The following is a 72,089-nucleotide window of genomic DNA, read 5'->3' as shown; positions in this document are numbered from 1 at the left end:
TATATCACGGATTGAATCAATAAAGGGGCAGAGACTCATTTTATCATGGCTAGGTCTCAATTGCCACTCCATTAACAAAGAATTTGACAGGTCGTGGTCATAACGGAGTACATGCTAATGTTGTCACACTCGATGTTAATCATAGTACACCTCTTACAATGCCCAATCCCGCTCCTACTGTGCCATCTCTTCTGGGTTTCACTACCGAACAATGGCCGGCATTATCGGCCGCAATTGGTTATTCTTCTACTTCATCTAACCTATTGCATGGTAAGTTGGGAATTGATGCCCTGCTGCTTGCATCATGTTACTGGTGATGAATCTTGTTTATTGAATATTAAAGTGGTTTCTCCATGTCCCGTGGGTCTTCCGGATGGTTAAACAGTGATTGCTACTAAGGAGGGTGTTGTGAGACTCACGGACACAATAGTGCTCCAAAATGCTCTTTTTGTTCTTAAATTACACTGCAATTTAATTTCAGTGTCTCAACTAAATGATGATTTAAATTGCTTTGTCCAATTTAATTCTAACTTGTATGTTATACAGGACCCAAGTTCGAGGGAATTGATTGGAACAGGTGAGAGACGAGATGGACTTTATTACCTACGACAAGGATTCAAGGTGCAAGCGATTTCCGTTGCTAGTTCGAAGTCCTTGGAGCTATGGCATAATCGATTGGGTCATCCTTCCGAGAAAGTAGTGAAGTTGCTTCCTTTTTTACATAATTCTAGGGGTCATTTAGATAAAGGGTGTGAAGTTTGTCATCGTGCTAAGCATCCTAGAAGTAGTTTTCCTTTAAGTGAGAATAAATCAGCTCGGATTTTTGAGTTAATACATTGTGATTTGTGGGGTCCATATGATGAACTTTCTTCTTGTGGTGCACGTTATTTTTTAACTTTGGTGGATGATTATTCTCGTGCTGTTTGGGTTTATTTATTAATTGATAAAATAGAAGTTTTTCAGATGTTTATGTCCTTTATTGCAATGGTTGAACGTCAATTTTCTCAAAAGTTGAAACTTGTACATAGTGACAATGGAATAGAATTTCATTGCATGAAAGATTATTTTTTGGCAAATGGCATTATATTTCACACTTCTTGTGTGGGAACCACTCAGCAAAATGGAAGAGTTGAAAGGAAACATAAACATATTTTGAATGTTGCTCGAGCATTACGCTTTCAAGGAGGCTTGTCAATTTATTTTTGGGGGAATGTGTTTTGGCCGCTGCTCACTTAATAAATCGGACTCCATCTAGTGTTTTTCTCAACAGAGACTCATTTTATCAATATTATACAACAACAATAATTAATAATTTTTATAAAAAAAATTCCTTTCAAAAAACAATAATAACTATATTTAAATCGTAAAAAATATAAAGTATAGATCCACAAATGATAATATATTTGAAGGTCAACTAGTCAATTATTTAAATGGCCATTAACAATTATACATACATAATATGTCTTTTATTTTATTTTTAGTCTATATCTTTTGAAAGAAAAACTAACTTTTACATTTGTTTAATTAACATTAACGAACAAAATACATAAAGTATACTAATAATAATGGCGATATCAAATTTTGGGAGGTGGATAGCTATCAAATTTTGGATATCCTGATGAGAAGTTGAAACGTCCAAGATCAAGCTATGTGGCACTCCACTAAGAATGGATTGTATAATGTTAAGTCGGGCTATAAAGCTGTCATGGATCATATGAGTGAAGCCTCATCCTCTACAAGGACAAAGCTGAAATCGTGGAAGGTCTTATGGCAGCTTCAAATTCCCTCAAAGATTAAAATCTTTTGTTGGAGAGTGTTCCAAGGCATTATTCCTGTGGCTCACGCATTATAAGCAAGAGGCATAAACATCAATCCCAAGTGCTTCAGACGTGGAGCTTCGAATGAAACAGTCACCCATGCTATATTTGGGTGCCCCTACTCGGCTTCTTATTGGTCATTTACACCATGGGGGAACTGACAAGAATCATGAGGCTCCATCTAAAAATCAATTGGTGATTAGTGGAGTTACACATGTTCTTATTAATGGTTCAATATTCTTACACTTATTCCATGTGGGACACAATAGTCTAATAGGAACATGATTCAAGTGTGGAGGAGAGCCCCGATCCATGAAGTGCTCTCAGAAATCATTATTTAGTTGCCCAAACAACATGTTGGCGCTTGCTTGTGTGTTATGTGGATGATCTAGTTTGAACATAATCGCACCCACTAGGTGAAGTTGTGCTTGAGCCAATGAAGGTGTGTGAAGCAACTAGCCTTTTCCTCTATGAGTTCCAAGAAAGTTCCAAGTGCATGACATTGGGGTACCTCTCACTCAAGCCTATTCGCTCTCTTGACCAAGCAGTTGATAGGAACTAACCTCCTCCTGTGTTGCTAGACTCAACAATGGATCAACCCCCTATAGGCAATATTTGGAAGCCTCCTGATCCTGCACTCCTCAAAATGAATGTCGACGCTGCTACATGTGCACAATGGGGGTTGCTGGGATTTGGGGCAGTCGTGCAGAATGATAGGGGACAGGTGGTTCGTTGTTACACCTCCCAAGTTTCTTAAATCAAGCCCTTCTCACTGCTAAATTGATGCAATCTTGGAAGCTCTTAAATGGTGTCATCGTGAACCAATTCGTCATCCAATATTTTGATAGTGACTACCTCAATGTTATTCGTGATATTCAGTCTTGTGGAAACAGTTCTTGTTATGCAACAACTACACCAGAATACACAAAACCCAGAAATGCACCAACACAACACTTACACAAAACCAGAAAATAGAACAAGAGCACACTCTTACGTGGTTCAACTAGAATTGATTAGATTCTAGTCTAGTCCACGGGGATAACAGCTCTCACTTATTTTATTACTCTGAAAAGTTTATGAAAAGTTACATCTCAAATAAAGGAACAAGAGACCTATTTATAAGACATAGGTTCAAGCTCACGTGTACAAGAAAATAACTATAGAATTGGTCAAGACAAGAAATTTGACCAAGATAGCAAAACCAATAGGATAAGAGTAAATGTACAGCAAGATTATTAGTTACCATATACAACATATCTCCACCTTGACTAATAATATCACCATAAAAAAATTTGTATTGAGAGTGAAATCCACTGATCACTATGTTCATCCAGCAGTGATCTGTAGCAAATTTAGACAGTGTCCAAATTTTGTTGTTGGAAGCACTTTAGTAAGCATGTCAGTTGGGTTGTCTTCAGTAGATACCTTGCTAAGCTTCACACTTCCTTCTGAGATTACATCTCTGATAAAATGAAGCCTCACATCTATGTGTTTAGTTCTTTCATGGAACACCTGATTTTTGCTAAGATGTAGAGCACTTTGACTATCACAAAATACAGTCACTGTTCTCTGATTCAGACCAAGTTCTCTAGTGATTCCTTTAAGCCATAGGGCCTCTTTTACTGCTTCAGTACAGGCAATATATTCAGCTTCAGTAGTTGATAAAGTAACAGTAGATTGAAGATTAGCTTTCCAACTTATAGTGCAGCCATTTAGTTGAAATACAAAACCAGTTTGAGATCTTCTTGAGTCTAAATCCCCTGCATAGTCAGAGCCAACAAAGCCAATCACACTTGATGTATCAGTTTGTGAACCATATACTAAACCCGTAGTAGAATTACCCTTTAAATATCTCATTAGCCACTTGACAGCCTTAAAGTGCTCAAATCCTGGATTATTCATAAATCCGCTAACAATACTAACCCCATGACACAGGTCTGGCCGAGTGCATACCATGAGGTACATGATACTTCCAACCATGCTGGTATAAGGTATCATTTTCATATAGTCTATATCAGCTTTAGTGATAGGAACTTGAGAAACAGAAAGTTTAAATTGTTGCCCAATAGGTGTACTTACAGCCTTAACATCAGAAAAACCAAACCTCTTCAGTACCTTTGAGATATACCCTTCTTGAGATAGCTTGAGTTTCCTGTGATGCCTATCTCTAATGATTTCTATTCCCAATATTTCCTTAGCTGAACCGAGGTCTTTCATTTCAAATTCCCTATTCAACAACTTCTTTACTTTGTCTATTTCCCCAAGATTCTTGCTGGCAATTAACATATCATCTACATACAAGAGTAGATAAACAACAGCCTTTGAATTCCTCACATAGACACAACTATCATATGGGCTTCTCTTAAAACCAGACTTGGTAACAAACTCAACAAACTTCCTATACCATTGTCTAGGAGGCTGTTTTAAACCATACAAGTATCTTTTTAACAAACAAACTTGCTCTTCCTTTCCTTTCACTTCAAAGCCTTTTGGTTGCCTCATTAAGATTTCCTCTTCTAAGTCTCCATGTAGAAAAGCTGTTTTTACATCAAGTTGTTCTAATTCCAAGTCTTCTGTAGCTACAAGACTTAAAAGCATTCTAATTTATGTGTGTTTCACAACAGGTGAAAATATTTCATTGTAATCTATACCTTCCCTCTGAGTAAAACCTCTAGCTACTAACCTTGCCTTGAACCGAGACTTCTCTACACCAGGAACTCCTTCTTTGAATTTGTATATCCATTTGCAACTCACTACCTTTTTGCCAGCTGGTTTTTCAATGAGTATCCATATCTTGTTTCTATGTAAGGAGTCTATTTCTTCCTTCATTGCCTTTTCCCATTCCATTTTATCAGCCGAGAGCATTGCTTCCTCATAAGTCAATGGTTCATTACCACTCATTTCAGCTACACTTAAAGCATAGTGAACAACATCAGCAAAACCAAATCTTTCAGGAGCCTTCACTGCTCTTCTTTTCCTGTCTCTGACCAGCTGATAATCTTCATTTTCTTCAGATGTATCTTCATCAAGTTCAACCTGTTCATGATATTCTTCTTCTTCAATTTTAACTTCTTTTTTGATACCTGGTTTGCCTTGAATTTCAGTACTTATTTCCTCTACCTCCACCTCGAATTGCATACTATCTTTTCTGCTATCTTCAGCTGCTATTTCAACATTTTTATTCTTAATTTTCAAAGTGTCCTTGTACAGAATATCTTCCTTAAATACTACATCTCGACTTATGAAATACCTTTTATGATCACCAGATTCTATACTCCACATCTTGTACCCTTTTACTCCTTCAGGATAACCAAGGAAAATGCACTTCCTTGCTCTTGGTTCCAACTTATCCTGTCTAACATGGGCATAAGCAACACACCTGAATACTTTGAGATGTTCATACTTAGCAACTTTTCCAGTCCAGACCTCAATGGGAGTTTTGAAATCAATAGTTGTAGAGGGACATCTATTGATCAAGTAACAAGCTGTAGTAGCGGCTTCTACCCAGAAATTTTTAGGTAATCCTGAGCAAATCAGCATGCACCTAACCCTTTCAAGAATAGTTATATTCATCCTCTCTGCTAAGCCATTTTGTTGAGGAGTCCTTGGTACAGTTAAGTGCCTGCCTATACCATTTTTCTTGCAAAATAAAGTAAATTCATCTGCACAAAACTCCAGCCCATTATCTGTCCTTAACTTCTTTATTTTCTTACATGTTTGATTTTCAAGTAATGTTTTCCACTCTTTAAACTTGTTAAAAACATCATTCTTATTCTTTAAAGTATAATCCAAACATTTCTTGAAAAATCATCTACAAAGGTAAGAAAATACCTTGCTCCACCTCTTGAAGTGGTTCGAGATGGCCCCCACAAATCTGAGTGTATGTAATCTAAGATGCCCTTTGAAGTATGTTGTCCAACACCAAATCTCAGCCTGGTGGATTTTCCAAAAACACACTGCTTACAAAAGTAAATTTCCTGAATCTTGTCCTTTCCAAACACACCTTTCTTCTCAAGAACTTTGAGTCCTCTATTGCTAATGTGCCCAACCCTTCGATGCCATATAACTGTTGGATTCTGGTTGTTTTTTACAGCAACACTCACGTGTCTTTTGCATGTGTGTCCTTGAAGAATGTATATGCCATTTTTCTTAACTCCTCTCATGACTATTCGAGCACCTATCATTATTTTCATGATCCCTTTCTCAATCTTCACCAAGTAATCACCCTGATCTAACATTGCCACAGAAATTAAATTTCTCTTTATGTCAGGAACATGTCTTACTCCTTTTAGTTCTGTGACAATACCATCATCTAATTTAATTTTTACAGTTCCAATCCCTATAATGGAACGTGAACGATTATCCCCAAGTTTAACAGTGCCACCATCAAATCTTGTGTATTCACTGAATTGAGTTTTATCTGGACAAATATGAAAAGAACACCCAGAGTCTATTACCCAATCTACATTCAAGTAATCTTTCGAAACAACTAAAACCCCTGCACTTTCATATCCATCATCATCTTCAACTTTAGTGGTCACATCTGCACTTCCATGTTTTTTATTGTAGCTTTTCAACACTGGACAATCTTTCTTAAGATGAGAAGTCTTGTTACAAACAAAGCACCTTCTCTTGAACTTAGAGCCTGCCTTTCCCTTGTTCTGTCCTTTTTTATCCTTGTTTTCTTTCTCTTTCTTGAATAATTTTCCCCGAACAAATAATCCATCACCATTAGGCTCTTCTTTCAGTTCAGATTTCGTCTTCAATTCTTTTGACATCAATGCATTCTGCACTTCCTCAAGTGTCAAATTTTCTCTACCATACATCATGGTATCCACAAAGTGTTCATAACTTTCAGTGGGAAGAGAATTCAGAACAATGACTACTTGATCTTCATCATCAATCTTAATATCTATATTTTCCAAATCAAGAATTATCTTATTAAACTCATCTAAGTGGTCTTCAACATTCTTACCTTGTGTCATCTTGAATGAATATAGTTTCTGCTTCAAGAACAATCGATTTGCCAAGGATTTGGTTATATACAGACTTTCTAGCTTTAACCATAGCTCAGCTGCAGTCTTCTCCTTCGAGACCTCATGCAGTACCTTGCCTCCCATACTCAGAATGATAATACTGTGGGCCTTCTCGAGAATATCAGTCTTCTCTTTCTCAGACAACCCAGCTGGAAACTTGGATTCTCCCAATAACGCTGACTGAAGTCCTTGCTGAACCAACAAAGCACGCATCTTGACTCTCCATAATCCAAAATCGTTCTTGCCTGTAAACTTCTCAATATCAAACTTTGCATACCCCATTTTCTTGGCTGTTCACCGGAATCTTGAATCTAAGATCAACACTCCACCCTTCGAACAACCTGGCTCTGATACCAGTTGTTATGCAACAACTACACCATAATACACAAAACCCAGAAATGCACCAACACAGCACTTACACAAAACCAGAAAACAGAACAAGAACACACTCTTACGTGGTTCAACTAGAATTGATTAGATTCTAGTCTAGTCCACAGGGATAACAGCTCTCACTTATTTTATTACTCTGAAAAATTACATCTCAAATAAATTAACAAGAGACCTATTTATAAGACATAGGTTCAAGCTCACGTGTACAAAAAAATAACTATAGAATTTGACCAAGAAAGCAAAACCAATAGGATAAGAGTAAATGTACAGCAAGATTATTAGTCACCATATACAACAGTTCTGTAGATGGTGTTATTATTAGGGAGGATATCCAATACTTCATGAATATTTGTCAAATTAGTTCTTGTCACTTTATACCTCGTGAAGGGAACAAAGTGGCTCATTGATTGGCAAAGATTATTCTACGGGATGATTATGCTCGTTTATCTTATGATGTTATTGAAGAGTGTAATTCTTGCTAAGTTAGTGACGATTATTGATTTATAAAACAGATATTCATTTTTGTTTAAATCCTATATTTGGATAAGTGAGTATAGGGATTGTTATTATTCTATACTTATTAAAGAAAATTAGTCTATGTATTTATTTGTAGACTAGTTGTTCTTTATTTTAATAAAAAAATATAGCATCAAAGAACAAAACTATAATATAATATTGGGTTTATATTATTTTGGTTCCCTTTGTTATGTTTTTATATCATTATAGATATTTGGTTTCAAACAATTACAAGCAAAACCCTTCATTTTGTTAAAAAAATTGTAAAAAAATAACTAGTTTTTGAGCAACATATTTTTTAATAATACCAAAATACAATTAGTTTAATCTAACAACTGAACAATATAACAAATAAAATTATATTAAAAATAAAATCTAAAATAAATTTTAAGTACAGACCACTAAACAAAAAAAAGTCTGTTTTAAACAAAATGCCAAAAAAAAAATCTTGAAGAAAAGAAAATGAGAAGAAATTTTAATGATGAAAGTACATGTTTTATGGCTTTTTTTAATAAGTTTACAAAAATATGGCTTTTAAAAAAAAAACTTATTTTATGGCTTTTTTTTTTAAGAATTTTCAATATTATTGATTTAGTTTCCCATATTTTTGCATAAAAATTTGTTTATGTCATAGTTTTACTCCTAATTAAGTTTATTTAAATTAAAATATTATTTTAGTCATTTTAGTGTTTTTTATTTGATTATTTTTATATTAGTTTCATTATACAATATTGGGTTAGTATTTTAAAAAGAGAACTTAATCTATTTTATTACTTTTATATTGTTTAATTTTTATTTTTCAAAATTTAGTGTTACAATTTAAAATCACGAATACATTTTCACTTTACAATTTTTAGTTTCTTCTCTTCAACTTCTCTTCTATGTAATATCTTATTTCTCATCTCTCTTTGTCAAATATTTTTTGAAAAATCTTCTTATTCAGTCGTCTCCCCTTCAACTCAAAATATTTTATTATTTATTGTCATTTTTTATTATTGTACTTATTTTTTTCACTATACATAAAAAAAAAATCAAATCAAGTTTTTTGTTCTAGATTTTTAATACATTTTTTTTAAGATCATGACTATTTTTTTTTTCTTGTTTTGGTTAAGTAATTGATTAATATCACGTTTTCATATATGATTTTTTTTCTTTCTAATTTAGATATTCTCATAAGGGTAACTGGATACTCATTCATGTTTTCATATCAGTTTTTTTTTCTTTAGATTTGAATATTCTTATTAGGGTAACTGGTTCCTATTCACGTTTTTTAAATCTATTTTTTTCTTTCCAGATTTGGATGTTCTTATGAGGGTCACTCATTACCCATTCAAGTTTTCATATATATATATATATAAATATATATATATATATTTCAAATTTGGATGTTTTCACTAGGGTAACTAGTTACACATTCACATTCACATTTTCATTAGATTTATTTTCTTCAAATTTTAATGTTCCCATCAGGGTACCTGGTTACTCATTTCTTTTCAAATTTAGATGTTCCTATCAGAGTTACTAGTTATCCATTCAAGTTTTCATATATATATATATATATATATTTTTTCAAATTTGGATGTTCCCACTAGGATAATTAGTTACTCATTCACGTTTTCATATAAAAAAATTTCTAGATTTGAATATTCTCATAAGGGTAACTGGTTACCCATTCGCATTTTCATATTTTTATCATTTTTTTTTCTAAATTTGGATGTTCCTGTCAGGTTTACAGTAAAAAGAAAATGCTAAAAAAATTTATTTGAATTGTTTTACATATTGTGGAAAACTGTAAAAAAAAAAATTACAATAATAAATAAAAAAAATAGTAAAATAATTATGTAATGTTAAAATATATGGGGAAAAAGAAAAAAAAAGGAAAGAAAATAGAAGGATAAAAGAATAAGTACAAAAAAGAAGATAAAATAGAAGGAAAATTTTGAAAAAGAAAGAGAAAAAAAAGGAAAGAAAACTGGAAAAAAAAAATATGAGAAAAAAAAAATGATAAAAGAATAAAAAAAAAATGAAAAAAAAAAAAAAAAGAGGAAGAAAAATAATGAAAACTAGAAAGAAAAAAAGATGAAGGAAAACATTGGTAGGAAATTTTTTTTTTTAAAAATGAAAAAATGGAAGCAAAAAGAATAAGGAAGAAAAAGCTGGAAAATAATTTAAAAAATGAAGAAAAAATTAAAAATAAAATAAAATTATTCTCAAAATCAAATAAAACATAACTATTATTAGAAATGTGGCATAATAATATATTTTTTCAAATTTATAGGAAAGAAAATATCATAAATATGAACTTCTAAATCAAAAGCCATAGAAAAAGTGGAAAAGTTAAATGTTAATAATTTGCAAAACAACCTAAAAATGGCCATAAATATGAAAAAAAAAATCCCAATTTTAATTGAGTCTTAAAGAGGACCTTTAAAAAAATTATTACCACTAACAAAAGAGATAAAAGTAAATCAAGTAAAGAAACTAATGAACAATCAAATTTAAATAATTCAAGAGATCATGAAGTCTTGATAAAAAAAAGAAAAAATATATATAATAATAAAATGTGTGATAATGTGATGGTCGATAAAAATCAAGAAAATTATGAAGAGAATATGCAAACTAGAAATCTTAAAGATAATTTATGTGATGGTTGGTGAAAATAAATGTATATATATATATATATTTAATGATTATTTCAATATAAATTTTATTTTTTTTGTTTGAGAAAAAACTTAACTATTATGGCCTCTCTAAATACATATTTATGCATTAGATATAAGCAACACACAATGTACGTTTGTTTGGTTTTATTTATAGAATTTATTAATTATTTTTATTAAATTTGTATCATTGTTATATAAATTTCAAATAATTAAATAATATTATATATAAAAAGAATGACATAAACATATTAAATGAAAAAATAAAACCAAAACATTATTTATGATTTTTAAAATATATATATAATATGATAATTTTTTTTATAAATATTGAGATTGCGTATTGTATATTATTATTATTATGATATTTTATAATATTTAAATTTATATTAATATATGTATTAAATATTATTATTATAATATTTTATAATATTGAATTCATATTAATATAATTAGTAAAACATTAGGATTATATATTATTATCATAATTATATTTTATAACATTTAATTTAAATTAATATAATTATTAAATATCTAGTCTTGTAGTATATATCATTATAATAATTATGTTGACGCGGTTCTTCGCCAACAGGTAATTAAGAGAAGAAGAGAAAGGGATTAGTGCTGAAAGTAGAACCGTCACAGATATGAAATCTTAGAGAATGAACTATGTGACTCAAGACACGTTTTTTAAGTGGTTCAAAGGTTAAAATCCTTCTACTCCACTAGTCAATATTATTGATGTATTCTGGGTATTTGGTTTACAAAGTATATGGCTCTTCAGAGACAATTTTTTCCAACCCCTATCAACTCCCAGGGTCCCCATATTTATAGGAGAAGGCACCTGGAAGTTGGTAGGGAAGTCATCACGTGACCTTACCATTGGTCATATCAACTCTGTAACATTTATGATTAATTCCTAAACCTGACACATAAGTGTGGTCTAATCAGTATGTAAGGAGATAATGGGCCGCACGGCCCAACCCAGCCGTGGGTGTCTGAATGCGCACGTTCCTGATGCGTGCCCGGAAAGTCAAGGAGATATCGGACACGTGATGTCAGATATAGGCACGTTTATCTTGCGTGTGTTGACTTCACAAAGGATCAGGAATCCACGAGCATAAGCTCGCACAACGAGCTGCTTCACTGACCCAACCTTCGGCCTGAAGGACTCCTTCCCCCAGTCTTAGGCAGCATTGGCGAGTTCTTGAGGATACCTCGAGCTAAGTGGGTACGACTTGGAAAACCAGATCTCTGACCTGGGGAGGCTTACGGACTAACCTTGATTAGTCCGAGGCTCGACCTGCTAACCAGCCCGTGGGAAAACCAGGGCATACATCTGCCACCCAAGCTCCTGCTCGTGGTATATGACGTCATATATAGAAGACCACAGTAGGGGCTTTTAGACTTCCCTACAACCCTTCACATTCCATTTTTTGTGCAGGCGTCTAATACGTGGAACGCCGTGGGTGGTGACGGTACGTTTTACGAGAACCGCATTTAATGGCCTAGCCTATTGCCCAGCCGTCGTTTCATATTTCGAGTGGAAGGCCTCGGATCCCTCACTAGGGTCATCCAAGAGCCTTCTTCACGTGATCCTTCCCTTACATAAAAAGGGGGTGGCCATCCTACACACGGACCACCCCTTCATTCAGAAATTTCCCCAAATCTCTTTCCTTCTTCCTTCTCTGACTCTCAGAAGAACGAAACCCTCGACTCTACTGCCACCATTTTCCTTGTTCTCGAAGCTCAGGCACACGAGTTTCTCCAAAGCTTTGCAAGCTACTGCATTGATGAGGCTACTACCAACGCAACACTCACGTTTTCCATCCAGCCATATATTGTAAGCTTTCTGACCCTGTTCATTTTGAAAAAGAAATGCCACTGTAGCTTAGGTAAAAAAATTTACTGTAGCCGCATGCAAGGGTTTTCTGGGTTACGTGGGTAGGAGGGTGACAGCCCCTTTTAGGCTAGGGCACACTTGTTGTAGGAAATTTCCTTAGAGTATGGGTTTCAAGATGCTTCTTCAGGAAAAATTTCTGGTTAGGATTTTTAGGAACTTTGGGTGCAAAACCGGGTAGCTTAGGGGATACGCTTCAAAAGCGGTTTTGCATCGTTCTGCCTGTTGGAACTTCCCCCCCAAGGCAAATTTTTACTCTGAGCCCCCTGACACACGAATTCCGAGTAACCTGGGATCTGTTGGGAGCATATGCGCGTGTTCATTGAACCGCGTGGTTCCACTCTCCACGGGCTGGGCTTACCTCAGCTCGTGTAAATAATAATTGCTTCGTCCTTCTGCTTGGGTCGCCTTTTCTAAAGTGTTTTCTTTTGTTCGATAGGCGACCAGATGGCTCCAAAAAGGGACTTGCCTCAGAAGAACGTGGGAAGCTCGATCTCCCAGCAAGAGAAAGGAAAGGCGGTGATGCCCAGCTCGCCGATCCCCCACTTTGGCCCGGCCGTGGAGAGACAAGTCGAGGTGGCCCCCGACGCATTCTTTGAGGCGGAGAGGATCGTCTCAAAGGTGACCGACCAGGCAAAGATCAATAAACTTTTCCTCACCCACAAGATCCCACTAGGGAAGGCCTCAGTCATAGCCCGACCTGCCGCGGAGGGCGAGCGGATCTGTACGCCGCTAGATGAATCGTTCGCGGCCTGGAGCGGTGAGCACTTCAAGGCAGGGGCCTTCCTCCCCCTGGACCAGTACTTCGCTGACTTTCTGAATTACGTGGGGCTAGCCCCATTTCAGCTCCCCCCCAACTTCTACCGTCTGCTGGCGGGGTTGAGGTACTTGTTCAAGAAGCAGGAGTGGGAGGTCCCTACTCCTGCTGATATTTTATATTTCTTTTGCCTCAAAGCCAGCCCGGATCAGCGGGGGCGAGGTGACGGGTTTTACTATTTAACCCGTTTTCCTAATACGGCGGCGGTCATCGAGCTGCCAAGTCATCCAAATGACTTCAAGGACCAGTTTTTCATGTCAACTGGGTTCCGGAACTGTGAGCACCACTACTTCAATCGTCCTCGTAAGTGAACCCTGACCCTAGCTCGCCTTTTGAGTTTTTGTTTAATTTTAGCTCCCCCGTACTCCATTCTGACTCCAGCCCAATCTTGCAGCCATCTACGCGATGACCGAGAAGTCTGCGACCCTCGGGGGTCAATATGAAACACTGGCGGGCTTGCCCCCCAGTGAAAAGGACTACCGCGTGCTCGTGACGGACGAGACGATGGTGTTCTGCAAACTGATTTTTCCAAATCAGACTCTGAACCTGAAGAGACCCCGGGGGCCGCCCCCAGCTCGCGCAAATAGACCTATCACCATGGAGGAGGTCGCGGAAGAGGAGGACGATGAGGACGAAACAGCTGAAGTTCCGCTCGTGAGGAATAGAAAGAGGACCTTGGAGGTCGCTCAGGGGATGGACGAGGAGAGGATCCGAACCGGAGCAGCCGCGGGTCCTTCTGGTCAAGGTAACCCTTATTTGTTTAAGAATGTAGATAGGGCCACTGCAGACCCCCGGCTGGTTAGGTTCAACCCTAGGCAGATCATCCATCGTCACGGGAGGGATTCGGACCTGAATACACTCCTGCTCCATTGTGTTGACCGACTTGTGCTGGATCACCAAGAGAGCCGGCCTAGGGGTACCATAGTAGTAGATAACACCCTAGCTTTTAGGTCGATCCTTTTTTAGGAGTATGGGACCAACTTACGCACATGGCCATCACTTCAGAGGGGTGCCTATGCCCCAGGGTTTAGACAGTATGTAGAGGAGTCAAGCCCCGAGTCAGAACCGGACCTAGAATCCGCGCCAGTTCGTGAGATAATTGTCCTAGGCTCTTCCAGCTCGGGGGGTAGGGCTCCCTTAATATTCGTATACTTTTTGGCTTTTAACCTCTGCATGTTTGCTAACTTGTAATAACCATGTTTTTATCTTTGGCAGAAGAGATGTCTCAGCCCGGGGGTAATTTGCGGGGTGTAGTCTTCGGCGGGAATCCCCTAGCAGGGCCAAGGTTGAAAAGGCTCCGAGATTCAAAGAGCGCGGCCGGGGCCTCCACCAAATCCCCGGCTAGGAGAAGGAAAAAACCCCGCCATCCCAGGTCGAGGGGGCGATCCTCCCCGTTGCCCGAGCAAGACACATGCCCCCGCCGCCTCAGCGGTCTCCACCAACCACCCAGAACGTGGTACTGGAGGTCGGGACTCCGGACGTACGCATCCTGGTCGATCCCCAGGATCTGGGAAAGATCCCAGAAGCATTTCGGGGGACGGTGTATGAGTCGGCGAGCTATGCCGTCGGCCGCTTCTACAAGCTCAAAGAGAAGGATCTCCGGGCTATCGAAGCAACGAGCCCGGTCCGAGTCATAGAGTCTTCGTTGGACATGACCCTAACGGTAATCTGCCCCACTCTTTTAAAGCTGTAACACTTACACAATGCCTTGTTTTCCCACTTAGCCAACTTATCCTTCCTTTCTTGCAGGGCATTGCTGCCGCTCATCGAGGTATCGCTAGGACCAAGGCTCAGCTCAAGGGGATGGAGGCTGAGCGCCAGGCCGCCCTTCAGGAAGCTCAGGCGGCGAAAGATGCGCTGGCGGCTTCGAAGGCCGAGCTAAAGAGGAGTCGCTCCGAGAACCGAGAACTTAAAACCTCCCTTGCCACTTCGCGAGCAGATCTCGAGGCAGCGAAGACCGAGGCCCAGACTGCCCTGGAGGCCGCCTTGGAAGCCGAGCGGGCCATCTCGGAGCAGTCTATGCAGGACCTGTTCTATCACTGCTGGGCCCATAACCCGGATGTTGACTTCTCTTTTATGTCGCCGGACCTCTGGGCTTTTTTGCTGCCGAAGATCCAAGCCCGCCTAAACAAAGAGGCACCGCCCTCGGAGACTGGGGAGGCCTCTGGCGCGGTGGAGCAGGACGAGACTGCGACCTCAAAAGGACCAGCTGACGGGGCCTAGGGCACTTCTCTTTGAGCATTTTTAATTATTTTTATTTTCTTTGTAACCTTTTCATGAGGTGTTTTCACCTCGAGACGATTGACTTGGCAATCTTAACTTATATATATATTTATATATAAGCTTAGTTCATGCTAACCGTTATTTATATCCCGAGCTCTTTAAGAAAAAGCCACGACCAATAAACTTAAGTTAACTTCCAAGTTTTATGACCTGGTTAAAACCAGGAACTTATTTTGAAAACTTAGTTCGTGTTAACTTTTATCCATATCCCGAGCTCTTTAAGAAGAACCACGATCAATAAATTTAAGTTAACTTCTAAGTTTTATGACCCGATTAAAACCAGGAACTTATTTTGAAAACTTAGCTCGTGTTAACTTTTATCCATATCCCGAGCTCTTTAAGAAGAACCACGATCAATAAATTTAAGTTAACTTCTAAGTTTTATGACCCGGTTAAAACCAGGAACTTATTTTGAAAACTTAGTTCGCGCTAACCCTTACCCATAGATAAGAGTCAACACCTAAGTCGTTTAGGAGACCTGGTTATGTCCAGGTACCATATGCCCCCCAAGTAACTGGGAAAGGGTCTTTCGTGGTTACTTTTAAAATCACACTTGCAAATAAAAAGAAACATTCGATTCTTATTTATACATAGAAAGTGGCCCTCCAGGCCTTACAAGTGGATCATTGATAGTATTTCTTTAAGTGGATGGCATTCCAAGTCCGCGGGATCGCCCCTCCATCAAGTCGAGCTAACTTATAAGTTCCCTCCTTGATGACTTCGCAACCTGGTATGGTCCTTCCCAGTTTGGTCCCAAAACCCCATCTTTGGGATCTTTTCCGGCCAGGAAAACTCTCCTTAGGACCAAATCGCCAACGCTAAAGACGCATTTTTTGACCTTGGTGTTGAAGTAGCGAGTGATCTTTTGCTGATAATGGGCGAGTTGGAGTTGCGAATCCTCCCACTTTTCATCAATCAGGTCTAGGGAATGGCACAGGAGTTCGTGGTTCTGGTCTTGGTCGTAGGATTGGACTCTATGCGACAGAACCTTAACCTCCACGGGGAGGACTGCTTCACTCCCGAAGGCTAGGGAGAAAGGAGTGTGACCCGTGGGAGTTCGATGCGAGGTCCGGTACGCCCACAGGACCTGGGGGAGCTGGTCTGGCCAGACCCATTTTGCCTCGTCTAGCCTCTTCTTGAGGCTTGTCTTTAGAGTTTTGTTCACAGCCTCGACCTGGCCGTTCGCCTGGGGATAGGCCACGGACGAGAAACTTTTCACAATTCCGTGCCTTTCACAAAATTCGGTGAACAGATCGCTGTCAAATTGGGTGCCGTTTTCGGAGACGATCTTCTTAGGAAGGCCAAATTGACAAATGATGCTTTTCACGACAAAGTCGAGTACTTTCTTTGACGTTATTGTCGCCAATGGCTCTGCTTCGGCCCACTTAGTGAAGTAGTCAATGGCTACCACGGCGAAACGGACCTCGCCCTTCCCGGTGGGCAGGGCGCCCACTAGATCTATTCCCCAAACGGCAAATGGCCAAGGAGCCGAGATCATTTTTAGCTCGACCGGAGGAGCTCGGGCAACCACAGCGAATTGCTGACACTTGTCGCACCTTTTCACATACGAGACTGAGTCTTTGGACAGAGTCGGCCAATAATAATCTTGCCTGAGAACCTTTAAGGCCAGGCTTTGCCCCCTAGTGTGGTCTCCGCAGAATCCTTCGTGAACTTCCTGCAGGATGGCCTTCGCTTCGCTTGGAAGAACGCACCGAAGGAGAGGTAGGGAGTGCCCACGTCGGTACAACACTCCTTCGACTAGCGTATATCTAGGAGCTTGATAAAGGACTCGTCGTGCGTCGTTACGCTCTTCGGGTAACTTGCCCTCGACGAGATACTCAAGAATGGGAGTCATCCAGGTCGGCCTAATATCAATCATCTGGATCTCTACCCGATCTCCCTCTATACTTGGCTTTTCCAAGAATTCTATTGGCACCAACCCCAGGGTTTCTGCCTCTCCCGAGGTGGCGAGTTTGGCGAGAGCATCTGTGTTGGCGTTCTGCTCCCGAGGTATTTGTTCGATCGAACCTCGCCCAAACGCGGACAGCTCAGCTTTTACTTTTGCTAAGTAGGCAGCCATCTTTGGTCCCCGCGCCTAATATTCTCCCAGAACCTGGTTCACCATGAGCTGGGAGTCACTGAAGCACTGGAAGAAGTTCACCTTTAGCTCGCTAGATACCCTCAGCCCAGCCAACAAGGCCTCGTACTCTACCTCGTTGTTAGACGCCTTGAACCCGAACCTTAGCGCCGAGTGGAATCTATGTCCCTCGGGGGATATCAGGATGATTCCGGCCCTGGAGCCGTTCTCATTAGATGAACCATCGACGAAGATCTTCCACGACGAATGGGGGGAGGCGACCTGAGGCAAGCCTTCTGATGGATTCTCCTGGAATCCTGCGCACTCCGCCACGAAGTCGGCCAAGGCCTGACTTTTTATGGTAGTTCGCGGAGTATAGAAAATCTCGAACTGACTGAGTTCGATCGCCCACTTTAGCAAACGTCCCGATGCTTCAGGCTTTTACAACACCTGCCTTAGAGGTTGATCGGTCATGACGTGTACAGAGTGGGACTGGAAGTACGGCCTGAGCTTTCGTGAGGCCGTGATTAGGCAGAATGCCAGTTTTTCCATCAGTGGGTATCGCGACTCTACTCCGAGGAGTCTCTTGCTGATGTAGTAGACTGGCTTTTGAACTTGGTCCTCTTCTCGTACTAGCACGGCACTTGCTGCATCCTCAGTGACGGCCATGTACAGATAAAGAGGTTCTCCTGCCCTGGGCTTGGACAGCACGGGCGGCTCCGCCAGATGCGTCTTCAAGTCGAGGAATGCGCTTTCGCATTCTACCGTCCACTCAAACTTCTTGTTTCCCCGGAGCAGGTTGTAGAAGGGCAAACACTTGTCGGTTGATTTGAAAATGAACCGGTTGAGTGCTACCACTCTTCCTGTGAGGCCTTGGACGTCTTTCCGCGACCTGGGGGAAGGAAGTTCGAGCAGTGACCTGATTTTGTCGGGGTTTGCCTCGATTCCTCGGGTATTGACTATGAACCCCAGGAATTTCCCTGATGCGACACCGAACGTGCATTTCTGAGGATTGAGCCTCATGCCGTATTCTCGTAGTACTTTAAAACATTCTTCCAGGTCGGGAACATGGTTGTCGGCAGTCTTTGATTTGACAAGCATGTCATCAACATACACCTCCATGTTCTTTCCGATCTGGTCCGCAAACATTCTGTTTACTAGCCTCTGATAGGTAGCTCCGGCATTCTTTAGACCGAATGGCATGACTTTATAGCAATAGACATTCGTTGGGGTCATGAAGCTGGTATGCTCCTGGTCCGCCGGGTTCATCGCGATCTGATTGTAGCCTGAGTACGCGTCCATGAAGGACATGAGCTCGTGCCCCGCCGTGGCATCCACCAGCTGATCGATCCTTGGTAATGGAAAGCAATCCTTGGGGCAGGCTTTATTCAGGTCGGAGAAGTCAATACAGGTTCGCCACTTCCCGTTGGGCTTTGGAACCAGCACGGGATTAGCGACCCAAATTAGAAATTTGGCTTCGCGGATAAAGCCACATTTTTTTAGCCGGGCCACTTCTTCTTCAAGGGCTTCGGCTCGGGTCGTTCCTAAACGCCTCTGCTTTTGGGATTTGGCAGGAACACTTTTATCCAGGTGGAGTGTGTGCATGATGATACTCGGACTAATCCCCACCATGTCCTCATGGGACCAGGCGAATACGTCCAAGCTATCCTTCAAAAATGCAATCAGCTCCGCCTTTCTCTTGTCGCAGAGGTTCTTCCCAAGCTTAACCGTCCGTGATAGATTTTGTTCGTCAATGTTCACCTCCTCGAGCTCTTCGATAGCCTGGAGCTCGGATCTGTCCTCGCCTACACGGGGATCAATGTCCTCATTTAGGGCGATCTTTTCCTCTTCGGAAATCTGAGGTTTTTCAATCTCGGGAGCCGCCTTGGGTGCCTGAGATTCCTCTTCGCCTTGAATGGCCATTGCCAGCTGCCCGGGTTTAGACTTTCCCTTCATGGAAATGCTGTAGCATTCCCTGGCAGCGAGCTGATCGCACTTGATGGTACTGACTCCTGCTGAAGTAGGGAACTTCATGGCGAGGTGTCGAACGGAAGTGATGGCTTCGAAAGCTATGAGCGCAGGTCGTCCCAAAATGGCGTTGTAGGCAGCGGAGCAATCAATGACCACGAACTCAAGTAGCTTGGAGACTGTCCGAGACTCTTCTCCTAGGGTGATCACCAGCTCGATCGTCCCTATCGCTGCCAATCCTTCTCCCGAAAAGCCATACAGCATCATCGAGGTGGCCTTTAGCTCGGCGACAGTCAGACCCATCTTTTCTAAGGTGGATCGGAATAGGAGGTTCACCGAGCTCCCATTGTCCACCAACACTCTCCTTACTTTCTGGTTGGCGAGCTGGACTGCTACAACCAAGGGATCGTTATGAGGGAATTGGACATGGCCTGCGTCTTCCTCCGTGAAACATATCGGTTGTTTCTCTAACCGTTGTTGTTTTGACTGACGTTGCTTCGGGGCGAACTCCTCTCCGTTATGAGCCTTTAACGCATTCACATACCTCTTATGTGCGCCTCTGCTTGTGCCAGCCATATGCGGCCCTCCAGAGATGGTGGATATCTCTCCCTCGATCACGGGAGGAGGGACGTCCTGATCTACCCGAGGCCCGGGCTGACTGGCTGGGACTTCTGGAGTTGGTCGACCTGCTGGGACCCTGTTTCGTGAATATTGCGCCAAGGGGCCTGCTCGGATGAGAGTCTCGATTTCATCTTTTAGATGTCTGCCATCGTCCGTATTGTGGCCGATATCGTTATGGAAACGGCAGAACTTCGAAGTATCTCTCTTTCCCTTGTGGTGCTTCAATGGCTCCGGCCTCTTCCAGGGGACCCGAGCAGTGTTGGCCAGGAAAATGTTTTCCCTAGACTGGGTGAGCTCGGTATATGTTGTAAACACGGGCTTGAATTTGTCCACAGACTTATTCTTCTTTTGACCGTGCTGGCTGTTTTCACCGTTTCCCTTTCTTTTGCCACCGCTGGGCTGGTTGTTCTGCGCGTCGCCGGGGATTGCCACCGCGATCTCCGTCCCTGTTCCAGCGGGCTTCTCGGGAACCTGGCTGGTCCCCGCGGCTGAAGCTTCAGCTTCTTCTAAGTTTATCCATTCTTGGGCTCTGTTAAGGAATTCGTTAACCGAGCCGACTCCCTTCCTCTGAATATCTTTCCACAGGTCTCCTCCGACCAGGATTCTGGTTCTCATGGCCATGAGCTTAGAGCTATCGTCAGCGTCCCAAGCTCGAGCAGCGACATTCGCGAATCTGCTCAAGTAGGCTTTTAGCGTCTCACCGGGCTGCTGTCTTACGTTAGCTAGGGAGTCTGCCTGGATTCGGGCGGCCTGGGAGGCGCGGAATGCCCTTTTGAAGTCAGCTGAAAAAGTCTTCCAGGAACTGATTGACTGTCTTTTACTTTGCTTGAACCACTGCCTGGCAGGTCCGATCAGTGTGGAAGGAAAGATCAAGCAACGCAGCTCCGGGCCAATGTTATGAGCCATCATTAGGGTGTTGAACATTCCCAAATGATCCGACGGGTCCCCATCCCCGTTGAACTTTGACAAATGGGGCATACGGAAACCAGATGGGTAGGCCGTCGCTGCTATATTGGGGGCGAAGAGTTCCATTTCGTCGCCAGAGTCATACTCGTCTTTCTCTTTTTCTGTCAGGAGCTTTCTCATCAGCTCCTCCATCTGAGTCAGGCGCTCAAGGGTTTTGTCCTGAGATCCTGGGTTATTCCGGGGCTGTTCCACAGCTCCGGACCCATTGTACACATTAGGTGGGTTATTGCCCCTCCTATCTTAAGATAGGTTATTTGGGACATTCCCTCCGTTACGTACTTCGGATCGGACCCCCGCTGAGCGGGCCTGCCTACCATCTTCGGTTCGATCGTCTCTGTGAGAGTTGAGGTGATCTCGGAGGTCGCCTCCTTGTGTAGTCTGGATACTTTGTGCCGAACTCAGTCGCTGACGCAGGTCTCCTCCCGAGAGATCACTCCGGCGACGACCGGTCCAGTAGCTCCCGCTGGATAGGCTTGGAGTGCGTCTTTGGCGGTTACGACCTGACCCTTCCCCTGGCACCCTGCTGCGCCAGGAAGGCCCAGCTGACGGCAGGTCTCTCCTACTACTCCCGTAGGCTGGGACGTCCCGAATGGGCTGAAGAGATGGGTATCTGATTGGAGAAGGAGGATGCCTGACTGGGGAGGCGATCCTAGTTCCGTCCGTACGGATCAAATTTGGCGGGGGCCTTTCGGCCCTACCAGCTTGCTAGTCCTGCGCAGGGCGAGCTGGACGAGGTGCAGGACGGTCTTCTGGGACGGGCTGGCGCTGCTGGCCCGCCCCGGATCTCCTTCGAGAGTTTCTTCGAGCTCTCCTGGGCGCCCTCGAGGAAGGTTGAGAGCTATGGGTTGACGTCCTCACTAAACGACTGTATTCCTGTTGTTTGACCCCAGGCATTTCCCTGAAGTTTGCCTCTTAATGGTGCGATGAAGGGGCGGAGTTGGCTGCATGAGGCCTATCTGAACGGCTATGTCTGGACCGATTACTCCGGCGAGACTTAGGAGCCTCACCTTTCCTCTCTCCAACGTTAACGTTGGTTGTGAGAGGGGGTAGTCGGGCCAGAAAATCCTGGATCTGCCGACCGGCTGTTTCTAACTGGCTCCTCAGTTGAGCATTCTCCATCTCCACCGCAGTATAATAACACGGGATTGGATTAGGTGGCCGGGGTGCTGAGCTACCAGTGTCATCCTGGCCCGCCGGCTGCTTTCCTGGCCTCTGCTGGACTTCAGGAATTTGCTCATCAGGGATGGCAACATGGTGGGCCTCCTGCCCATCATGAGGTTCTGTTTCGTTGCCATGCCTGGATCGAGTGGTCACCATAGTTGGGTGTTTGCGGTAGCACTAATCGAACTTGCTCTCAACGAAAGCACCAAACTGTTGACGCGGTTCTTCGCCAACAGGTAATTAAGAGAAGAAGAGAAATGGATTAGTGCTGAAAGTAGAACCGTCACAGATATGAAATCTTAGAGAATGAACTATGTGACTCAAGACACGTTTTTTAAGTGGTTCAAAGGTTAAAATCCTTCTACTCCACTAGTCAATATATTTGATGTATTCTGGGTATTTGGTTTACAAAGTATATGGCTCTTCAGAGACAATTTTTTCCAACCCCTATCAACTCCCAGGGTCCCCATATTTATAGGAGAAGGCACCTGGAAGTTGGTAGGGAGGTCATCACGTGACCTTACCATTGGTCATATCAACTCTGTAACATTTATGATTAATTCCTAAACCTGACACATAAGTGTGGTCTAATCAGTATGTAAGGAGATAATGGGCTGCACGGCCCAACCCAGTCGTGGATGTCTGAATGCGCACGTTCCTGATGCATGCCCGAAAAGTCAGGGAGATATCGGACACGTGATGTCAGATATAGGCACGTTTATCTTGCGTGTGTTGACTTCACAAAGGATCAGGAATCCACGAGCATAAGCTCGCACAACGAGCTGCTTCACTGACCCAACCTTCGGCCTGAAGGACTCCTTCCCCCAGTCTTAGGCAGCATTGGCGAGTTCTTGAGGATACCTCGAGCTAAGTGGGTACGACCTGGAAAACCAGATCTCTGACCTGGGGAGGCTTACGGACTAACCTTGATTAGTCCGAGGCTCGACCTGCTAACCAGCCCGTGGGAAAACCAGGGCGTACAAATTATATTTTATAACATCTAAATTTAAATTTGAATTTGAATTAATATGATTATTATATATGTAGTCTATCATAATAATGATATTTTATAATATTTGAATTTATATTAATATATATTAATTAATTTTAAAGGTATATTTTGTTAAATATTTAAAATATTCCGTTAAAGTTAACAAAACAAACTGTTAAAACAAAAAATTTCAGTTATCTACATACTTTTTATATAGAAGAGATATACTAGTAGGTGATACGTGTCTTTGACAAGTAACACCTATTGTAGAATTATTGATTTCTAAAAAAATAATTGTTTATATATTTATTCTTTTTTTAAAATATATATATCTATATATATATATCAATCATATATATTCCTTCCACTTAAATTCTAATATTTTAATTTAATTAAAAAAGAAGAAAAAATATTTTAAAAAATTCATACAATATTTGTTATAATTATAAATGTATGACCTTTTTAAAAAAAATAAATGAGTTAATTTTTTTGTAATTAACTAGGCCATAAATTGATTTTTGTTGCACATTATGTAAACAATTTTCTAACTAAAATGACTCATGTGATGCACATTTAGAAAGTTTGGGACCTAAGTGATACAAAATAAAATTTAGGGATCTAAGTGATACTTTTCAGAAAAATTGGGGACCTCTAGTAATAAAAACCCAAAAAAAAAACATATAACAAATAGAACCACGGTTTTGATAACCTTTGTTATCGATAGAGTTGTTTGCACAATGATAGTAATAGATGTAATCAAGAGCCCACAAGGAAACCATTTCATCTTTGAGCTTGATCCCTTCATTTACAAACTTATTTCTAAGGAACCAAATCCTCCATAACACTGTGAGCATTCTTTACAACTCATGATTACACAGAGAGTCAAAAAGTTCCATCATAAACTCATAAATGTCCATATGCCGAAAAGGAGGAAAGCTAATGTTATGAAAAACCTGATTTCTAATTGAAGCCATACCTAGACAACCCCACACAACATGGAAACAAGACTTAAGGCCTCTCAGACAGACTGGACAAGTCTCCTCAACATTCATACCATGGTGACGGAGGTTACTGAAAGTGGGGAGCCAATTATAGGAAGCCTTCCAAATGAAAATTTTAATTTTTGGAGGTAGACAAAAGGACCAAAGTCTTTTCCACCACCTTGAGGCACCTTGGGATGTTTCAGCTTGGCCCAGCCCATGTAATCGAACAACATGCCAATAATCACTTTGAATAGTGTAGTTGCCTAATTTATCATGATGCCATACAAGGAAGTCGTTTCTATTTGAAATGGTCAGAGGAATGGAGAGAATGGCCTCAGCTTCTTCCTGAATGAATGATTGACTAATCAACGGGGCATTCCAGTCACTAGAGGGGAGGCGAAGAGAGTCAACCTTAGTCTCAGGGGGAAGAGAGCGAGATGATATGTACAGTAATCTTGAACCTCTTGGAATCCATTTTTCCTTTTAGAAAGACACATCACGACCATTTTCAATTTGCCATCTAGCACCGGTGATAATAAGGTCACGACCCCAGAGGATACTGAGCCAAATGTAGGAGGCATTACTAGAACCTTTGGCATGAAGAAATGGCTCAGAATGATGGTCGAACCCTTTCATCACCTTACTAACCAAAGCATCACGATAAGAGTGTAGACGCCAAGCTTGTTTCGCCAGGAGGGCTTGGTTGAACAAGAAGAGATCCTTGACGCTAAGGCCCCCCACATACTTGTGCCAGCACAAATTTTCCCATTTACACCAGTGGATTTTCCTCTTACTATCATCACCACCCCCACCAAAACTGGGCACACAGTATGTGAATTTCATATAAAATGATCGCATAAAGGCTGAAGATGTTCATGGAATAAGTAGGAATAGACTGGATGACAGCCTTAAGTAAGATTTCTCTCCCTCCTGCAGAGAAAAGTTTAGCCTTATATAATGCCCTACTTCCTTAGAGCGGTTACTAAGTGAGTTTAAAATGTGCTAATCACTCGCTAATCGAGGTTTTAGGTTAAACGTGTAGCTAAACGGTAATAAAAGTTATGTAATTTGAAAATATACCCATTCATTGAAAGTTATAAAGCGTTTAACATTAGGGGTCCCAAAATACTATTTTAGAAATATTTACAACTCAGAAATATAATTAAAAATGACTAAACGAAAAAATAAAGTTTAATACAAGCATCTCCCAAAAATACCCCTGGCTGTGGCAGCCAAGCAGGCGAAACATGTACGCGTCGCTTCACGCTCTCCGTACTCATGGTTGCTCAACTTTCCCCTTGCCCTTACCTACACCATAGAGCACTCGTGAGCCAAAGCCCAGCAAGAAAACCCCTCACAAGCAAATAACATATGCATAATCATCAATCAGCATATAAACAAACCGCCAACCGGCTAAGCACGTACGACCATGCCATCCCATGTGCTTTACTAGGCCCTGGGTTCGCGGTCTACACCGTAAGGACATCCCAGGTATCCTATAGGGTCTCTCTTTGGCAAATCGCACTCCGCGTGCTTAACGCTGCTCCCGGCCTCTTGCCGTACTCGGCCTTCGCCATTCCCGGCCCTCACCGTTCTCAGCCTTCGCTGTTCCCGTCTCTTGCCATACATTCACATATATGCACACATAGCATAATTAACAAGTATTTAAACACATATAAACACAATCAATGGGGCTACGCCCTGCAACACAAACTATAGGGCCTCGCCCTACTCTATGGGTACCACAGTTTTCTTACCTGTGTCCCAAGCTATCCGTGCACTGCGATCACGAGCACAGTCCTCTAACCCGAGCCTTGAAGAAATCATAGTCACAACGCACCATCATGTTCTAATCCATTAAATAGTTCCGAGACATAATTCTAACCTCCGGGACCTTGGTTTCTACCAAACTGGGTAGTAGAAACCTTCCTGAGCCTTAACGTTCAAGTTCCCGAGCTAAAAGCCCTCATTTTGCCAAAAATCCACATTTGGGTCGCGGCGCCTGGGTAAATTTTCAAAGCCCCACTAGCTTATAAACTTAAGCGGGTCGCGGCGCAAGCCGGAAACCCAGAATTCCCATGCAAACTTTACGAGCTAACTTCCCTGAAATCCATCCAAACACAGCCCAGCAACAGAATTGGGTCCCATGATCCTCCTAATACACTTTAAGCAGCATATAAACTTAGAGAAACCAACCAAAATCCTATTATAACTCAAATTCTATCACCTAAGGAAACTCTAACAAACAAAGGAAACTCAACAGAAAAACCAGTTTTGATTCTTACCTTTGATATAACTTCGGCCTGGAATGATTCCTCACTCCTCAAACTTACACTCCACCAAATCCCAGCCCAACTCCTCAAGCTTTTCCTCAAAAAAATCCCCAATCCTCCAAGAGAAAGTGTGAACTGAATTTGAGAGAGAGCTAAGAGAGCTACATGATTTTTGCTTACTTATTTCCCTTCCAGAATATGCTAGAGACTAAGGGAACCCTTGCTGCTTAATGTAAGCTTATCCCTTAACCAAAATGACCAAGATAGCCCTTTAACTTATCCTTAATCCTTAAGTAACCTAAGGGCATTTCAGTCATTTGCCATACCCCACTAAGTCCCCGAGTAGTCTTATATATCCTTAATAATCCCAACATATCCCAACCATTACTAAATTACTACCCGCTACTCAATAATTCCTGAACACATTTTACATTCCCAAAATAACTCTAGGCTCCTCCCGAGCCAGGTATTTGACCCCGTTGTGACTTTCTAGCTAATCGGCTCCCTAGGACCGTCTCGGATCATGCATCTCAAATATATCACCACTCACACGTGGTATAAATCACAATAATCACAAATATCGCATTTATGCCCTCAATGGGATAAAATTACAAGCATGCCCCTGATAACCAAACGGGGCCCACATGCATATTTAATTCACCTAAACATACATTTCTATTCACATATTTATCAAATTCACATTTAAATAAAATAAATCATTTATTGCCTTCCAGGCACGCTAATCAAAGCCCTAAGCCTTATTAGCGAATTTGGGACGCTGCAACTATCCCCTCCTTACAGAAATTTCGTCATCGAAATTACCAGAACAACTCGAGATACCGCTTCCGCATCTCCAATTCAAGTTCCCATGTCGCTTCCTCAACTTTATTGTTCCTCCACAGTACTTTCACCAAGGCGATGGTCTTGTTCCGCAAGACCTTATCCTTTCAGTCGAGAATCTGAACCGACTTCTCCTCATATGATAGATCTTGGTCTAACTCCAGATTCACATAACTCAGAACATGCGTCGAATCTGATACATACTTCTGGAGCATAGACACGTGAAAAACATCATGAACCCCTAACAAAGCTGGAGGCATCGCCAACCTGTAAGCTACCTCTCCAACCTCTTCCAGAATCTCGAAGGGGCCAACAAACCTAGGGCTCAGCTTGCCCCGAACACCAAACCATTTCACTCCCCTCAAAGGTGAAACCCTAAGGAACACATGGTCACCGACCTGAAACTCTACGCTCCTGTGTCTCAGGTCCGAGTAACGCTTCTGGCGACTCTGGGAGGCGATCATTCGAGCTCTAATCTTGTCAATCGCCTCATTGGTCCTCTAAACCATCTTAGGACCCAAATATCTCCTTTCACCCGTCTCATCCCAATGGATGGGTGATCTGCACTTTCTCCCATAAAGCATCTCATATGGTGCCACTCCGATAGTCGCCTGATAATTGTTATTGTACGAGAACTCAATCAAAGGGAGATACTTGCTCTAAGATCCCCCAAAATCTAGCACACAGGCTCATAGCATGTCATCCAGTATCTGAATTGTCCTCTCAGCCTGTCCATCTGCTTGAGGATGACAAGCAGTACTAAACCATAATTGCGTGCCCATAGCCTTCTACAGACTCTCCCAAAACTTGGAGGTGAAGGTGGGGTCCCTGTCGGATACTATCGACCTCGGAGCCCCATGGAGTCGAACAACTTCCTTCACATACAACTTAGCATACTGTACCACATTATAAGTCGTCCTGACAGGTAAAAAGTGGGCGGACTTGGTATACCTATCCACAATCACCCACACTGAATCATGATGTCCCACAGTCTTCGACAAACCAACCACAAAGTCCATGGTGATATCTTCCCATTTCCACTCTATCCCTAGAGGCTGAAACAACCCTACTGGCCTCTGATGTTCAACCCTTACCTGCTAACACGTTAAGCACTTGGCCATATAATCCACTACGTCCCTCTTCATTCCCGACCACCAATACAAGGCTCTCAAATCTTGGTACATCTTCGTCGCACCTAGATGTAAAGAATAGGGAGTAGTATGCTCTTCATCCAAGATCTCCTGTCGGATATCAGAATCCATTATAACACAGATCCGACCCTTATACTTCAGTAATCTCATCTCCAAGATAGAAAAGTCCTTAGCCGCTCCGACTAAGACATTCTTTTTGTGCCCTCTCAACTGGGAATCTTTCCCCTGCGCTTCCCTGATCCTCACAAGGAGTGTAGACTGGAGAGTGATGTTGGCTAATCGACCAACCACCAATTCTATACCCGCTCTAGTAATCTCCTCAGCTAATTTATCAGATATCTGCCTCGAACTGAACAAATGTCCTGGGCCCTTCTGGCTCAATGCATCTGCCACTACATTAGCCTTCCCAGGATGGTATAGGATATCATAATCATAATCCTTAAACAACTCTAGCCAACTACTCTGGCGCATATTCAGATCCTTCAGAGTAAAGAAGTACTTCAAACCTTTATGGTCAGTGTATATCTCGCACTTCACACCATATAGATAATGTCTCCAAATCTTAAGTGCGAATACCACTGCTGCCAACTCCAGATCATGTGTGGGATATCTCTTCTCATACCCCTTGTAATGCCCCAAACTTCAGGGACCGTTACGGTGTGCCTTATAAACAGTGATAAACTCGCTAATAGAGTCATTTGGCCAAAATCGTGTAACTAAGTATGATTAGCGGTTTAGGGATTAAAATTTTTGGTTAAGATATAACGTTTCATTAGAATGTTTACTGTATACATTGGGATCCCAAAAATATAATTTAGAGGTCTATTACAAGAAAGTATTTACAGCAGGTTGATCTAAGCGGCAAAACAGGGTTTAACCCTAGTTCCTCTTTCAATCCTCGGTCGTGGCGGTTGAGCAGCCGCATATGTACACATCGCCACCTAAGCTCTCCAACTCAAGAATGGTCCAGCTTTCTTTTTCCTTTACCTGCACCACATAGCACCCGTGAGCCGAAGCCAAGCAATAAAACTTAATATGCTCATGAACAGTAATAACATGTCATCAAATCATAAGGCACATGCCTAGAAAATATAGCCCTATTGAAGCAGGCAAACAAATTCATGTAACGATGGGTATCCAGGATAAGGAATCCTGCCCTCCTGAGTGGATGACTATCAAGTCAATCACAATCAGATAAGTGATTTAACACTGGTGGTTTCGGTAACCATACCGGGCTAATAGCCCTGAATAGAAGAGTGACAGTTGTAATAGTCACTAAGGTGGGTTCCGTTCCCAATAGCCGTGTGATGATAGGGTCATCGGGGCTTTATAGATAAGTGATCATTTCACTAGCTTAAACAAGATAGGCGCATGATGACTAGTCACCAACATAACCTTCCTCATGACCATCGAGTCATAACCATGGGATACTGCTCCCTAGCCATGTGACAAGCCGTCACCTAGGCCTTTGGCCCTGGTTCTGAGTAACTAGTCCTAGACTAGTCAAGCGCTTATAAGTTTCATCGACCTTAGGGTCGGTCTAGCATTAATGCTCCTAGAGTCATTCAACGCTGATATCGATTAGATTTAATCTTTAATCGGCCCTGCGTTCATGACGCTTATGTCGTTTCTGACTCTCTGTCAGTAATATGCAACCAGTGTCGACCCTGACTAGTCAGTGCCATACACAAGTAAGCAATGCCACCAATCATATATCATATGTCAAATATCCAAATACAGGGCATTCAACATGCTTACTTAACATTTACTAGCACAATTAGGATCATGCATAAACACAGAGGCTCAAGCTCTGAACAATCTCATATTCAATATTCACGGCATGCCCTAATCACATGTTTCTCGTGCATCATATGCATTACATTTAAGCTTCCAACATGCATCAAGAATAACCATGCATGTCACGTATACACAGGGTGCAGTTTTCTTACCTCTAGTTCGAGCGAGAATTAGAACAAGAACGACCCTTAAGAACGATCGATCCTTTAATCCTTTAGCGGTCACCTAGTCATAACCAAATACAATCTCCAATTAATGAAAATCAACAAAGATATGGTCTTGATCTAAACCCCACTCTCGGGACCCCGAAATGTACCCACACGGTGAGTAGATTCGATCACGAGCCTTGAGGATTGAAACCCCGAGCCAAGAACCCTTAAAAACACTTAAAACAGGATTCTGAAGAAACAGGGTAGCGCTGTAGTACTACCCTCCTAGCGCCCCGGCACTCTTCACAGAACCAAACCTCCCAGCACCCCTCTCCAGGTAGTTCTGTAGTGCCCCATACTGGGTGCTATAGCGCTAACTTCAGCCAGAGAATGCCCAGAAATCTCTTCCTTCGATTCCACCATTTCTAACACAAACCAAAAGCTTCCAAACATAAAATTAAGTCCCAAATGAACCCAAATATCACCTCCACATGTCCAAGTCACCACAACCCCAAGAACCCTAGCCAAAACTCCAATCGATTCCCAACTTTCCAACTCAAAAACTAGCTGAAACTCAACTTGGAAAACAGAGCAAAAACAAGAGTTCTAATGGCTAAAAACTCACCTCAATCTCAGCAACACACCCTCTTCAATGGTGGAGCATAACCCTAGCTTATCATAGCTTGGTTCCCTGGCTTGGTTCCTCAAAATGAGCTTGAAAATTCAAAGAGAAATGAGGAAGAAATGATGTACGGGAGAAGGTGATTTTGGTGCTCTGTTTTGAGAAGGTTTCTACAGCTTTCTAAACTTAAATGACTGAAACAAATCCTTTAGGGAGAAAATACCTAAATGCCCTCAAGTCTAAAATACACCTTAACAGCCACCAAGGGCAAAATTGTCCTTTTGCACCTAATTTGCTAATCATAATTAACACCCTCCAATTCCCGCTATTCTCAATATTCTCAAATACCAATAATCCATATCCCATTACCTTTTAATTCCCATTAATGTTCTAATTATTAAAATCACCCCGAGACTCACCCCGAGCCCCGAACTTTATCCCGTAATGACCAGACCAAACACTTGCATTTCATGATCGTCTCATGCCGAAAGGCTCGAACAAATCCACATATAATGTGGTGTTAGGAAAACTTTATACCGGATCTTTATTTATTTTCATGTATATCTAATATTAAACAAATTAATACGAGATAGCCTAAAACATGTTTCTAAAATTGAATTCAAAGAGAAACAATGAATATAATACTTACATTATACGCAGCGGAATTAAAGAGACCTTCCTTCAGTTTCTCTAACCCTTGTATTCTCTCTGTCGCAGAGTATTATCAAGAAACTGAACCGTTCTTCTATTTACTTCACAATCTTCCAATGTATTCTTAGAACCACCTAGACTAGTGTGGGAAATTCTCAACACATGAGATAGATATAGAGAGAAGAAGAGAAAATAACAAAGAGGCTTAGAAAAGAACTTGTGTTTAGAGAGAATCTAAAACTATCAGAAAATCTGACTTGTGACTTATGTTTTGACTTCTCTCTAAGCACTCCTTTTATAGACTTAATTAGGCCATTTAATTTAATTAAAAAATCAATAAAATAATAGCCATTTTAAAGTCCTAGGTCAAAATTATCATGGGATTTAGGCCCGTGAAATTTCCCATTTGATTATAAGCCCATTGGACTTAAAATCAAGGTATGTATTATTTTCTATCGATTTAATTAATTAAATAATTATTTAAATCATTTATCAAATTAATTATTAATAATTTGAACCTTGATTTAAACTTATTTATTAATTTAGATACCAATTTATCTTAATTAATAAATCTTCCATAATTTCTCTTCTCTTCTCAAAATTACACAACTCTATGAAACTATCCAAAATTGACTTGGTCAACTTTGATAATTCTAATTGATAATTAAATCAATTAATTGAGACTATCTAGATGATTTTATCCAAGGTACAATGGGGACCATGGGCCTATGAAATCAAGCTCCAATAAGTTATCATAAATCTAACAAATAAATTTACTAACTTATTAATTCCTTGTGACTCCACTATAGACTCGGAATTGCACTCTTGAATTCATAGAACGCTCTATAAAAAATATAGATACGCTATTAATTATCCATTGTTACAACCATAATTGTCACTCAATCCTCCATAGACGGTCTACAATGAGATAGGACTAAAATACCGTTTTACCCCTCATTGTATTTTATCCTTAAAACACTTAGTTCCTTGTAAATGATATTTCAGTAAACTAATTTAATTACTAAAATGAGATCTCTATCATTTAACACCTTGAAAAAAAATAAAAGGAAACCATCGTTTCACTTCTTCATCAGAAGCTACAGATGTTCATATCTATGATTAACACTCCCACTCAATTGTACTACCGAGTTCCCAAGATGTAAGTATGGGCTAGTCCGTAGGGTAAGCTGGTAACGAACAAGTCAAAGAACTCAAATAATACAATCAGTTAGAATACTAACCACTCAGAATTGAGATTGAATTGACTTATGGTCAACTATATGATATGACTAGAATAGATAATAACGGTATGTTTACTTATCTTATCAACTGTCAATATCGGCCCAGTCCGATGTAACAAATACATCTGATCTTATCTACTTTGCTAATGTTCTGGAAAGAACATAACACTGTAATGTGTAAGTAGATCATATCGTAAATTGGCAAGTCAGTGTAAATCTTGTGCACTGACTAATCTTAGGACTAACTTATTTTGAACATATAATCATATTTATATTCCAATGTGATGACATCACTATAAATAAGATTAGCTATATGCTCGGGATTTAATAGAAATTTATATTAAACAAATAATCATGAAAATAAAACATGTGAGCAAAGTGATTGACCAAGTAAAAAAATTATTTCTATTCTTCTATTGATAATAAAATGAGAATACAAAGAATATGGGTTTTAATTAGGGCATAAAACCCCGACAAACTCCCACTTGCACTAATTAAAACTAATGCCTTAATTCTACTAATCCCATCTCCTTGATACGCTTATCAAATGTAGCTTCTGGTATTGTCTTTGTAAACGGATCCACAAGATTGTCTTCAGTTGCAATCTTCATAACCTTCACATCTCCCCTGGCCACATATTCTCGAATAATGTGATACTTCCTTTCTATATGCTTACTCCTCTTGTGACTTCGAGGTTCTTTCAAGTTGGCTATCGCTCCTGTATTGTCACAAAACAACACAAGTGGTTTATCCATTTCTGGAATAACACCAAGATTTGAATAGAACTTCTTTAGCCAGACTATTTCCTTAGCTGCTTCTGACGCGGCTATGTACTCATCCTCCATTGTGGAATCTGAGATTGTAGACTGTTTTACACTTCTCCAAATCACAGCTCCACCCCCAAGAGTAAACACCATTCCAAAAGTAGACTTCCTGTCATCGACATCAGTCTGAAAATCTGAATCGGTTTAGCCTACAGGGTTCAGAACACCACCCTTGTAGACTAACATATAATCCCTAGTTCGTCTCAAATACTTCAACATATGCTTAACTGCTATCCAATGTTACGGTCCTGGGTTTGACTGATACCGACTCACTACTCCCACTGCATAGCAGATATCTGGTCTAGTACACAACATGGCATACATCAGACTTCCAACTGCAGATGCGTAAGGAACTTTTCTCATTGCATTTTCCTCTTCAGGAGTCTGGGGAAACTGCTTCTTTGAAAGATGAATTCAATGGCGGGACTGTAGACGCCCTTTCTTGGAATTTGTCATTGAGAAACGTTCAAGCACTTTATCAATGTAAGCTACTTGAGATAGAGCTAAGAGTCTGTTCTTTCTATCCTTGATGATCTGGATACCTAGAACATAACTTGCTTCACCCAAATCCTTCATCTGGAATTGAGTGCTCAGCCAATTCTTCACATCTGATAATTTCTTAGCATTGTTTCCAATGAGTAAGATATCATCTACATAAAGAACCAGGAATACCACTATTTTATTTTCCTTCAGTTGGTAAACACATGGCTCATCAATATTTTGTTCAAAGCCATAGGTTTTGATTATTTCATCAAACCTAAGATTCCAGGAACGAGAAGCTTAATTAAGTCCATAGATGGACCTATTCAACTTGTAAACTTTTCCTTCTTGTCCAGATACTTTAAATCCTTCTGGGTGATCCATATAAATGACTTCGTCAAGCTTTCCATTAAGAAAAGCTATCTTGACGTCCATTTTACAGATCTCATAGTCGAGAGCGGCTGTTATGGATAGGAGGATGCGAATGGATTTGAGCATGGCTACCGGACTAAAAGTTTCCTCATAGTCCATGCCTTCTCTTTGGGTATAACCCTTTGCCACTAATCGAGCTTTATAAGTCTTGATATTTCCATCAACACCTCGTTTCTTCTTGTAGATCCACTTGCACGCAATGGCCCTAAAGTCACTAGGTGCTTCCACAAGATCCCAGATGAAATTTGAGTACATGGACTCCATTTCCTGTTTCATGGCTTCGAGCCATAGTTCCTTTTCAGGGCTAGCCATTGCCTGTTTGAAAGACAACGGATCATCATCACTAGTGTCACCAACAACCATATTGGTTTCACCATCCAAACCATAGCGAACTGGGTTCCTAGAAACCCTCCCACCACGACGAGGCTCCGTGACTATTTGCTTAGGAACAGTGGTACTTTCTTAATTTAAACCGACTTGCATTGGTTGGACGTGAAGAGTGGGAATTTCATCATCAACTCGAGTTGATGATGATGGAACATTGGTTGGAGTCAATTCTTTAACCATCTCCTCTAAAACTACTTTGCTGCGAGGTTTAAAGTTCTAGACATAGTCATTTTCCATAAAAGTAGCATTTGTAGAAGTAAACACTTTCTTTTCTGAATGACTATAGAAAAGTCCACCCCAAGTACCTTTAGGATAGCCAAAAAACATGGAAACTTTAGTTCGCGATTCTAGCTTTCCTTCCTTTTTCCTCAGGACGTGAGTGAGACACCACCAGATTCTATAATGGCGTAAACTAGGTTCACGACCATTCCAGCATTCTAAAGGTGTTTTGGGGATTTGTGGTTTCAATTGCATGTCCCCAGAAAGAAGTTGGTAGAGTTGAGTAACTAAGCATGCATCTAACCATTTCCAATAAAGTTCTGTTTCGGCGTTTCGCTACACCATTTTATTGCGGAGTACCTATGGCAGTAAGTTGTGGTAAAATCCCAAGTTCAGTTAAATGATCTTGGAACTGCATATCCAAATATTCTCCACCCCTATCAGATCGCAAGATCTTTAACGTTTTACCTAATTGGTTCTAAGCCATTGCTAGGAATTCCTGAAACTTTGAAAATGTTTCTAGTTTCCTATGCATTAGGTAAAGACATGAGTATCTAGAGTAATCGTCAATGAAAGTGATGAAATACTCAAAATCATCCCTGGCTTGTACATTCATAGGTCCGCAAACATATGAATGCACAAGACCAAGTGGTTCTTTGGCCCTATCACCCTTTGCAGAGAATGGACGCTTGGTTAGTTTGCCTTCTAGACAAGAATCACAGACGGGTAATTCACCTAAGGTGAGTTCCCTCAAAGGCCCGTCCTTTGTAAGTCTTTGAATCCTATCATAGCCAATGTGACCTAGTCTCAAGTGCCATAAATACGTCATATTATTGTTATCGGTCTTTTGACGTTTATGGGTCCTAGGTTTAGCTACTTTCAATAAATCATTATTAAGAGCGAGGGGTTCGTTAGGTTGCAGAATATAAAGCCCGTTTTCCAAACATGCAATACACAATTGTGATCCATTGAAGGAAATAGATATTTTAAAACTTGTGAAAGTCATAAAAAATCGTTCTAATTGCAACATGGAAACTGAAATTAAATTTCTACTAAATTCCGGAATAAAAAATACATCATTTAAAAGTAAAAATGTATTTCTGAACTTCAGACGAGCTCTTCCTCTAGGTTGGACCGCAACGAACGCTCTGTTCCCAACTCTAAGCTTTAAGCCGCCTTCGTCCACTTCCTCCCACGATTCAAAAAGCTGTAAAGAATTATAAACATGGTTAGTAGATCGAGAATCAATAATCCAAACGGATTTATCATTCTCTAAAACACATGTTTTCAAGATAAATGAACTATAATCATTACCTTTGTTTTTATCTGCTAGAAACTTGGGGCAATCTTGTTTCCAATGCCCCTTCTCTTTGCAGTGAAAACATTTATCTTTACCTTTATTGTTTTTCATGTTCTTCCCCTTAGGTGTCTGTGTACGTGGTTGTGCACTCGTCTTTGCAGCCTTTGCAAGCTTGGAGTTGTTGTTTTTTCCACCTTTCCTCTTGTTTCTAGCTTTCGAAGACGAAGCTGGGTTAGCTTCAGCCTTAGCTAGATCAGCAGCAACATTTGCTCAATAAAACTTCTATTCACACAAATTTCAAGAAATAGCACAACATATACCAAAATATGTAAGATATGAGAAAAAAATACCAAAAACAATCATATCTCTATTTCTTTAGATTTTTAACTAATCTATGATATCCTTGTCCCGGTTGGCGAGAGTCAAAAATACTACTAGTTAAATAGAGTTGTAAACTCATTTAATAATGGACACCACTATTAACAACCTACTATTTGATCAAAATAAGAAAACAAAATCTCTTATTTTATGAGCTAGACCCACGGTTTCAATAATTATAGATTTAGTCCTAGTAGTCACCGTAGGGGTGAGTCTAGTAGAATTTGACCTATAATTATCTATCTTTCGAAATCTAACCTTGTCAAAATAACTAATGAACACCTTCCGTAGGGGGACGAATCAAAGCGCCTCGAGGCCCTATTAAGCTATTGACTATGTTAAACCAACGGTGGAGATCAAATAAAATTCTTAAAATAAGCTCATTATTAAATTAAAAATAGTATTTTTATTATTTATTTTTAGAAAATTAATGACTATGGTTTTCCCAAAAAAATTAAACAGATTAATTTTTTTAAAAAACCAAAATCCTATAATTTCTTATTAATTCTAAAGTGTCACATTGAAACAAATTCAATTAATTTAGAATTAATTTGTTGCTAATCAATATTTATGTTTAACTAATATAATGAACTTATACACTTAAGTCAAACTCACGTAAATGGCCTTAACAATTGGGCTTGTATGGAGGAGGGTTGGGTTCAGTATGTCGTTCCCACTACAAAGGTCCCCTATCTTCCATACAAGGTCCAAAAAATAAGAATTTAAACCTTCGTTTTATTAATTGTTATTAATTTATTAGGCCCACTATAGTCATGCAAAGCAAATAGGCATTCACAAGTAGAATCACCCACAAGAGAGGAATTTAAACTTTACATTTTCTAATGGGCCCAAATAAAACCTATCATTTTATGAATATTTTATTTGGAAAAATACCATATATCTAACAAGCATATGGGCCACTATATGCATCTAAGCCCAATTGCAAAAATACCACATATAGTGCAAACATACATGTTATAATTGGATGGGCCTAATCATGTTACTATATGAGCAATTCTATGAATTTATGCAAAAATACCACAATTAATTATTTATAATTTATCAAAAAAATTCAAATTAATGAAATTTTTACAAAAAATAAGTCAATTTAAATGAAATTTATCAACAATTAACAATAGTTAATTTAAATTTCATTTATCAACAATCAACTTGGTTTTAGGTTAATTTGAAACAAATATTAATTTAATTTAAATAGGATTTATCAACAATTAACCAAAGTTAATTAAAATCCCATTTATTAAAAAAATATTTTATTAATTGGCTGAAAAAATGATATTTTTCAAAATTTAACCAATTTTAAATTTTAAAATCAATATCTTAACTATTTTCCAAAATATCATGTGTTGTTACAACTATGTGCTAATATTTTAACCATTTAAAAATAAATAAAATAAAATATAAATAGATATAACAACCCTAAAATACCTCAAAATAGTTAAACAAATTCAAATATCCATAAAAATATCTAACTAACAATATTCAAATTTCAAATAATTTAAATATTAAAAACTATAGAATAAAAAGATATTTATATTTTCAAATAAAAAAGTCAAGAATTTAAAAGAAAATATCTAAAATATCTGATATCATAATTCTAATATTTTAATATATTAAAAGATTTTAAATTAAGTTGTTAATCTATTTTTAAATTTGAATTTGAATCTTTCTAGAAAATATCTAATTATTTAAATCTCAACTAACAAAAATATCTTATTTTTAAAAAAAAATGATAAAACACAAAAAAAATATATTTTTGGTTTTGATAATAAATAATGTATTTTCACAATTAAATTTTTTTTATTTATAAAAAAAAAAAAAAAAAAAAAAAAAAAAAACTGGATGAACAGTACCCGAAACGGGTACAATTCACCCGCATGGTGGCTGGGCTGCTGGTGGTGCGCTAGGGGCTGGGGTGCGCGCGCGTGGGAGTTAGTGCAAAAAAAAAATTTTGAGCAATTTTTCAAACCAAAACCATTTTCTAATTAATTTTTAACATGTTTTACACAAAATAAAGCATATATAAAAATTAATAGCATAGAAAACACAACAAAATAACCTAAAAATTGCTAAAATTCACATAAAATCAATATGCTTCATAAAAACACGAAAAACATCCAATTATTCAAATATATCAAATAATCCAATTTTAAACATTTTCATGCATGAAAATAAAGATTACCAAAGGCTCTGAGGCCAGTTGTTAGATTAGCTTATACAAGATCTTTATTTATTTTCATGTATATCTAATATTAAACAAATTAATACGAGATAGCCTAAAACATGTTTCTAAAATTGAATTCAAAGAGAAACAATGAATATAATAATTACATTATACGCAGCGGAATTAAAGAGTCATTCCTTCAGTTTCTCTAACTCTTGTATCCTCTCTGTCGCAGAGTATTATCAAGAAACTGAACCGATCTTTTATTTTCTTCACAATCTTCCAATGTATACTTAAAACCACCTAGACTAGTGTGGGCAATTCTCAACACATGAGATAGATATAGAGAGAAGAAGTGAAAATAACAAAGAGGCTTAGAAAAGAACTTGTGTTTAGAGAGAATTTAAAACTATCAGAAAATCTGACTTGTGACTTATGTTTTGACTTCTCTCTAAGCACTCATTTTATAGACTCAATTAGGCCATTTAATTTAATTAAAAAATCAATAAAATAATAGTCATCAGAAGCTATAGATGTTCATATCTATGATTAACACTCCCACTCAATTATACTACCGAGTTCCAAGATGTAAGTATAGGCTAGTCCGTAGGGTAAGTTGGTAACGAACAAGTCAAAGAACTCAAATAATACAATCAGTTAGAATACTAACGACTCAGAATTGAGATTTAAATCACTTATGGTCAACTATATGATATGACTAGAATAGATAATAACGCTATGTTTACTTATCTTATCAACTGTCAATATTAGTCCAGTACGATGTAACAAATACATCCGATCTTATCTACTTTGCTAATGTTCTTGAAAGAACATAACACTGTAATGTGTAAGTAGATCATATCGTAGATTGGCAAGTCAGTGTAAATCTTGTGCACTGGCTAATCTTAGGACTAACTTATTTTTAACATATAATCATATTTATATTCCACTGTGATGACGTCACTATAAATAAGATTAGCTATATGCTCGGGATTTAATAGTTTATATTAAACAAATAATCATGAAAATAAAACATGTGAGCAAAGTGATTGACTAAGTCAAAAAATGATTTCTATTCTTTTATTGATAATAAAATGAGATTACAAAGAAATTGAGTTTTAATTACTGCATAAAACCCCAACATGTGGTACCATTCATAACTCACCCACATGCACGAAAATACACAATCACGCCCTCAACGGGCCAAATTACCAAAATGCCCTTATAATTAAAATAATCCCATATGCATGCATTTATAATCATATTATAATATAATTCACATAAACATGCATATGATCACTTAATAACATAATAAATCAATTATGGCCCTCCTGGCCTCCTAATAAAGGTCCTAAACCTTATTATGAAATTTGGAGCATTACAACTATCCCCTCCTTACAGAAATTTCGACCTCGAAATTTATCTAAACAGCCCGGAATTAGAATTCCACACAATTGATTCCAGTTTTCCCAGGTCGCTTCCTCGACCTCACTGTTTCTTTAACATTACCTTAACTCAAGGTACACTCTGTTCCTCAGAACCTTAGTACTTCTGTTACAATATGAACTGGCTATTCCTTACCAGAATACTTAACCTTAACTTTCAGATTCTTATGACTCAACTCATGAGTTCTTTTCAACCCATGTCCCTTGCATGAAAATACATAACACACTATATTCAACCGATAGTGCCAACGATGAGGCTGATCCAAAGTCAACCTAACCAGTCCTATCCAGGACTCAACTGCCAAGATAGTTTAGGGCTTAGCTTGCCCTTAACTCCTCACTCCTTTCCATGGTAATACTTTGTGGAAGATACATTCTTCTACTTGGAATTCCACGTTCCTACTTTTCAATTCAATAAAACTTTTCCATTTACTCTGAGAAGTGAGCATTCACGCTCTAACCTCTAATAATCTCAATAGTCTCCTGAACCATCTCATGATCCTAATATAACATTTTCCCCCATCTCCTTCCAATGAACGAGCGATAAACACTCTCAAACATACCCCATCTCATAAGGTATCTTTCCAATACTGGATAACTTTCTTTCTCTCTCTGATTTACCATCAGTCTGAGAATAATAAATTGTACTGAATTCCATCTATATATATATTCATCGTCTTCTTTAACCCTTCCAAGACTTGGAAGTAACAATAGAGTCTTCATCTGATGAGATAGACCTTGAATTCTTAAGAAGGCATATTATCTCTCTCACGTAGAGAAATCTGAACACTGATCAGCTGTATCACTTATTCTTACTGATGGAAGTGAACTCACTTGGAAAACTGGTCCATAATGATCAATCCAAATCACGCTGACCCACTAACCTGGGCAACCCCACCACGAAGCCCATCGCGACATTTTTTTTTTATTATTTCCATTATAAGATACTCAAAGGCTGCAACGGCCTTGCTGATTCCTGATACTCTGTCTTGACCTGTTAACAGGTTAAGAACTTTATCATGCTTTCCATTATGCCCCTCTCTATCTCAGGCCACCACTATAAAGCTTTCAACCTTTGATGCACTTTCACAATGCCTGAATGACGCGGATAGGAGAATAACACGAGATTCATCCAAAATCTCCCATTTAATCCCAGTGTCCATCAGATCCCAAATCCGATCCTTATGACTCAATAAATTCATACCTAACACTGTATAATCCTTAGCTAATCTAGCTAAGACTTGCTCCTCAATCTCTTCTATCTGTAGTTCACTTATTTGTTTTCCTTTTGATCTTCTCTGAGACAGTAATCTCAAGCATAAATCTGGCCACCTGGCAAACCCCCTTGAAGCACATCCAGAACCCACAGACTAATACAGTATGTTCTGACTCCACTAGCACAGCCTAAGTGGTATTCACTCCACTAGCTAAGAGTTCCATGCATCCCTCTGCCATAAAACTATAGCTCTCACTACAAACGTCATCAACATATCAAATCCATACACCGTGCCAATTGCCACAAGGCTTCCCACTCTCAAACTCAAGAGTTACTATACTTTCCTTACCATTTAACATTGCCCCATAATTACTTAACCAATCCATACCCTGGATCAAACCAAAGCCAGTCATAACAAGCTTTATCAAAATCACTGATGGGTCCTTCCACAATAATTCACCTGATCTCTTAAATTACCAATACAGTATCACTTTTCATCATAACATAACCTTATGACCTATGTAGCAACTTTATGTCTCTCTTTATGCAACAAAGAAAGGAATAGCATGGCACCATAACCAATCATCACAAAAATAAAGATCCGGACCAAAAACTAACTTGCCACCCCCAAGGAACTAGTCTCGGTCTTAGACTCTGACTGCCTTGGAATAAACACTCGAGTTGGAATCGAGCTGTCTATCCCCTTTTGTTCATGCTCTCTTAGCCTTGGGCAATCCTTCATGATATGCCCAACCATATCACATGCATAACATGCCCTTTCTTGGCATTCTCCTAGATGACGCCTCTTGCACCGAGTGCATATTGGACGAGTCTTCCAGTTTTCACTCTTGCTTACTCCAATAAGTGGAGGTACCACTATTTGAGCTCCGTGCTCCCTAGCACTCTTCTTCTCATCTTTTATGCTTTCAACAGCAAGTGCCTTCTCTACCACCTAAGCATAAGTAGAGACTTCATGCACTGGGGCAACTCTAATGCCCTGAGTTATTCCAGGATTCAATCCTTGAACAAATATTTCCTTCTGAGCCATATGTATAGGTACCATGTCTAAAGAAAACTTGACCAACCATTCAAATCTACTAACATACTCGGCTACTGTTGCCTTTCCTTGAACGAGACTCACAGACTCATTCATCTTAGCAGTCTTAGCTGCATCACAGTAATATCTTTTGTTGAACAGCTGCCTAAATTCTTTCCAGTCCATCACAGCTGTGTCGTGTCTGGGATACTACTTCCCACCACGTCTGGGCATCATCCCGCAATACAAATGTCGCACAAGCCACCCTATCGTGACCCACCAGTCCCATACTCTCAAGAATGGAATTGATCATGCCCATCCATTGCTCAGCTCTGAATGGATCTAAGCCTCCCTCGAAGACTGGAGTGTAATACAACTGGAATCTTCCACAGAGAAATTCCCATTTGTTCTCAACCCTAGGCTGAGCCAAAACTGGTGCCACTCCTAGCACAACAAAGGAAGAAGTGCTCCCCAACAGATTCCGCTGTTGCTTCAAACACCTAATCTCTTCCTCATGCATCTACAATCTTGATTGCAAATCTGCGAGCATCTGCTGAAAATTCATAGGAACAGATGAAGAACTAATACCTTGGCTGTAACTCCCAGTTTCTGTATAAAAACCACCAGGCCTCATTATCTGCCTTGGCTATAAACCTGTTGTTTGAATATACAGTCAATAACTTGAACCATTAATCATGATGAGCATATCAAGAGCTTTCCCCCACGGGATTAATCTTACCACACCACATTCACAAATCACTTGCAGTGATAAAAACATGCCCATGGCATTCATACATCAATCATGATCCCTGCTCTTCCAACATTCACACCATGCCTCCAACTCCAGCATGTAAATATCACAATTATATATTCATAGAGCAGGTAACCATATGATCACGTTCATATATATATATATATATTCATGGAGCATATAATCATATAGTCAAGAGCCAGGCTCTATCAGAATCTCATGCTCCCTAATACAATGTGCAGGTAAAGCATTTACATTCTATTTAAGCAGTTAAACACATAACTACAGAAATAGTTACCATTCCCTGAGTGAAGCTATCTTCAGTGACGAGTGTACATGCCCGGCTTGTCTTCAGGAACCATAAACCTTGGCTCGCTCTGATACCAAATTTGTAACGTCCAAACTCCAAGGACCGTTACGGTGTGCCTTATAAACAATGCTAAACTCGCTTATTAAGTCATTTGGCCAAAATCGTGTAACTAAGTATGATTAGCAGTTTAGGGATTAAAATTTTTGGTCAAGATATAACATTTCATTAGAACGTTTACTGTATACATTGGGATCCCAAAAATATAATTTAGAGGTCTATTACAAGAAAATATTTACAACAGGCCGATCTAAGCGGCAAAACAGGGTTTAACCCTAGTTCCTCTTTCAATCCTTGGTCGTGGCAGTCGAGCAACCGCATATGTACACATCACCACCTAAGCTCTCCAACTCAAGGATGGTCCAACTTTCTTTTGCCTTTACCTACACCACATAGCACCCGTGAGCCGAAGCCCATCAAGAAAACTTAATATGCTCATGAGTAATAATAACATGTCATCAAATCATAAGGCACATGCCTAACAAATATAGCCCTATTCAAGCAGGCAAACAAATTCATGTAACGATGGGTATCCAGGATAAGGGAGCCTGCCCTCCTGAGTGGATGACTATCAAGTCAATCACAATCAGATAAGTGATTTAACACTGGTGGTTCTGGTAACCATACCGGACTAATAGCCCTGAATAGAAGAGTGATAGTTGTAATGGTCACTAAGGTGGGTTCCGTTCCCAATAGCCATGTGACTATAGGGTCACCGGGGCTTTATAGATAAGTGATCATTTCACTAGCTTAAACAGGATAGGTGCATGATGACTAGTCACCAACATAACCTTCCTCATGACCATAGAGTCATAACCATGGGATACTGCTCCCTAGCCATGTGACAAGCCGTCACCTAAGCCTTTGGCCCTGGTTCTGAGTAACTAGTCCTAGACTAGTCAAGTGCTTATAAGTTTCATCGACCTTAGGGTCGGTCCAGCATTAATGCTCCTAGAGTCATTCAACGCTGATATTGATTATATTTAATCTTTAATCGGCCCTGCGTTCATGACGCTTATGTCGTTTCTGACTCTCAGGTCAGTAATATGCGACCAGTGTTGAGCCTGACTAGTCATTGCCATACACAAGTAAGCAATGCCACCAAACATATATCATATGTCAAATATCCAAATACAGGGCATTCAGCATGCTTACTTAACATTTACTAGCACAATTAGGATCATGCATAAACATAGAGGCTCAAGCTCTAAACAATCTCATATTCAATATTCATGGCATGCCCTAATCACATGTTTCTCGTGCATCATATGCATTACATTTAAGCATCCAACATGCATCAAGAATAACCATGCATGTCACGTATACACAGGGTGCAGTTTTCTTACCTCTGGTTCGAGTGAGAATTAGAACAAGAACGACCCTTGATAACGATCGATCCTTTAATCCTTTAGTGGTCACCTAGTCATAACCAAATACAATCTCCAATTAATGAAAATCAACAAAGATAGGGTCTTGATCTAAACCTCACTCTCGGGACCCCGAAATGTACCCACACGGTGAGTAGATTCGATCCCAGGCCTTAAGGATTGAAACCCCGAGCCAAAAACCCTTAAAAACACTTAAAACAGGGTTTTGAAGAAACAGGGTAGCGCTGTAGCGCAACCCTCCTAGCGCCCCAACACTCTTCACAGAACCAAACCGCCCAGCACCCCTCTGCAGGTAGCGCTCTAGTGCCCCATACTGGGCGCTATAGCGCTACCTTCAGCCAGAGAATGCCCAGAAATTTCTTCCTTTGACTCCACCATTTCTAACACAAACCAAAAGCTTCCAAACATCAAATTAATTCCCAAATGAACCCAAATATCACCTCCACATGTCCAAGGCACCACAACCCCAAGAGCCCTAGCCAAAACTCCAATCGATTCCAAACTTTCCAACTCAAAAACCAGCTGAAACTCAACTTGGAAAATAGAGCAAAAACAAGAGTTCTAATGGCTAAAAACTCACCTCAATCTCAGCAACACACCCTCTTCATTGGTGGAGCGTAACCCTAGCTTATCACAACTTGGTTCCCTGGCTTGGTTCCTCAAAAAGAGCTTGAAAATTCAAAGAGAAATGAGGAAGAAATGATGTATGGGAGAAGGTGATTTTGGTGCTCTGTTTTGAGAAGGTTTCTACAGCTTTCTAAACTTAAATGGCTTAAACAAATCCTTTAGGGTGAAAACACCTAAATGCCCTCAAGTCTAAAATAAACCTTAGCGGCCACCAAGGGCAAAATCGTCCTTTCACACCTATTTTGCTAATCATAATTAACACCCTCCAATTCCCGCTATTCTCAATATTCTCAAATACCAATAATCCATATCTCATTACCCTTTAATTCCCGATAATGTTCTAATTATTAAAATCACCCCGAGACTCACCCCGAGCCCCGAACTTAATCTTGTTATGACCAGACCAAACACTTGCATTTCATGATCGTCTCATGCCGAAAGGCTTGAAAAAATCCGCATATAATGTGGTACCATTCATAACTCACCCACATGCACGAAAATACACAATCACGCCCTCAATGGGCCAAATTACCAAAATGACCTTATAATTAAAATAACCCCATATGCAAGCATTTATCATCATATTATAATATAATTCACATAAACATGCATATGATCACTTAATAACATAATAAATCAATTATGCCCCCCCCCCCCCCCCCCCCCGGCCTCCTAATCAAGGTCCTAAACCTTATTAGAAAATTTGGGGGATTACACTCCTTTAACTGTCTCGATGCGTAGACTATTACCTTACCAGCTTGCCTGAGCACAGACCCTAAACCCTGCCTGGAAGCATCACAATAAATCACAAACTTCTCATTATCTGTCGCCAGACTCAACACTGGCGCGGTGATCAGTCGCCGCTTCAACTCCTTAAAAATGTTCTCTCATCTGTCTATCCAAACATACTTAGTCTTCTTCCTTGTCAATTCTGTCAATGGTGTAGCTATCCTGGAGAACCCCTCCACAAACCACCGATAATACCCTACCAATCCCAGAAAACTCCTAACTTCAGGAACACTACTCGGTCTAGGCCAATCTCTCACTGCCTTAATCTTACTTGGGTCAACCAGAATCCCCTCCTTACTAACGATGTGGCCCAGAAATGTAACTTGTGGTAGCCAGAACTCGCACTTGCTAAACTTAGCATATAACCTATGCTCGCTCAACTACTGCAATACCAAACGTAGATGCTGCTCATGCTCTGTCTTTGACTGGGAGTACACCAGAATGTCGTCGATAAATACATTTACAAACTTTTCCAAGTAGTCCTTGAAAACCTTGTTCATCATGTCCATAAAATTGTTGGGGCATTGGTTAATCCAAAGGACATAACCAGGAATTCATAGTGTCCATACCTCATGCAAAAAGCGGTCTTTAGTATGTCCTCTTCTTTGATCCTTAACTAATGGGAACCTGACCGGAGGTCAATCTTGGAAAACACTATCTTTCCTTGTAGTTGGTCAAATAGATCATCGATCCTAGGTAGTGGGTACTTATTCTTGATGGTTAACTTATTCAGCTCCCTATAGTCAATACACATCCTAAGAGATCCATCCTTCTTTTTGACAAATAACATTGGAGCACCCCACGGTGAGAAACTCGGTCTGATAAACCCCAAATCCAGTAACTCCTGCAACTGAATCTTCAACTCCTTCAACTCTGCCAGAGCCATTATGTAAGGTGTCCTAGATACTGGCTCCACCCCTGGCGCCAACTCTATAACGAACTCGATCTCACGCTGCGGCAGCAACCTTGGCAGGTCTGCTGGAAATAAGTCTGGAAACTCACACACCAATCTGGTCTCACCCGGTCCAACCGACACAACCCTAGAGGTATCCACAACGTTTGCTAGGAATCCTATGCAACCTTCCTGCATCAGGTCTCCAGTCTCCAGTGCTAAAATCATAGGTATTCGCGATCCACTAGCTGTCGCCACAAATATAAAGGGTACCTCCCCTTCTGGTTCAAAAGTCACCATCCTGCGCTTGCAGTCAATTGTTGCCCCATACTTCGATAGCCAATCCATCCCTAGAATCATATTGAATTCATTCATCTCTAACTCAATCAGATCAACAGACAACTCCCTACCATTTATCTCTACTGGCAATGCTCTAATCCATCTCCTAGAGACTACAAATTCCCATGTTGGCAACAAAGTCTGAAATCCCCTAGCATACACACCACTAAGTCTACACAAATGATCTATCACTCTAGCAGACACAAATGAATGGGTAGCTCTTGAATCAATCAATGCAGTATACAAAGAACCAGCACTAGAAATCTAACCTGTCACAACTGAGGGGCTAGCCTCCGCCTCAGTCTGAGTCAAGGTGAACACTCTGGCATAAGCAAGGCTGTCGCCCTGCTTTGGCTCCTCTTTCCTGGCTTGTGGGCAGTCCTTCTTCAGATGATTGGCACTCCCACAGACAAACCAGGCCTTAATCCTGCACTCACCTTGATGTCATCGTCTGCACCGAGGACACATTGGAAAACTCCTCTAGTTGTCACCTCCACCCTGACGGCCGCCAAAAGCACCCCGTGCCCTCCTATCCGAGCTAGGAGGAACAAAAGAATATGGGGCCTTTCTCTTCTGCTCACTAGAGCCACTACCCTGGCTGGATCCAACAAAATGAGGCACCATCCTCATGGCATCGCGCCTAACAGCGCTCTCTCTCCATATCTGATCCTCGGCCCCCTCAGCTGTAAGGGCCTTGTCCACCACCTGGGCATAAGTAGTAGTCTCTGGATCCAAAGTAATATTCACATCACGGGAGATCATAACATTCAATCCCTGCACAAATCTATCCCTTCTTGCCGCATCCGTCGGCACTAAATCCGACGCAAACTTCGCCAACCGGTCAAATCTCAAGGCGTACTTTGTAACTGTCAACCGGTTCTGAATCAGGTTGATGAACTCGTCAACCTTCGCAGCTCAGACTGCAATACTGTAGTACTTCTCATTGAAGATGTTTCAGAACTCTTCCAAAGTCATAACTGCCACATTCCTCCTCTGAGCTACTACATCTCACCAGATGCGGGCATCTTCTCTGAACATGTAGCTAGCACAAGCTACCCTCTCATTCCCTTCAACCCTCATAAAATCCAGGATAGAGGAAATCATATTCATCCACTGCTCTGCACGCAGTAGGTCTAGTCTAGCCTTGAAGGTGGGAGGATGTTGCTTTATGAACCTCTCATACAAAGGTTCCCACATGTTCTCCAAAACAGGTTGAACCAGCACTGGCGCCACAGCATGCTGAACTGACAACCCAGTGACTTGAGGAGGGGTATGTTGCCTCAACTATCAAAGTTCTTCCTCTGTTCGTTGTAGTCTTGCCTCCATTTCAACAAACATCTGTTGCCAATTCTGTGGGGCAGGTGAAGGGTCCTGACCCTGGTTGTCATCCTCGGCCCTACTGCCGCAGAGTATCGATGATTATCGAGGCATCTCAACAATATGCTTGCAATCAATGACGCTGCTCATCAGGCATGATAACAACATCCAAAACCACCTCCCAATCACATTATCCAACCAAAACAGCAATCCACATAACATACAAATAACATATATCACTCAACGGGCCATGCCCTGGCATCATGCATAAGTTAACTCAGTCATCATGCTCTATATAAGATAAGCGGACAAACAGGGCAGCTAAGCACATATTCAAGCATATAAGTCAATTATTACCAACCAACCTGAGTCGAACTTGTCACTGACAGCGAGCGTACATGTTCGATCAATCTCCAGGAACCATAAACCTTGGTTCGCTCTGATACCAAGTTGTAACGCCCTATTTCCTTAGAGTCGTTACTAAGTGAGTTTAAAATGTGCTAATCACTCGCTAATCGAGGTTTTAGGTTAAACGTGTAGCTAAGCAGTAATAAAAGTCATGTAATTAGAAAATTTACCCATTCATTGAAAGTTATAAAGCGTTTAACATTAGGGGTCCCAAAATACTGTTTTATAAATATTTATAACTCAAAAATATAATTAAAGTAGACTAAACGACAAAATTAAGTTTAATACAAACATCTCCCAAAAATACCCCTGGCCGTGGCAGCCAAGCAGGCCAAACATGTACGTGTCGCTTCACGCTCTCCGTACTCATGGTTGGTCAACTTTCCCCTTGCCCTTACCTGCACCATAGAGCACCCATGAGCCGAAGCCCAGCAAGAAAAACCCTCACAAGAAAATAACATATGCATAATCATCAATCAGCATATAAACAAATCGCCAACCAGCTAAACACGTACAGCCATGTCATCCCAGGCGCTTTACCAGGCCCTGGGTTTGCGGTCTACACCGTAAGGACATCCTAGGTATCCTATAGGGGTCTCTCCTTGGCAACTTGCACTCTACGTGCTTAACGCTGCTTCCGGACTCTTGCCATACTCGGCCTTGCCGTTATCGGCCATCGCCGTTCCCAGCCCTCGTCGTTCTTGGCCTTCGCCGTTCCCGGCTCTTGCCATACATTCACATATATGCACACATAGCATAATTAACAAGTATTTAAACACGCATAAACACAATCAATGGGGCTACGCCCTACAACACAAACTATAGGGCCTCCCTCTACTCTATGGGTACCATAGTTTTCTTACCTGTGTCCCGAGCTATCCGCGCACCACGATCACGAGCACAATCCTCTAACCCGAGCCTTGAAGCAATCCTAGTCCCAACACATGAATAATAATCAACCATCATGTTCGAATCCATTAAATAGTTCCGAGACATAATTCTAACCTCCGGGACCTTGGCTTCTACCATACTGGGTAGTAGAAAACTTCCCGAGCCTTAACGTTCAAGTTCCCGAGCTAAAAACCCTCATTTTGCCAAAAATCCACATTTGGGTCGCGGCCCAGCCTCCCTTAAGCGTCGTGCCACGCCCCAAAGCAGAAGCGAAAATTGCCTCCCATCTGCCAGCCTAGGGCTGCGGCGCCCAAACTTACGCCACAGCGCCTGGGTAAATTTTCGAAGCCCCACTAGCCTATAAACTCAAGCACCGCGGCGCTAAAGAACAGAGCCACGGGGCGAGCCCGAAACCCAGAATTCCCATCCAAACTTTACGAGCTAACTTCCCTAAAATCCATCCAAACACACCCCAGCAACAGAATTGGGTCCCATGATCCTCCTAATACACTTTAAGCAGCATATAAACTAAGAGAAACCAACCAAAATCCTATTATAACTCAAATTCTATCACCTTAGGGTCCAACCCCCAAAACTCTAACAAACAAAGGAAACTCAACAGAAAAACCAGCTTTGATTCTTACCTTTGATATAACTTCGGCCTGGAATGATTCCTCACTCCTCAAACTTGCACTCCACCAAATCCCAGCCCAACTCCTCAAGCTTTTCCTCAAAAAAATCCCCAATCCTCCAAGAGAAAGTGTGAACTGGATTTGAGAGAGAGTTAAGAGAGCTACATGATTTTTGCTTACTTATTTCCCTTCCAGAATATGCTAGAGACTAAGGGAACCCTTGCTGCTTAATGTAAGCTTATTCCTTAACCAAAATGACCAAGATAGCCCTTTAACTTATCCTTAATCCTTAAGTAACCTAAGGGCATTTCAGTCATTTTCCATACCCCACTAAGTCCCCGAGTAGTCTTATATATCCTTATTAATCCCAACATATCCCAACCATTACTAAATTACTACCCGCTACTCAATAATTCCTGAACACATTTTACATTCCCAAAATAACTCTAGGCTCCTCCCGAGCCGGGTATTTGACCCCGTTGTGACTTTCTAGCTAATCGGCTCCCTAGGACTGTCTCGGATCATGCATCTCAAATATATCACCACTCACACGTGGTATAAATCACAATAATCACAAATATCGCATTTATGCCCTCAATGGGCTAAAATTACAAACATGCCCCTAATAACCAAACAGGGCCCACATGCATATTTAATTCACCTAACACATGCTTTTATATTCACATATTTATCAAATTCATATTTAAATACAATAAATCATTTATTGCCTTCCAGGGACGCTAATCAAAGCCCTAAGCCTTATTAGCGAATTAAAATATAACATATTAAACATATAATTAAAATAAATCGTTGAAGATGTTTTTAGTCAACTAAAATTAAATAAGAGCGATTAAGCAGTTATAAACAATAAAGGAATAAAAGAAAAAGAAGAGATTTTTATGTTGTTCAGTAGTTCAATCTACCTACGTTCACGAGTCATTTTTATTAATTAAGTAATCTGCGTTTAAATCGTTGAAAGAAATTTCACAAAGCTTTGAGTACAAATTTGTGCGTAGCCAATAAATGACTAAATCGAGGCTTTTTATAGATCTGATTTACAGAATATTCTTCTCTTAATTTTAGGGAAGTTACAAGATATCTCATTGGAATTTTAAATACAACAGAATATTTTAAAGTACAATTAAATGTAATTAAACAAATATCCCTTAAAAATAGGGTTGTTTACACACGGTTTCAGCTAAGCCCATAATTGTAGGGATTTATAACCACACACACGTTGTTGCTCCAATGCTCTTTCGAGCCTGCATGATGTTTCGAGCTCAGCATAACGGTAACATCACCTTATCCCAGTTTGTCTTTCGAGACTACCCTTCGGAGGAAACATTTGCCTTCGAGCTCACACTACCTGAATGTCAGTGATGTGGCATCTTAAAGTGATTAACTATCTGCATAAGTAATCATGTTGTCACCCTTTGCATATTTGATCTCTATACTTGTGAGCCTACATTTCGAGGCTGCTTTTATATCTCAGAATTGTGGTGTAATATTTTGCCCCCTCAAAAGGATATTTTTGAGACCCGTGAGAAGGAAACTTTTGAACTACTCTTTCAAGAAACGTGCTTACCTGCAGTACTCAAGTACTCTTCTTCTGCCCACGTCCTTTCACCTCCTTCTTTATGTCGCCCTATTTCGAGGTTTAACGTGGTCCCTCAGATCACGTTTTATTTTATTTTAAGGGCCCAAATCCCTTTGGAGATCAACGTTTAAGGCTATTTATACATCTTTTCATCACCTCCAATCTTCCATTCTCACAGAATGAACCAGAACCCCTCGTATGTGTAACGTCCTCCTAATCCAGGACCATTACACTGTATAATTTGAATAGTGCTTAACTTACTAAACGAGTTGTTTGAGTTTAAATCTTGTAATTAAAACCAACCACATGTTTAGATACTAAAAATTTTGGTCAAAAATCAACCATTTCATTGAAAGAGTTTAACTTCCATACATGGGATCCCATCGTAGTTTAAAATAGTTACAAATCCAAAAATGAATACAAAAGCCTACCTACGCGGCGAAATCAAGGTCCAACCCTAGTTCCAATTGATAGCCTCAGTCGTGGCGGACGAGCAGGCCGCATATGTATACTCTGCCCCTGGAGCTCTCCAACTCATGCTTGGTCTAGCTTTTCCTTTCCTTTAACTGCACCATTTACAGCTCAGGAAGAAAACATAAACATGCTTATAAGCAGTGCATTATTAGATCGCAGATTCATAACTAGCATGCCAGTTGTTATCCCCAAAATTTTGTTCAATGACGTGGCAATCAAAAGTGACAAGTGGCAATGAATGGTGGTAAATGGCACATTAATAGTCAATAAATGTATTGGCTCTTCGGAGTTGTGATATTAGTGGTCATGAAAATTATTTATCTACTTTGGAAGTGATTTGACCGACCATGTAGAATTTTTGTCCGACTCGTAAAGATTTTTGACTGACCAGTAAAATGTTCTGGCCAACCAGTAAAGTGTTTTGCTAGACCAGAAATGTGTCATGCTAGACCAGAGATGTATCATGCTAGACCAGAGATGTGTCATGCTAGACCAGAGATGTGTCATGCTAGACCAGAGGTGTGCTAGAGGTGTGCTTTGCTTATGCCGACCAGTGAGTTTTCTTGGTTGACCAGTCACTTCGGGGATGGATTTGGTCGGTCCACGAATCAGAATCTAAGAAGTTACCGTGTAGTACTCTTCATTAAAGCCTCAGTAACAACTTCAACCCGAATCATTCTCAACTGTCACGGGAATCTCTTAGATATCCCGGAAAAATAGCTATATTATTGTAATTTAAATTTATTTATATTTTATTAATTAAAGTCTTTTGGAAGAACGAAGGACCCTGTCAAAGGGATATATCTGATGTACAATCCATGAGCCTATAAATAAATAGCTCATGGCATCATTTAGGGGGGACTGATCTTTAGAAAGAAAAAAGGAACTCTATGGTTTTGAGAACTTGGGACTCTTACTTAGGGCATTCTTGGGGGCATTTTCTGAGAGAGCATTTGTGTTCTGAGAGAAATCTTGTATTTTTTTCATTTACACTTAAGAAACTCAGTTAACACAGGTTCATCTGATCTTGAGTGTAGATCTATATATCACAATTCTAAGTGGATTAGGCTATTACCAACATATTGGGGCTGAACCACTATAAAATTATCAATGTCGTATTTTCTCTTGAAAGATTATTGTCATTTTGACGTCTACTCGTCGTTGGCCAAAATCGTGGTCAACATTTTGGTGCTTTCATTGAGAGCCTGAAGAGAAAAACACACGACTATCATATCAAGATGGCACCCAAGAATACCAATGTTGCATCCAAAAAGTCAGGCACATCAAAAGAGCCTGCTAGATCAGAAGGTCCTGGACTGCAGAACCCAGAGACTAAGCCCAGAGACCACTCAAGAAGTTGAACAACTCCAAGAAGCAATAGGAACTTTCCAAGAGGAGATGATGCAATTCAATGCTCGGCAGGAGTCTTTCGCTGAAGAAATGGTCAGGCAGAGAGCTGCGTTAGAGCAGTAAAGGCACAATATGGAGGTTAAAAGCGAAGAGATCAGACAACGACAGGAGGAAGTCGACCGGAGACATCGTGATGTAGCACTTGCTCTAGAAGCAGCTACCCAATTGGCCCAAGCCAATGCTCAAGCCGCGGCACAAGCAGCCACCCAGGGAGCAAGAAATAATAATGTTGGTTGGAGGACCACTGACAGAGCCAATTCTTGGGGACCAGACAAAAGCAGGAGTAACCCCTCTGGTCGGGAAGATGATGGGGTCTGATCCGGAACTGCCTCGACACCAAGGGAGAACTCTAGAACCCCCTCCAGGAGCCACCGATCAAAAACTTCTAGATCAGGGAGTCACCGATCGGGCAGTAAAAAGATTCCACCCAGGCAGGATCAGACCAGGACTCCTCGAGATAAGAGGACTTCACAGTTCAAAGATGGGCATGGTCGTGATGAGGCTGATAGTCATCACACCGACCAATCAAAGGATAAAGAAGACAACAACCCACATGGTGGAAAAGACTGCCTGGGACGTACCGAAAAGCCTCCACTACACCCCGGCCAACAGCGTAGTGGGAGAGAGCAAGCCCCACGTAGTAAGCCCTCTGAAAAATTGAAAAGTACGGTGTTCGATCAGGTAGGAGAGCATGCTTCCCGGAAGGATCTAAGGGACGTTATCACCAATAAGAGGAGGACCGTCCCGGTCGAAGGGAAAAATCTGAACCGCTCTGCCAGTCAAGTAGAAATACTTGACGACAGTGCACCAGATGGCAATGCCCGACCAGGCGGTCAAGACCTTGGAACTTCGTTAGTTACACCAGCCATCCATGCCCAACTTGACTTGCTAACGGCTGCAGTGCAAGGTTTGTCAAAACGACCTTCCAGGATGGATGCGATAGACCACCAGAGTGGCATCTCGTTTTGTGCCCGGATTAGAGCAGCCCAGCCGCCAGCTAAATATAAAGCACCGGTACTGCCAGTATATACAGAAAAGGCAGATCCCATTAGGCACGTTGGGAAATTTGAGGACCAAATGGAGCTACTCGGTGTAAGTGACGATTACCGGTGTAGAGTCTTTCCAACCGCATTATCTGATAGTGCCCAAGAATGGTATTGGAAATTCAAGCCAAACTCCATTACCTCTTGGGAATCTTTCAGGAAGGAATTTTGTATGCAATTCAGTGCTGCTCGGACTCCATCAGTTTATGCCAACCACTTGGGTGATATCAAACAAAGGAAGGATCAATCTCTAAAGAATTATATACAAAGATTCATGAGAGAAGCCAATAGAGCAACTACTGTTGGAGACGAGGGGAAGATGGTTGCAATATCCTCTGAAATAACTTATCAGAGCCCGTTGTGGGATAGTATACATCGCAATCCAATCTCAACACTCCAACAATGTCTTGACCGAGCAGACAAGTATATGAAATTGGATGATGCAATCGAGAAACAGGAGAATGGCATAAACAATCCAGGCGGACCAGCTGACCCTCTTAAGAATGGTGGAAAGAAACATGGGAATAACAGGTCTGACCACCATGAAGAAAAGAAGGCTAAGTCAAGTTCAAACGAAAAGCCAACCAAGTATGAGCCTCAGTTCACTAATTACACCACTCTCTCGGCCAGCCGGGCGGAAATATATCTTGCTAGTCATGAAGAGGTTCCCTACAAAAAACCTCCACCCATCAGGAAATAGATGAGTAAAAGAGACATGAATAAGTTTTGTCATTTCCATGGAGATTATGGTTACGGCACGAATGAATGCAATCACCTTAAAGACAAGATAGAATTTCTTCTCCGGTCGGGCCAGTTGAAAAAGTATCGGGCAGAGACACCCCAAGGAGAAGGAGGCAGTAGCAATCCTGGCTTCAAACGGCAAAGATCTCCACCCTTGCAACCCGTGCCTATGGACTTTACCTTAGACACTATATGTGGAGGTCAACACTTGGCTGAGGATAATAACAAAGAAAGGGAGAGGTATGCCCAGATACTTTGACATGAGCTGGAGTGCTAGGATCAGATTGGGTGAACGGAGCTTGATCAAGAACCACTGGAATGGCGAGCATCGGAGGATATATTATCACTAAATACCGCTTTCAGAGTGGTAGTTTAATTTCAAGTTGTTTAACTTGTTATTTGAATTTGGTTTATGAGCTGATTATTTGCTGACCAGTCATCTATTTTTGAACAATTTTTGTTGTTTAAGACTCGTTATTAGACAAGTTTTGTCTTTTTTTTACGAGTAATAAAAGAGACTACGCGAAGCGTGGTTGATTATTGCTAAAAATGTGCATGTGTGTTAATTATTCGAAAAATGTTCAACTGGTCAGTAAAATGGGATAGTGTTCAACTGGTCAATACGTTCAAGCAGTGTTCAACTGCTCGAATATTTTCCATGTATTCTATTTGTTTCACGAGTAATTAACTTCTCAAACAGATTCGGTCAAGTAGCAAGTGACAAAGGATCTTTCAACTCTTGATCACTTGGGGGGCACATGGGGTATAACTGGTATATAATTTAACACAGGAAATAAGAGCACGAGTTAAGATATCTGTTTTTAGGCTGACTTGTAAATTTTCGAAGTCCAAAAAGGTCATTAAGCTAACTTGTTTGACAAAGCTTAAGTAACTTGGAATTTTTAAAAAATTTCAAGTTAAAAGTAGATATTCGTGTGAAAATAAACATTATGCTCATAAAATGTTAGAGCAATAAGAGTGTGAGAAAGTATACTTATTATGGACTTATGAAATGTCTAGAATTTCTAAGTTAGAAAACTAAGTACTCATACGAAAATATAAGGCATACATCAGAGTGACTTTACTATTCACAAAATACTTATAACTTTTTAAGTCTAAAAATACTTAGAATGTTTCAAGTTAACAAAGAAAAGTAAAGTATAAATGCATGAACCATAAAGTTTTTGTGCAAACGCAAGGACTTAAGGGCATGCATCCGAGCAGTTAGGTTGTGTTGTCCGAGCAGCCAAGCGCACGACAAAGCAGCTATGGTGTCCAGATGCCTAGGCGTGCGTCCAAACGGTTGCACTGCATTCCCAAGCGGCTGTGTTGCGTGCCCCCGAGTGGCCATGCCATCTGCCAGAGCGAAGGCGCCATCTTCCCGAGCGGTTGTGCCGTGTGTCCGAGGATATAGGCATCTGAGAAGCTTCTGGCTGGCCATCTGAGGAGCCAGGCATCGAGAGGTGCCAAGGAGCTGCTGCAGGTGCGCATCCGAGGAGACAGGGATGCCGAGGGGGTGTGCATCCGAGGGGTTTCGTGTGTCCAAGCATCCAAGGAGCCAGGCGTGCCGAGCGAGAGGGGCATTTTTGAGGAGCTGGGCACATCTGAGGCTGCATGTCTGAGAGGTTGGGCATATATGAGTAGTAGCTAGGAGTGGTGTCCGAGCGACAAGAGGGCGTGTCCGAGCGACGGTAGGTATCTCCAAGCAGTTTAGGTGCGTGCATCCGAGCGAATTGATGCGTGTCTAAGAAGCAGTGAGTGTGTCCGAGCAGCTAAGGGGTGTTTCCGAAAAGACATTTGGATTCCAAGGAGTTAAAGGTGTTCTAACGACTATGGACTAAGTTGAGTCCGACCGGCCAAAAGGTATGGGGCATAAGGATGAGCATGAGCATATTTTCCTAATCTTGGGGTATGCAAACAAGATCAACAAGTTGAATTTCAATGGTTCAACAAGCTTCAAGATAACATCAATGATTATCATACAAACCCATGAACCCAAAAGAGCAATGGAAATGGGAAACTAATAACTACCACTTTCATGGACATAAAAGTTCAATGTGGGTTTACTTCAAAAGTGAAAGTTGTTGACCGGGTGGAAGCTTTTGGACTAGAGAAAAAGTTTATCATATGAGAAAATCATATAATAAACTGGGGGGGCAAATGTTATCCCCAAAATTTTGTTCAATGACGTGGCAATTAAAAGTGACAAGTGGCAATGCATGGAAGTAAATGGCACATTACTAGTCAATAAATGTATTGTCTCTTTGGAGTTGCGATATTATTGGTCATGAAAATTATTTATCTGGTTTGGAAGTGATTTGACCAACCAGGTAGAATTTTTGTCCGACCGGTAAAGATTTTTGACTGACCAGTAAAATGTTATGGCCGACCAGTAAAGTGTTTTGCTAGACCAGAAATGTGTCATGCTAGACCAAAGATGTGTCATGCTAGACCAGAGGTGTGTTTTGCTTATGCCAACCAGTGAGTTGTCTTGGCCGACCAGCACTTCGGGGGTGGATTTGGTCGGTCCACGGATCACAATCTCAGAAGTTATCATTCTCAACTGCCGCGGGAATCTCTCAGATATCCCGGAATAATAGCTGTATTATTGTAATTTAAATTTATTTATATTTTATTAATTAAAGTCTTTTGGAAGAACGAAGGACCCGGTCAAAGGGATATATCTGATGTACGATCCATGAGCCTATAAATAAATGGCTCATGGCATCATTTATGGGGGACTGGTCTTTTGAAAGAAAAAAGGAACTCTCTGGTTTTGAGAACTTGGGACTGTTACTTGGGGCATTCTTAGGGGCATTTTCTGAGAGAGCATTTGTATTCTGAGAGAAATCTTGTATTTTTTTCATTTACACTTAAGAAACTCAGTTGACACAGGTTCATCTGATCTTGAGTGTAGATCTATATATCACAACTCTAAGTGGATTAGGCTATTACCAACATATTGGGGTTGAACCACTATGAAATTATCAGTGTCGTATTTTCTCTTGAAGGTTTATTGTCATTTTGCGTCTACTCATCGTTGGCCAAAATCGTGGTCAACACCAGTGGTAATAACCCTTATCATGCATGCAATTAATTCAAATAAGGGTCTATAGGGTCACATTGAGGCTTAGTGCCTATCTTTCATATAACCAGCCTTAGAGCTGGCCGAGCAGGTCTAATGTTTGAGATTCTAGATGACCCTAGAGGCGTTCAAGCGTATACCTCACTTCCGGTTTGGCTTAACGCTATCAATCAACGTTCAGCAAGCTATTGTCGTCCTCGACTTCTAAGTCGATCCTTTAAACTCTCGACTCATAAGTCGATTCCTTTAACCTTCAACTAATAAGTAGAGTCTTTCATCCTTCGACTAATAAGTCGAGTCTTAACCTTCGATTGATAAGTCGAGTCTTTAACTTTCGACTAATAAGTCGAGTCTTTAACCTTCGACTGATAAGTCAAGCCTTTAACCTTCGATTGATAAGTCGAGTCTTTAACCTTTGACTGATCAGTCGAGTCTTTAAAACCAACTATACCCTTGACTATTAAGCCAAGCCTTTTATCAGATAACATAGATAAATCTTCAGCTTATAAGCTGAGCTTCCCAATCAGATATATAGATCAACAGTTATTACATAACATTGGTAAACACAACGCATTTAATATGGTTACTAAAACATTATCAATATAATGTTAATCCTGTACTATAACCGGGTCAAGCCCTAAACGCAGACCGGGTGCAGTTTTCTTACCTCAGGCCCGAGTGTAGTGTATATTAAGAATGACCCTTGAGCACGATCTCACTTCCGAGCATCTAGCGATAACCTAGTCACAGCCATAATATAAAAATAAATTCAATAATGAGTGAATAAAGGCTTCTGGACCGAGTCCTAGCCTCTGGGACATCGAACTCTACTAAACCGGGTAGTAGAATCGATCCCGAGTCCTTAGGTTTGAGTTCTCGTACTCAAAACCCTCACGGGTCTCAAAAACCCTTCAGGCGTCATGGCTCAAAACAAAAGAGCTGTGGTCCGCCCCAAGTCAAAGAGCCCAAGGCTTCCTCTAGTTCCACACGCATCGCGCCTCTAAAGGCGCCGCAGCTCAAATGAGATGACAGCACCTACTTCTCCCTGCGCTCATGAGAGTCGTGGTGCCCCAAGAACAGGGTCACTACTTGACATGAAAACCCAGAATTTTCCTTGTTTTCTTCAAGCCAAATCCTTCCAAAACCTTATCCAAACATAGCTAAATCCAAAAATTAATGTTCCCAATCAATTCAGCAGTTCAATATCATCAAAACCCAAGCAAAAGCTTGGCCAAAACCCCATCAAATCCCCAACTCATAGCTGAGTTTCTAAAACTCCAAAAACTCAGATAAAAATTAGAGAAACACAGAGATTTAGGGCTAGAAATCATTACCTCTGTTGCCCAAATCGATGGTAAGTCTTTCCCCAAGAAATCTTGAGCCTAAGCTAGCCTCGATTATCCTTAAATCACAAAGAATTCCCAAGGAATTAGAAGAGAGAGAGAGTATGCTGAGAGAGAGAGTTGAGAGAGCTGAACGTTCCAAGTGTTTTCTGTTTATGAGGTTACTTAGATTTCAAGTAACTCTAAGTAAACCCTGAGGGCTCGGGGTACCCAAAAACGTCCCCGAGGGTAAAATGGTCAAAACTCCCTCCTAATCTCACTAACTCCAAATATATCCTCAAATATTTACCCTCATTATCTGATATCCTGGTAATGTGCTAAATACCTAAAATACCGCTTGACTTACCCCGAGTCAGGTATTGGATCCCGTTGTGACTTTCCCGCTAACTTGCTCCTTAGGATCTCCTCATGTCGAGTAACCCAAATATATCCACATAATATTGTGGTCTCACACATATATCACATATATGCACATATATTCCAAATATACCCATAATGGGCCAAATTACGAAAAAAATTCCTTCTGATAAGAGATGGGCCCACATGCATGTTTAATACACCAAAACATGCAAAACTAGTCATATTATAATATAACTCACTTAATCATATAATGATACACATATATATCACATAATTTTCCATCCTGGCCTCCTAATCAAGGCCCTAAGCCTTATTAAGTCATTTGGGACATTACACGTTGACTTTTCATTTAAAAGTTTACTATATACATGGGATCCCAAAAATATATAAACAGACGTTTAAATGGATTATATACAAGTCCAAAATACAAGCCAAGCTAACCTAGGCAGCAAAATAAGGGATACAACCCTAGTTCCTCCAAGATAAACCCTATCATGGTGGTCGAGCAGTCGCATATGTACACGCCGCCACCGAACCTCTCTAACTCATGGCTGTTCTAGCTTCCATTTCCCCTTACTTGCACCACATAGCACCCTTGAGCCAAGGCTCTACAAGAAAACTTAAACAAGCATGAACAATAAATATAGATTCTAGCATGCCTAGCAGTAATAACCTACTCATGCATGCATACAATTACAAATAAATGATCATAGGATCATTCCGCGGCCTGCTGCCCTGAATGGATGACCATACAGTCATTTCGGGACCCTATGACCTAGCTATGTGACCATAAAGTCACTCGGAGCCATTTTCCCTAGCTCTGAGTAACTAGCCATAGAGCTAGCCAAGCACTTTGTTTCTTTCCAAACAGCCATAGGTCAGCCAACGTTATTGTACATCCATGATTAGGCCTAAGCCTCTCGACCAACACACAACGCGCTATTGCCGCCCTTGAATAATAAGTTAAGGCCTTAACAAGATATTCTGACAACAAGATAAATATATAAGTATACCTTAGACAATATAAGTATGCATACATAGTAATCATATATCTCAACCAATTAAATACAACACAACATTAACTATGTTCCTTAACTAGGCCGAGCCCTAATTACGAAGATAACGCAAACGATCATAAATCATTAAACAATTATCCAGACACAGAGCATTCAAACATGCTTAATCAACGAGCTCAAACATAACCTTAATCACGTTTATACTCAGGGGTCTGAGCCCTATTCATAATTACATTTAACAACCGGGCCAAGCCCTGTTCACATATATCATGTATTGGGTGCAATTCTCTTACCTCAGATCCGAGTGCAATGTATAATAAGAAAGACTCTCGAGCACGATCCTGGTTTCGAGCCCCTAGTGATAACCTAGTCACAAACATAATATTGAATCCCATCAATAACGAGCGAATAAAGGCTTCCAGACCGAGTCCTAGCCTTCAGGACATCGAATCCTACTAAGCCAAGTAGTAGAATCGATCCCGAGTCCTTAAGTTTGAATTCCTGCACTCAAAACCTTCTCGGGGCTCAAAAGCCCTTCAAGCGTCGTGGCTCAAGGCCCAAGAGTCGTGGCCTGCCTCAAGTCAAAGAGCCCAAGGCTCTCCTTTAGACCACATGCATCACGGCTCAAAATGGAGGTTCAGCACCTCCTTGTTCATGAGAGTCGTGGTGCCCCATGAACAGGGATGGGGCTCAACATGAAAAACCAGATTTTCCCCTCGTTTCTTCAAGAAAAATCTCACTAAAAAGCTATCCAAACATGGCCAAAACCCAAAAATAAAGTTCCCAATCAACTCAGCACTTCAATACCCACAAAACCCAAGCCTAAACTTGGCCAAAACCTCACCAAATCTCCAAATTAATAATTGAGTTTTTCAAACTCTAAAACTTAGCTAAAACTAGAGAAACACACATAAGATTAAGGTTAGAAATTGATGCCTATGTTTCCCCAAACGATGCTAAGATTTTTCCCAAGCAATCTTGAGCCTAAGCTAGCTACAATTCCCTTTAGATCGCAAGAAATTCCCAAGGAATTGAGAGAGTGTGTATGAACGAGAGAGAGAGAGAGAGAGAGAGAGAGATTTTGTTGAGTGTTAGTGCATTTCTGTATCTGTGAGGTTACTTAGAGTTCAAGTAACTCTAAGAAAATCCCGAGGATCGGGGTACCGAAAACGTCCCCGAAGGTAAAATGGTAAAAATCCCTGAAATTCCCTCCTAATCTCACTAACTCTGAATATATCATCTAATATTTATATCCATTACCCGATATCCTGGTAATGTACTAAATACCCAAAATACCCCTTGACTCACCCCGAGTCGGGTATTTGGTCCCATTGTGACTTTCCCACTAACTTGCTCCCTAGGATTGCCTAGTGCCATATTACGAATGTACCCGTAGCTGGCCAAATTACAAAAATTTCTCTTCTGATAAGAAACGAGTTCACATGCATATTTAATACACCTAAACATGCATATCAACTCATATTATAATATAACTCACGTAATCATATAATGATACACATATATATCACATAAACACATATTTCATAATTAAATAACATAATTTTCCATAATTTGCTATCCTGGGCCCCTAATCAAGGCCCTAAGCCTTACTAGGTAATTCGGGACGTTACAACGACTACCTCTTGTGTCTACCACCGCCTGAAGCCACTTGTCCACCCAGTATTGGCGTAACCGTGATGATCAAAAAAGAGGCAGCCCAAACTTTAACTCCAGTGCCTCTCGAAGTGCGGGCCAGGTAATGAAAGTCCGTGTTTGTCGCATGCGCCAATACCAATCCATTACCACACCTCGGAATCCACTCCCCGCAAACCTCACCCACATACACATTGGAACATTCGTCCATAGTATATGATAGTTTATGTGACTAGTCTGTTGGAAAAACAATCTGAGTGCACAGCGAAATTGGCGTGGTGGGCTCATTGATTAAACACAAAAAAAATTCCATCTCTCATATAAACAATTTATATGTTCAAAAAAACACTCAGACAGAAACATTAATGTGCAATATCATTAATCATGTAACATATATACATAAATATACACATACTTATATATATCATATCCACATTTATACAATTATTCAAGAACAAAAATATTTACCTCTTGAAGCCTATCAAGTTTCCTTGAGTCTTTTCATATATATATATATATATATCGATCTTCCTATCCAATGCTTTGAGTACTAAGAACACGATCTTCTGGAGTGTTCTCTACACCTTAAGATGTGTGTGGGCACATAGAAAACATGGGTTTGTAATTTAGAAATCACAAGTATATCTTAACACATGAGAACTTCGATTATGGCTTGAGAAAGGTTATCTTGAGAGGCGGTCTGATAATAACCTGTGTATCGTGATGTCCATCTCCCAAACTTGAGCTGTTCACATCACTGTTAGCCAGATATTCTACTTGGCTATTTTTCCACATATTCATCTGCCAGTTGTACCTGAGCGGAGTAATTGAACTCGTGCTAATTTCAGGGTACAACATTTTCCTCCCAAGCTCTTGCTTGTGCTTGATGTCATCACTTTATGACATGCATGGTAGGGCCTTTTAGGCTTCTGCCATGTAAAATCATGCCTGCCCACTACTCAGGTACTAGACACGTGGCTGCCTGCAATTGGCGTTCGTTCGGGTTTCGAGGACTGTGACAACTGTCCTATCAACTTTTTTGTCGCAGTATGGTTCATTTAATCTAGGCCTTTGGATTTTAATCTAACCCAATTGGATGGCCCAAATTAATTCTCATAGTTTACATATAAATAGGATGATTAGTTCTGAAACCTCACCACCTTTGCATTCAAAAATCCAAGTTTCCCTTTTCCTTCTCCAAAGTCTTCCAAAAACCCTTCATCGCCTTTCAGACTTTCAGAAGCTTTCAAGGAGCTTCTTGTAGACATATCAACATCTTCTTTAAACAAGCATATAATCTGAAAGTATTTCCTCACCTGGTTTGAATTTTTTCAACTCTTTATTTTCCATTGAGTCTTTTACTCTAAAAAATGCCCTTTGCTCAATATCGTTTAGGCTATGTCTGAGTGTAAATAGGAAATAGGGTTTGGTTTAGGCTAAATGAATGAAATCAGACTTGTTTAGAAATAAGGTACTCATAAAACTGGGCGTATTTTTTGGATTTTTTTGAGAAAATTCTAATGGTAAATCGGTCTGTATACTTGTTTGGGGTGTAGAAGCCGAAGGGGTTTTAGGTTTAATCCTAGGTAACTTAAAGGTTACAATTCCTTAGGCGGTTTTTCATTAAACCGTTTTCAAAAGGAAAGTAGTGGATCTGACAGATTTGACACACGAATCCCGAAGTATCTGGGAATTTTAAGAAATCGAGACACGTGGCCTAGGACCATGCGTTGAGGCTAGGGAAAAGCGTAGCTCGAATAATTTTTTAAATCTCTAAAGTAAACTACTTAAACCTTTGATCTTTCATACCTCTACAACCATAGCTCGAAACCATCTTAGGTCGCCTACTAATAAGCCGCTTTGTCGTCAGGCGATCTGAATCATGGCACCCGCAAAGAAAGCTTCCGCAAGCTCCTCTATCCAGAACCAAGATAAAGGCAAGCAAATCTCCTTTGATTCTCCCATCCCTCACTTTGGTCCTGTGGTGGAGAGAGAGATCATGGTCGACCCCAACGCATTCTTTAAGGCCGAGCATATAGTCTCTCGGATAACGACTCAAGGGAAAGTGAACAAGATCATGCTGAGTCAAGGGATTGAGATAGGAGTCAATGGTCTTGTCGCCCGACCTGCGTTGGAGGGAGAACGGAGCTATTCCCCCTATAAGACGACTACAAGACTAGGAGTGATGAGCACCTGAAGGTCGATGCCTTTCTCTTGTTGGACCAGTATTTCGTAGACTTTTTGAACTATGTCAAACTGGCTCCATTCCAGCTCCCCCCAAATTCAAATAGGATTTTGGAAAGGCTAAAGTATTTGTTTCTAAGGCATGAGTGGGAGGTCCCCACTCTGGTAGACATCCTGCATTTCTTCTGCCTCAAGGCCAGTCCCGACCAGAAGGGGCGAGGTGATGGATTTTACTACTTCACTCGTTTCCCAAACTTTGCCTCTGTCATCGACCTCCCTAGCCACCCAAATGACTATAAAGATTTATTCTTTATGTCAAATGGGTTCAAGAACTGCAACCATTGATACTTCAATTGTCCTTGTAAGTTTTCTATCTTTGTGAATTCAACACATGAATTTTATCACTTATGCATTATATATATATTTAAAAAGATTCTGACGGAGTTCGCTCTTTGTGTAGCTATATTCGCGATGACATGACGATCTGTGACCCTTGGGGGTCAGTACGAGACCTTGTCTAGTCTTTCCTTCTGGGGAGAAAAACTATCATTAGATTGTGAACGACGCCGCCATGGTGGCTTGCAAACAGATCAACAAGAGCTAGACTTTAGCTTTGAGGACCCGGGCTCCTCTCCCCATCATCCCCGAGCTACCCCTTTCTCAAGAGGCCTTGCCATCCAACGAGGACGCCGAGGAGGAAGAAAACATGGCACCACTGATGCGTAAAAGGTAAGCTCCTGAAGATAATCAGGGGCCCGATCCTGAGCTAGCCATGTTCAGGGCAGCAGCCAAGGTAACCCATACCCTTACAGAGAGTTAGATCGGGTTGTTGGCAGTTATAGGCTAATTCGATTCAACCCTAACCAGCTTGTTAGTCATCACCCTACTGACCCGAACCTAAACACAACCATCCCCAGGGCGTGGATCATTTGGTGGTACGTTGTGATCATAACTATCCCAAAGGAACCATATAGTTGACAACACTTTACATTTTAGATCCACCATTTTTTAGGAGTATGGAACAAAACTTAGGTCCTGGGCTTCCCTGCTTCAGGGCGCATATGCCCCTGGTTTTAGGCAATCCAGCCCCGAGGAAGGACCTGAATCCCATAGGATCTAGGAGGTCATAGCTGTAGATTCTCCTCTATCTCCGTTAACCCCAGAGTTAGTAGTTGTGCCTAGCCTGGTCAATACCCACGAGTTGATTGTAATAGATTTCTCCCCTAGCCTGAAGGGTAGGATTCTTGTTATTTTTCTTGTGTTTATAATATTTTTTGAATTATTAATCCTGTTAACTGAATCCTCTGCTTGCTCTTTTTCAGCTGAAGAGATGGAACTGCCAGGAGCTCCGAATTTGAGGGGTGCCTTTAAGTCCAGCGGGATCGGAGCTGGTCCCATAGTGAAAAAACCTAAGGTGGCCAAGAAAACAACTCTGAAGACGGGAGGTACCTCCAAATCTCCATCTAAAGACAAGGGTGTCAGCACCGCCTGGGAGCTGCCACAAAGAGAACTTCCCCCAGCTCCGATAACAACGGTTATTTTCCAACAAGCTCCTCCTTCTCCTCGACACATACCTCCCTCAAATCCTTAAGTGATCCAATGCGAGGCTCCTACTGTCCGGATCCCGGTTAAGACACATGACCTGGACAAAATCCCTGAGGCCTTTTGGGGTATTGTGGATGAGACAACAAGCCATGTGGTGGGCCATGCCTACAAAGCTAGTGCCAGGGATTTGAGGGCTATAGAGGAGCGCATTCCTAAAGACGTCCTCGAATCTGCTATGGAGATGAACCTTACCGTGAGTTCCTTTCACTCTCCTAACCTTTTCTTTTTCTTTAGGTTTTTTTTAAAAAAAAAATAAACTATTCTAGACTTGCTTCATTCTTCTGCAGTCTGTCTTGGCCTAATATCAAAGCATAGCTCGCGTTAAAGCTAGGAACAAGGAACTCCAAGATGCCCTGAGTGTCGCTCAAGAGAGTGAGCAGGCCGCCAAAGCTGCCCTAACTTATTCTCAGGAGGGCGAGCAGTCTGCAAAGGCCACCATGTCTGCCTCTCAGGCTCAGGTTATGGAGTCGAGTCATCGCGCAGATCAGTTTCAAGTTGAAACTGAAGAACTCAAGAAGAAGCCGATCGAGGCCGAGGCTAATGATGGACCCAAAACGGGTATGTTTTAAAAATCTATACTCGCAAGCGCACGAATCGTATCTATAGAATAGTGTTCGTGTAAGCACAAGGTCGAACCCAAAGGAGTTGACTTAAATCAAAAAGAGAAAACTATTTTTACCAAAGTGAAATAAATTTCTAACCTAGTTCCAAAGATTGATGCGTTTTGTTTTAAAATAAAGAAAGAAAATACTAAAAAAAAAGTAAAAAAAAAATAAACTAAAAGATTTGTTTTTAATAGTTATTTATAAAATTATTAAGATTTTAGAATCCACAAAATATAAATAATAATATTTATTAATATGTTGACTTCCCAATTTTTAGTGATAATTGAAATTAATCTAATTACCTTTTCCAAAACATTATTCTTCCTTTAAGCTCTCTTTAATTAAAAAAATATAGATTTTCCTTCACTTCAATAGTATAACTTCAAAGCATTAGTTGTGAATCAATTTAATGAAACTACAAAAAAATCAAATAATGTTATTTCTAAAGCAAAATATAGTATTTTTGTTCTAAGCATTGGATGTGAACAATTTAATGACACATCTTAATCAAAGAATACTATGTTTTTGCACAATTAAGAACCAAGTAAAATATGTTCTAACAATCTAAAATACATGATATTATAGATGAAAGAAATATTTAGAAGAAGAAAAATCATAAACTTTATTGCTCATTTTGGGAGGTCAACATAAAATAAACACTATATAGTTATATCTTGGTTCATCCTCCACCTTAATAATTTTAAGTGGATTAGAAACCCATAACTATCAAAAACAAAATAAAAATTACAACATAAATAGGAAAATTTGGAGGAGGAACCTCCAAATTATTCCTCTAAAAATACATAAAAACTAATCTAAGAAAAGAAAAAGATGGAGAGAATAGAGAGATGGAAGAAGTGGTGTAAGAGAAGGTGTGCTTGAAATGGTGAAATGAGACTCCTATTTATATATAAATTCTTTGGTGAAGGATAACACTCCTATTGGTCTAAAAAAAAGCACATGGATTTATGCTCAAAATTGTCATCTTTTCCTATAGTTACAAATCCAATGGTAGAGAAAGAAGCACATGGATTGATGACATAACATTGTCAAGAATTGGATTGGGCCTTTCATTTTGGGCTTGATTTCTTAATTTCTTTATACCAACATTTTATCAACATTTCATTTGCTCCCAACAAATACACCTACATAAAGAAATTAAACACACATAAATTAGTAACAACATAATTAAACAAAATAAATACAAAAAATAAATAAAAATACATAAAATCAAAATAAAACTAATAAATTCAAAATTACTTAAAAAATTGATAAATTAATTAAAAACTCAAAAACTAAGCAACAATTGGCTTATAAAATGTAGTAAAATAACTCTATTTTGTAGAGTTATCAACTAAGGCCAAGGAGGAAGCTGCAGTGTCCTCATCTCAAATGGAGGAGATGCTTGACCGTTCCTGGGCCTTCAACCAGGATGGGAACTTCTCTTTTTTATGCAGGCCGAACTGTGGATCCGTATCTTGCTAGGTTCAAGATTCGGTTCTCACAGGAACCCTCGGAGACTGATGAAGCTTTCGGAGCTGCAGAGGGGGATGGTGAAGAGGTGACCTCATTGGAGAATGCTTACAGAGCTCAGTGATTTTATTTCACCATTTGTATTATTATTTTTTATTTTTTCTAACACTCCATTGAGACCAAAACAATTTCCATCGGGCTTAATTCGAGGTTTTTTCTCCTAGAGATGACAAATTACTTTTGAACATAGACCTAACTTCTGATCTATTATGTTTCCCTCAGTTTATTATTTTCTCATGTTTATGAATCCTTAGACTCTTGTACATTCAAAATCTTAGGGATTGACTTTTAGATCGAGATAGATTTTATCGATATTTTAGTTGTATCCCAGATTTTGCTTGCTTATTTGCTTCATACCTGGTAAGAACCAGGCCTCGGACCTGGTTATGTCCAGGATTTTTAATAAATTTAATAGCATTATACCTGTTAGAAATCAAGCCTTGGACTTGGTTATATCCAAGGTTTTTAATAAACTTAATAGTATTATACCTGCTAGAAATCAGGCCTCGGACCTGGTTATATCCAGGGTTTTAGTGATGTCTCAAACTTAGTTCGCGTTAGGTTTATTGAAAACTCGAGCTTTAGAAAGCCATTGAATAATCAATTTCCCCAAACTCCTAAGTTTTTAATCATTATCCGAGTAAGCTTAAGTTTCTCAAAAACTCTCCTCAGTTATGTGCCCCCCAAGTAACCAGAATGAATAAACTTTCTTGGTTGCTTTTACAATGTGGGCTCGTAATAATAAAACAAAGAAGTGGTTATTTAATTATCCAACTATTATTGAATTGAAGTGGGTTTTATAAATAATCCTTACATAAATGGTAAAAATATTGATAATACTTTTTTAAATGAAGGGCATTCAAAGTCCGTGGGACTATTTCTCCACTTAGTTTGACAAGCTTAAAAGTTCCTTCACGTAGGACTTCTACGATATGATGTAGTCCTTCCGAGTTCGGGCCTAACACACCATCCTTGGGATCTTTATCTGTCGAAAATACCCTTTGGAGAACTAGAACGCCTAATCTGAGTCTGCATCCCTTGACCTTTGAATTGAAATAATGAGTGATATTTTGTTGATAATGGGAGAGTTGTAACTGCGATGCCTCTCTTTTTTCTTCGATTAGATCGAGGGATGCACTAAGTAACTCGTTGATATGATCTTGATCAAATGTCCTTTGTCTATGAGTAGCCACCATTGCCTCAATTGGAAGCATGGCCTCGCGTCCAAAGGTTAGGGAAAAGGGGGTGTGTCCCGTGGAGGTTCTATGCGAGGTTTAGTAGGCCTAGAGTACTTATGGGAGTTGCTCGAGCCATAATCCTTTGGCTTGATCCAACCATTTCTTCAAGCTTGCCTTCAGGGTCTTATTTATAGCCTTGACCTGCTCATTGGCTTGTGGGTATGCTACCGACGAGAAACTCTTGGTTATGCCATATTTTTCACAAAAGTTTGTGAAGAGATCACTATCGAACTACGTTCCGTTGTCTGACACAATCTTTTTAGGGAGTCCAAATCAACATATGATATTCTTCACAACAAAATCTAAGACTCTTTGAGGTGATGGTTGCAGAGGTTTAGTCTCTACCACTTTGTGAAATAATCGATCGCCACTATTGCATACCGAACCTTTCAATTTTCCATAGGTAGGGAACCTATCAAGTCAATTCCCCATGCTGTAAATGGCCAAGGGGATGAAATCATTGTTAGCATGACTGGGGAAACTCAGGCAACTACGGTGAAATGCTGGCATTTGTCGCACTTTTGAACATATGAGATCAAGTCCTTCGTTAAAGTAGGCCAAAAATAGCCATGTCTCAGTACCTTCAGTTCTAGGTCTCCCCCCCCCCCCCCCCCCCCCAGCGTGGTCTCAACAAAAGCCTTCATGTATTTCTTGTAAAATAGTTTTTGCTTCCTCGGGCAGGACACATTGCAGGAGGGGCAACGAATGACCTCGCCGATATAAGATTCTCTCAACTATTGCATACCATGGAGCTTGATAAAGTAGTTTTCTTGCATCTTTCCTGTCATCAGGTAGCTTTCCAGTCATGAGGTGTTCCATTATAAGAGTCTTCCAGGTCAGTCTTATGTCAATCATTCCGACCTCCACCATTTCTCCCATTACACTCGGGCTTTCCAAGAACTCCACCAGAACTACACTCAATGTTTTGGCCTCTTTGGTTGTAGTAAGTCGATCCAGAGCATCAGCGTTGGAATTCTGCTCGCAGGGTATCT

Source organism: Humulus lupulus, chromosome 6 (genome assembly GCF_963169125.1).
Source record: "Humulus lupulus chromosome 6, drHumLupu1.1, whole genome shotgun sequence".
NCBI lineage: Eukaryota > Viridiplantae > Streptophyta > Magnoliopsida > Rosales > Cannabaceae > Humulus > Humulus lupulus.
Note: the sequence above shows the minus strand (reverse complement) of the source record.